This window comes from Papio anubis, chromosome 14, assembly GCF_008728515.1.
Source record: "Papio anubis isolate 15944 chromosome 14, Panubis1.0, whole genome shotgun sequence".
NCBI lineage: Eukaryota > Metazoa > Chordata > Mammalia > Primates > Cercopithecidae > Papio > Papio anubis.
Window position 1 is genome coordinate 42050763 of NC_044989.1, and position 72089 is coordinate 42122851.

At 42.5% G+C, this 72089-nt stretch overlaps 1 protein-coding gene, 1 long non-coding RNA gene and 1 pseudogene across 3 annotated transcripts in view; 2 read left to right on the forward strand and 1 right to left on the reverse strand.

Moving 5' to 3' along the window:
• Positions 1 to 417: 417 nt before the first annotated feature.
• LOC103876889 (L-lactate dehydrogenase A chain-like) lies at positions 418 to 23191 on the forward strand (the record flags this gene model as incomplete). Its single annotated transcript, XM_031655498.1, is given in 7 exon segments — positions 418 to 979; positions 982 to 1335; positions 1338 to 1443; positions 19571 to 19726; positions 21537 to 21749; positions 22033 to 22201; positions 23114 to 23191. Coding segments are annotated over 7 exon segments (1638 nt in total), but the record flags the coding sequence as incomplete, so codon positions are not given.
• Positions 23192 to 30151: 6960 nt separating this feature from the next.
• On the reverse strand, positions 30152 to 46240 carry LOC108581797 (annotated as a pseudogene).
• A 25588-nt stretch (positions 46241 to 71828) lies between these two features.
• LOC103876887 overlaps positions 71829 to 72089 on the forward strand; it is a 10931-nt gene continuing 10670 nt past the window's right edge. For both annotated transcript variants that reach the window (XR_636318.4, XR_636317.4), the window contains exon 1: positions 71829 to 71975. This is a non-coding gene — a long non-coding RNA (uncharacterized LOC103876887). The remainder of the gene's footprint in view (positions 71976 to 72089) is intronic.

A 72089-nucleotide genomic window follows, 5' to 3' on the forward strand; every position in this document is an offset into this window, starting at 1 on the left:
GTGAAACTTGTAAAATGATGACACTAACAGACATTTGTGTGTGTGATAAGATGTGTGTGTGTGTTGGGGTGAGTGGGTATGAGGTAATACCTAAAGCAACTACTAAGACTCAAAACATTATAGACTAATAGACTCAAAACACTATTGGAAAATCAAAGAGAAATTTTACAAAAGGTTCAAGCAGCCTGCATTTTGAACAGGAAAAAGGGAAAAGAAAATTGAGAAATAAAAGTTAGAGAGAAAATACAGCAAAATATATAATGGCAGACTTAAACTTTAATGTATCAATAATCATATTAAATGCAAATAATATAGTTTAAAATAAATGGTTAAGAATAAAAGGATGGAGGTGCTGGAGCTGTTGCCACCAAGTCCGGATCCCATTGCCGCGTGCCCGCAGTGCTTGCCTGACATGCATTCCCAATTCCTTTTGGTTCCAAGTCCAGTGTCGCAACTCTCAAGGATCAGCTGATTCATAATCTTCTAAAACAACAACAGACCCCGCCCCCCCCCATTAAGATTACATTTGTTTGGGTTAGTGCTGTTGGCATGGTCTGTGCCATCAGTATCTTGATGAAGGACTTGGCAGATGAACTTGCTCTTGTTGATGTCATGGAAGACAAATTGAAGGGAGAGATGACGGATCTCCAACATGGCAGCCTTTTCCTTAGAACACCAAAGATTATCTCTAGCAAAGACCATAATGTAACTGCAAACTCCAAGCTGGTCATTATCACGTCTGGGGCATGTCAGCAAGAGGGAGAAAGCCATCTTAATTTGGACCAGCATAACATGAACATCTTTAAATTCATCATTCCTAATGTTGTAAAATACAGCCCGAACTGCAAGTTGCTTATTGTTTCAAATCCAGTGGATATCTTGACCTATGTGGCTTGGAAGATAAGTGGCTTTCCCAAAAAACGTGTTATTGGAAGTGGTTGCAATCTGGATTCAGCCCAATTCCGTTACCTGATGGGGGAAAGCTGGGAGTTCACCCATTAAGCTGTCATGGGCGGGTCCTTGGGGAACATGGAGATCCTAGTGTGCCTTTATGGAATGGAGTGAATGTTGCTGGTGTCTCCCTGAAGACTCTGCACTCACATTTAGGGACTGATACAGATAAGGAACAGTGGAAAGAGGTTCACAAGCAGGTGGTTCAGAGTCCTTACAAGGTGATCAAACTGAAAGGCTACACATCCTGGGCCATTGGACTCTCTGTGGCAGATTTGGCAGAGAGTATAATGAAGAATCTCAGGCGGGTACACCCAATTTCCACCATGATTAAGGGTTTCTATGGAATAAAGGATGGTGTCTTCCTTAGTGTTGCTTGCATCTTGTACAGAATGCAATCTCAGACCTTGTGAAGGTGACTCTGACTCCTAAGGAAGAGGCCCGTTTGAAAAAGAGTACAGATACACTTTGGGGGATCCAAAAAGAGTTGCAGTATTTTTTAAATTTTTTTATTATTTTTTTTTTTTTGAAATGGAGTTTCACTCTTGTTGCCCAGGCTGGAGTGCAATGGCACAATCTTGGCTCACTGCAACCTCCACCTCCCGGGTTCAAGCAATTCTCCTGCCTCAGCCTCCCGAGTAGCTGGGATTACAGGTACCCACCACCACACTCAGCTAATTTTTTGTATTTTTAGTAGAGAAGGGGTTTCACGATGTTGACCAGGCTGGTCTTGAACTCCTGACCTCAGATGATTCACCCACCTCAGCCTTCCAAAGTGCTGGGATTACAGGCGTGAGCCACCGCTCCCAGCCAGAGCTGCAATTTTAAAGTCTTCTGATATCATCCATTTCACTGTTTAGGCTACAACAGGATTTTAGTTGGAGGTTGTGCATGTTGTCCCTTTTTCTGGTCTGTGATTACAACAGTAATATTAAGATGGACTGGGAAAAACATCAATTCCTAAAGTTAGAAATAGAAATGGTTTGTAAAATCCTACAGCTATATCCTAATGCTGGATGGTACTAATCCTGCGTAGTCCTAAACTGGTTAGTCTGAAATAGTTCTACTACCTCTGAGGCACCACTGCCAATGCTGCACATGCTGCAGTTGCCCCTTGAGCCAGATGGAGGTTTACTGTGTGTTATATAACTTCCTGGCTCCCTCACTGAACAATGCCTAGTCCAACATTTTTTCCCAATCAGTCACATCCTGGGATCCAGTGTATAAATCCAATATTGCATGTCTTGTACATAATTGTTACAAAGGATCTTATTTTGTGAACTATGTATATCAGTAGTGTACATTACCATATAATGTAAAAAGACCTACATATAAACAGTGCAACCAACTATCCAAGTGTCATACCAACTAAAACCCCCAATAAACCTTGAACAGTGAAAAAGAATAAAATAAAAATAGAAGAATGGAAAAATATAGATCACACAATCAAAAGAAAGTAGAAGTGGCCATATTGATATCAGATAAAGTAAATTTCAGAACAAATAAAATTACCAGAAACCAGAGGAACATCATACAGTGATAAAAGAATCAATCCACCAATAAAATGTAGTAATCTTAAATGTGTCCGTACCAAACAATAAAGTTGCAAAATATGCAAAGCAAAAATTGATAGAACTGAAAGGAGAAATAGACAAATCCACAATTATAGCTAGAGATTTCAACACCCCTCTGTCAACAACTGACAGAACAACTAGACAGAAAATCAGCAAGGATATAAAAACTCCTATCTATCAACCAACGGAATCTAGTCAGTGTTTATAGAACACTCTAGCCAACAATAGCAAAATATGCATTATTTTCAAGTGCCCATGGAATATATGCCAGGATTACCAGGTTATCCTGGGTCATAGAACAAATTTAAAAGAATTTAAAAGAGTTAAAATCACGTAGACTGTGTTCTCCAACCAAAACGGAATCAAACTGGAAATCAATAACAGAAAGATAGCAGGAAAATCTCCATGCACTTGGAAACTAAATAACATTATTTTAAATAATCACAGGGCAAAGAGGAATTCTTCAAGGAAAATTTTTAATACATTCAACTGAATGAAATAAAAATGCAGCATATCAAAATTTGTGGAATGCATTCAAGGCAGTACTGAGACAGAAATGCACAGCACTAAATGCATACATTAGAAAGGAAAGGTAACAGATGAATACTATAAGCTTTCACTTCAATAATCTACAAAAAAAAAAAAACCAGCAAAACAACCCCAAAGCAAGCAGAAAGAAGGAAATAATAAAGAGCAGAAATGAAATCTCCAGGCCCTGATGGCTTCACTGGAGAATTCTCCCAAACATTTATTTTAAAAAGAAATGAAACCAATTTACACATTCTCTTCTAGAAAACAGAAGAAAAAAGAACAATTTCCAACTCATTTTATGAAGACACTATTACCCAAAACACAAAACCAGACAAAGACTGTACAAAAAAGATAACTAAAGGCCAATAACCCTCACGAATATAAAAGCAATAATTCTTAATGTTAGCAAGTAGAATATAATAAAAGTACACACCATGATCAAATGGGGCTTATCCTAGGGATGCAAGGTTGGTTCGCTATTTTAAAATCAAAGACTGTAATCCACTATATTAACTGGCTAAAGAAGAAAAATCACAGGATCGTATCAATCAGTACAGAAAAATACTGGAGAGAATTCAACATTTATGATTAAAAAACAAAAACTCAAAAAAATAGGAATAAGAGAGAACATCCTCAACTTGACAAGGAACAAAACACCTACAGTAATATTATACTTTAGTAAAAGACTGAATGTCTTCTCTCTAAGATGAGGAATGAGGCAAAAAATATCCACCTTCACACTCTTATTCAACATAGTGCTGAAACCTCTAGCCAACGCAATATGGCAGCATATGAAAATAAAAGAAATAGATATCAGAAAGAAAAAAATAAGACTGACTGTTCCTACTTGCAGTAGACATAACTGTCTTTACAGAAAACCCCAAAGAATCTGCAAAAAAACAACTCCTAGAATTAATGGGAGTTCAGAAAGGTTTTAGGATATAAGACAAACATATAAAAATCAACTATATTTCCATATAGTAGCAATGAATACATGAATACCAAAAATTAAAAATGCAATATAACTTAAAATCACTCAAAAAATTGAAGACTTAGATGTAAAACATGTACTATAACTTTTACGTCAAAAACTATTCAATGCCAATTAAAGAAATCAATTATTTAAATAAATGAGGAAACATATCATGTTCATGGACTGAAAGATCCAACATAGTAAAGATGTCCATTCTCCCCAAACTGATATACAGATTTGACATAACTACTATCAAAAATCCAGCAAGATTATTTTATAGATATGGACAAGATTATTCTAAAATGAATACATGGAAAGACAAAAGAACTAGAATAGCTAAAATAAAAATAAAGTAACAGGAATGTGTCTACTTATTTTCAAGACTTATAATATTGCTACCATAATCAAGACTCTGTGGTACTGGTGGAAGGAGAGACACATAGATCAATGGGACAGAATAAAGACTGCAAAAATAGAACCACACAAATATACCCAATTCATTTTTGACAAAGGAACAAAAGCAATTCAATAAAGAAAAGACTGCCTTTTCAGCAAATGGTTCTGGAAGAATTGGACATCTATAGGCCAAAAAAAGATCCTTGACCTAAGTCTCACATCTTATACTGACTCAAAATCGAACAAAGACCCTTAAATATAAACCATAAAACTATAAAACTTTTAGAAAAAAAAACTTAGGAGAAAATCTTCAGGATCCAGGGATAGGCAAAGAATGTTTAGACTTGTCACCAAAAGCATGATCCATAAAAGGAAAAAATGATAAATTGGACTTCATCAAAATGTAAAAGTTTGCTCTGTGAAAGACTGTTGCTGAGGGGATGCAAAGACAAGCTACATAATGGGAGAAAATATTTGCAAACCATGTATTCAACAAATGACTATTATCTAGAATATGAAAAGAGCTCTCAAAATGTGACAGTTAAAAAATAATCAGGTAAGAAAATGAGAAAATTACATAGACATTTCATCAAAAAGGATATACAGATGACAAATAAGCAAATAAAAATATTTTCACATCAGTAGCCATTAAGGAAATGAAAAATTAACACCACAATGAAATATCTCTATACACATATCAGAATGCCTAAAATAAAAAATAGTGACAACACCTATCTGGGTGCAGTGGCTCACACCTGTAATCCCAGCACTTTGGGAAGCCAAGGCAGGTGGATCACTTGAGGTCAGGCATTCGAGACCAGCCTGGGCAACATAATGAAACCGCATCTCTACTAAAGGTGCAAAAATTAGTCGGATGTGGTGGTGCATGCCTGTAGTCCCAGCTAATCAGGAGGCTGAGGCATGAGAATCACTTGAACCCAGAAGGTGGAGGTTGCAGTGAGCAAAGATCATGTCACTGTACTCCAGCCTGTGTGACAGAGTGAGATTCTATCTCAAAAAAAAAAAAAAAAAATAGTGATAACACCAAATGCTGGTAATTTTAAGAAGGAACTAGATCAAGGTTATGAAAAAACCTTCAAGGTTATGAAGAAACTGGATCACTCATATATTGTTGGTCAGAATGTAAAATGAGTACAAGCCACTCTGGAAAACAGTTTCTCCAAAAACTAAACATACAACTACCATGTGACCCAGCAACTGCACTACCAGGCATTTATCCCAGAGAAATGAAGAGCTATGTTCACACAAGAATCCATATATGACTGTTTATAGCAGCTTTATTTGTTATAACCCCAAATTGAAAACAACCTAGATGTCCTACAATGGGTGAATGGAGAAACAACTGTGAAATATTCATACCATGGAATACTGCTCAGCAATAATATTGATACAATATAACAACTTCGATGAATTTCAAAGAAAATGGACTGAGTTTAAAAAAAAAAAAAGCCAATCTCACATTAACCTTTTTTATAACATTCTTGAAAGGACAAAATTATAGTAATGGAGAACAGATCAATGGTTGCCAAGTGTTAAGGAGGGAGGAGAGGAGGAAGGGAAGTGGGTATGACTGAAAAACCGATCCTTATAGTGATGGAAATGTACTGTATCTTGACTGTGTCAATGTCAGTATCTTGGTTGTGATATTATACTCTAGTTTTGCAAGATGTTACTATTGGAGGAAACAGAGTAAAAAGTGCATGGACCGCTCAGTATTATTTCATGTGAATATACAATTAACTGAAAATGAAAAGCTTAATTGTTTAAAGTAACACTATTTGGGGCAGGGGGAGTCATGTGGCGCGGAGATGGGAAAAATATGTGTGAGATTGTCAAGTGGACTGTGAGATGTCCAGAATTCCTGAATCTCCCTCTGCTCACCAAATGCCACCCTTTCCATTGTTTTCCACTTTTCATTGTTACCACTTCCAAAACTTGCCCTACCCATCCCACATCACCCTTTATGGACAATACTCATACAACCCACACTGAAAGCCACTGCACTGGAAGGTAACAATAACTCTGTAGAGCTGGTAGGAAGAGGCTACTTTATAAATGAAAACTGAGGAATCTGAGTGAGGCGAAGGCGCCCTCCCAAAATCACACAACAAGTACATTTCATAGCCAGTTTTTCCACCGTTTCACATCACTTCACATAATCATTTCACTCTACAACATTTCTAATCATCTACCATTTTCAAAGCTCTTTTTAAAATGTTATCTTAATTGGTCGTAAGCTGTCCCAGCTAAAAGAAAATGACAGAGGGCTAGAATAATGGGAGTGGTTGCAATCTCTTAGCCAATGTGGGTTGCTGTGGCAAATTCCTGCCTCCACATCTGCAAGATGCCTACATTTGTGTTCATATTTGCCCCCTTTGCACTCAACAAATTAAAGCTCCTTCTACTTAAGCCTAATTCCTCCCCTCAGTTTTTGGATCCCACTCCCCATCACCTCATTTTATTGATTATGCCATCTGTTTCTTGCATCTTCAAACTTACTCACTCTACTGCCTCTTTCCCATCAGGAGAAAAAAACATGTTTCCTTAGCTTCATGTCCTCTTCAGAATATAGCCCCTCTCCTTTTGAAGGAGAGTGATTAAACGCTCTGCCTTCATTTCCTCTTCTTTCCACTCCAGTGCAGTTTGGTTTCTGGCCCACAACTGCTCTTAAACTTTACCAGATTCCAAGGTCTACCTTGTACTAGCTCCAACAGACACTCTTCAGTCCTTACCTTACTTAACCTGTGCTCAGCATTTGATACATTAGCCTCTTCCTTTATGAAACACTCTTCCTTGGCGTAGGCTTCCCTGGTTTTCCTCCTACTCTCTAGCCATAGGATGTTTCTCTTCTCCCTGTCACTCAAATGCTGATGTTTCAGTATTCTGTCCTAGTCTCCCTTCTCTTTTCCCTTTATACCTTCTCCCAGGTTTCATTTACCATCTATATTACCAGCTCATGCCAGTCTCTCAAGCTCCAGACCCAAGTAACTCACATCCTGCTAAATTCAACAAGCCCAAAATGGACCAAAATTCAACAACTCCAAAACTGAACGTCATCCTCCCCATCTCAAATCTATTCCTGAATAGCTCAATCTGTGGCATTTTCGTACACCAGCCACACTAGATTCTTCTTCTTCCTCATATCCACATTAAATTTTTCACCAAGCCTATTTACCTTCTCAATGCCCTTCAATCTATTTGCATTTCCAAGGACACTGCCTTAGTCCAGACCCCCAAAATCTGTCAACTGAAAATCTGCAGTAGCTTCCTAACTGGTCTCAGTGCCCCTAATTGTGTCCCCTTCCAATCTATTCTTTTAATCACAATGAGTTATTTTCCTAAAAATAACTAAAGTCCTAAAATATGACTCACTACATCACATTCCGTCTTTAAACCTTTCAGTGGTTCCTCAGTGCCTTTTAGCTAAACTCTCACCTCACCACGGCCTGTCTAGTGGAGCCCTACCTATCTTTCCAGCCTACTCTCCCACTTGCTTCTCACATCCTGCAACTACCTCCTCTTCTCCCACAGTAAATTTCTTTCAATTCCCAATGCATCGCATTATCTCTTGCTCCTAGGACTTCGCACAAGAAGAACTCACCATCTGGAACCTCATTCCTCAACTCCTCCCTCCACTGGCTTCCCCTACTCATCCTTCAGACCTCAGAAAAGGTCACTTCCCGACCTCCACTTGATGAGGCTGGGTCCCCCCTGCTCTGTTCTCCCAACACCCTAATCTTTCCCTGTTGTGAAACTTATCACACCCTTTCACAATTACTTATCTATTTGTTTTCCCCATGAAGCTGTAAGTCACTTGAGAATACTAGTCTATCTTGTTTACCTTAATAGCTATAATGCTGGCACAGTGCTTTGAATACTCAATAGATGTAGTTTTAACAGACTATACAAGAATATATAAAAAATTAAGAAATCCAAGCCTGTATGGCAGCTCTCCGGGGACTCAGCAGTCCCCTCTGGCTCATTTTCTGGCTTATGCAACCTTATGGTGACCCCTGTGTGGCACCCTCCCTTATATGAACCAGCGTTCTTTGTTCACATATAGGAGAATGCTGTATGCTGTAACCTCAGCTTCGAGAAAACAATGCCCATATTGCATTAACCTGCTAGACCAGCTTCAGAAAGGATCTCTGAATGTCACAATTTCAGAAACTGTAAAATCACCCCTTGTTCTACTGCAGAAAAAAATACAGTGGAACAAGGAGTTCCTTGAGCAATTCTTAAAATTCCTTTGTCAGGGTCAAAGATATTATTTGTCAACTAGAGGCAAGTCAAATGCAAATGACTTTTAAATTCATGCTATGGAAATTAAAAGTATAAACCCTAAATTTTTTAATTAACTTTTAATTAAAATTACAGTTAATAACCAGAAGTCACAAGTTTTTCACAGAGCAGTCTTGAGAGATTAAGAAACTGACCTGTTGACATGAGGCTCTGAGAATACTCTGCACTAAGCTAATAATTACACCTTGTTATACAGATAAGAAAAGAACTGGAAAATATTTACCAGTCAGTTAACTTAAACCCACTAAGAATACAAACATTAGATAGGTAAGAGGGTAGAATGCTTTTTTTTTTTTTTGTCAGATTTACATTTTTTCTGTATCTTGTCATCATAAAATTCAGTAGTTTGTACATAGAGGTCTCTTGTAGGATTTTTCTCTAACTATAATGGTTAAATATTATACAGCCTTTAACCTTGAGACTATAAAATTCACCTACTTATCCGTTGTAGGAAATTGCAATCCCCAATCATTGTTTATTTGTTATAGGAAATTGGATTTTGTAATGTTTAACCCACGGTTAACTGTTTTACTGTTTAACACAGTGTCTTCACTGAGTTTGTTATAATTAAATTAACCAGCAAAAAACCAATTCAGATCCTCTTGGGGTTAACGAAAAATCACCCATTTTTTCCTGCTACGGATTTTGATACAAGTAAATATAAAGAGTGATTACAGCAGAAACATTTTTAAACAATATGAGAAATAACTCAACTTTTTCCTCTGCAGCCTTACAGCATACATGATTGAAGCAGGGCCATTCCTCGGGTAATAACTGGGGAGAAGAGCTGGGGGGAGCACTGGACCCCAGTGACCTCAGGAGGGAGAAATAAAGGGCCCCCATGCAGAGGAAGAGGGGAGATGGAGGTAGATTCAGAATGGGGTGAAGAGGGCACTAAACAGAGTGTCAATCTAGAGAGGTAATGTGGGCTAGTGGTTCTACATGCACTGGTTTGAGTCCCATTCACCTGGGCTCAAATCCTGGCTCTGCCCGCCGCTCATGCGCTTTGTCATCAAATAACTTGCATAGTCTCCCTGAGCCTCAGTTGCAACATAAGGATCCTAGCAGTGAACTCATGGAGGTGAGAGGATTAAAAGATATGTTTATAAAGCCTTTAGCTCAGTCCTGAGCATGACAATATCCAGTAACAATGCTGCATAAATAGCCTATTTTGTGGTTGTGGTTGTTGTTAATATCTTCCATCTCACTATTTCACTTTAGGCTCAGTCTTGATGACTCCGCTGGGGCACTTTCTACATGTCCCAGCCATGGGGCAGCCAGCCACAGAGCCTCCACGGATGTAAAGGTGCTGCAGTCTCTTGTCCTGGTCCTCGTTATCACTGCAGTTCTAACCTGAGGGCCCTGACATGGCAGCTCTCTGATGACAGCAGCATCTTCTCTGGGCATCCTATCAGAAATGGTCAAAAAGTCATTCTAAAATGTCTTCTGCCATTATGTTGAGGTGTAATGGAATGTGTACAAACTCTAAAATCAGATGTATTTGCAGACAACTTGCTCACCGTGTATTCTTGGCAAATTTGCTTCTTTTCAGATTCTTTACCTTAATTTGGGTTTACTGCCACCGATCTTGAAGATTCATGGTAACAAACTCAACAAACTATATATATCACTATTACTACATTTGTGAATGTTTTGTTGAATCCTTTCTCAGGTTGAAAAATATTGGAGATTAGAGCTAGAATTGAGTTCAAAGATTATGCCCCAGCCATATCCTCCCTCATGGAAGCTGAATGTTTCAATCTACATAATCTCAAGGCCTTCTGTTTTCTGCTGACAAGAAAGAAGTCTTGTCTTTTACATTACCCTTCTTCTCCAAGTTCTTTCTTTGTAATCCCCAGGATGCATACATGTACTCATGGCTTAAATCTGTAATCATAGCCAATGCCATGGTCCCCATCCCACAATGGTGCCATGGAGTTGTGATTTGGCCCTGCATAATAAGATCAACACCTCCTTTCAGAATGAGAAGGATAATGTTCTTTCTGTCTCATTTCCAGCCATGGGAAGAAGGGTCCTCAGCATGTGTTTGTTGTTATGGCACTTTAGATTCACAAACAAAACTCTTTTCTCCTAGGATGGCTGGATCTAGATGAGTTCAAGATTCTGCTGCCACATTGTATCCCAACACTTGTCTCATTCTAAAATCAAGTTCCCTTTGCCCAAGTCCTTTTTCTCTTCTTTGAAGTTCTCTCTCAGTGACCTCCATCACCCTCCCTCAAATAGGACTTCAGACACAGACACACACACACACACACACACACACACACGCATCAGTTCATCAGACATGGCTACAGATATTTTAACCTCTGGCACCACTGTGGACAGCAAAGAAGTCTTTTTTCCCTAGGCCCTTTGTAAATTAATGGTTACAAATAGGTACACAGAGATAGCAATGTCTCCTCATTCTATTCACCAAGAGTCCCACTCAGCCCAGCCAAGACACACTTATAACAGATGAGGAAAACGTAAGGTTCAGGGAGTTAGCCAGGACACATAGGCATCTGTTGCCCAAGTCCTGGTTCAGGACTCATTCTCCTGTACCACACTGCCCCCTCTCACTGTGCAGGCTCCTTTCTCAATATTGATGTCTTTGAGTTAGCCAGATGGCTAATTTTTTTTTTTTTTTGGCCACAAAGACAATTTGCTTTCTGAAAATCTCAAACTAAGCAGCTCATGACTGCTTCTTAAGATAAATAGAAAGGAATTCTAACACAGCATGGTAGAAACAACTTGACAGGACCATGTTGCTTCTGTTTCTTATCTCTGGATGCCAGAAGCCTGCTGCTTTCTCCTGTCCACCCACAAGGGATTTGTGATTGGGTTTGATTCTCCAACCCTATTTCCTGGAAAAGGCCCAGAGCCACTGATGTGTCTGCAAGAAAGGAAAAACATTTTACCCAGCAGGTATTGATGTGCCCTAAGGCACTTTGGAGTCCTGAACTTAGCTTTGGGTAGTAAAAAAGCATGTTGGCAATTACTGAGTTTCAGAAGCAATTTTTTGGAAGAAAAAAAAAAGATAGGTAGTCCAAGACTCCACATTGGCTGTGCTGACCACAATGCCACCAAACTGCTGACTTTCAGAAGCAATTTTTTGCAAAAAAAATTTTAAAAATAGGTAGTCCAATGCTCCAAATTGACTGTGCTGACCACAATGCCACCAAATGAAAACCGAAAACTTAATCATCCAGTTCTGTATCAATAGCTAAGTGTTGGGTATCATTTAGGGCAAGAATATTTTAACTAATATTTAATCAGAATTTTTATTTTCAATTGTTAAAGTATTTTACAGAAATTTTCCATTTCTCAAATGTAAATTAAGAAAAATCAGTCCACAAAACATAAATGGAAACAAGCACAAATTTATTTGACCACCTTTTGGAGAGGCCAACTCAAAGTTGACAATGTATATTCACCATTTGAGAGGACATCTAACATATTACATCCTTGGCTTCTCAAGGAGATGTTAGTGCCCACTTACTCGATATTGGTAAGCTCCTTCACTAATCTCTGATTATTTTACAGTCAAGACTCCATTCTCCCATCCCTTCTTATAACCCCCTTTCATACTTTAAAGCATTGATCTAAATACAAAATGGGAAAACCTGTGTATTAGTTCACTAGGGGTGCCACAACAGAATACCACAGATTGGATGGCTTACACAACAAAAATTTATTTTCTCACAGTTCTGGAAGCTGGAAGTCCAAGGTCAAGGTATCAGCAGGCTTGGTTTCCTCTGAGGCCTCTCTCCTTGGCTTGCAAATGGTCACCTTCTTGCTGCCTCTTCACATGGTCTCAGTGCACAAGTGCCACTGATATTCCCCTGTACATCCAGATTTCCTCTTTTTAGAAAGACACCAGTCATATTTGATTGGGGCCACTCTATGGGCCTTATTTTAACTTAGTCATCCATCCAGAGGCTCTATTTCCAAATGCACTCATGTGCTGAGGTACTGGCAGTTCAGGCTCCAACATAAGAGCCGGAGAGCACAATTCAGCCCATAACAACCTCTCTTTATGAAAAGTTTCCAAATTATATCAGACAGTAAAAAATCTGCTCCTAACTTAAGAGTCCTGTTGTTTTGGGCTGTGTAGAAAGATACAGCCAGACCCAACATGTGGTTTAATTTTAGGGACTGCATGCTTCCTGTTCCCCAAAAATACTCCACATGCCTTTGAATTCTCTCATCAGAAATTCATATCTTCTCAGAGGCTTTCTTCTGTTAAAATGAAGAGAGCCTTGGGTTGAGCCTCATCTGTCACTAGACTTCGGTGCAACCATTGCTTCCTTTCTGAGAGCAGTTTTTGATGAAGAGCAGAGGACTGGGTACCAATAGGGCCAGGGAGGAAGTGAGGGGAGGATCATAAATGGAGACAAAGGGAAGAGAAACAAGAAGCTGGAGGCATGAGAAGACAGACCTTACTGGCTTTACCATTTCACCCAAATAGTGGCAGAGGCTGAGTATTCATGCTCCAGTCCATAATTGTTGCTAGAGAATGGGTGCCTCACCCAGACGCCATGTTCCCTGCATGGCTCCTCTTGCCTCTAGGTAGAGCCATGGGACAGACTTCTGACAATGGATTGTGAACCAGGAACAACTCCAGTGCCAGACCTGATCTATGGAAATTTCCTACACATTTTCTACCTTCTCTGTTTTCCAACTACCAGTGAAAGAAAAAGATTCTGAAGCCCTAAAAAATGGCAGAACCGCAAAACGGAATGGAGCCTGGATCTGTGAAAGACCACATGGAAGGCCTCTCACTGAACACTTGCACTAAACTGTCACTGTGTGAGCAATAGCTCCTGTGAGTTAAACCACTGAGATTTTCAGGGCTTGCCCTTTTTAGCAACTATTAATGTTATAATTAATAAGTTAATACAGTCAATATAAGGCTGAATTTGACAAAAAATTAATAATCACTTCAGTGGTGATTTTATGCTGGTTTATTTTATGCTGGTTTTATGCTGGTTTGTTTCAAGAGTGAATGCTGATAGTAAGAAGAGTATAGGCTGGGCACAGTGGCTCCTGCCAGTAATTCCAGCACTTTGGGAGGCCAAGGCAGGAGTTGAGCTCAGGAGTTTGAGGCTACAGTGAGCTATGATCAGGCCACTTCACTCCAGTCTGGGTGACAGAGTAAAATCCCATCTTAAAAATAGAAGAGAAAGACAACAAAGAAGAAGAGTATTACTTGATTTTTACTGTAAAATGACATTTAGATATTATTATTCAATTCAGGCTGACCTGTAATAGTAGTGATAATAATCACAGACAGTTGCAGTTTGCAACTATCATTGCATTTCAAACTACCAGGCATAATGAGAAGTACACAATAAAATAATAAAACAAACCACTGATAAGGTAAAAAGAGTGCTGGACTGAAAGTCAAGCATCCTGAATTCTAGTTTCACCCCAACACAAACCATTTATGACCAGGAGTCTCACCTCTCCGGTCACTACCAGCTCTAAAAGCCAGACTGGAAGTGTCTGTTTAGGGGAAATAGTGCCTCCTATGAGTGAAAAACAAATGACAGGAGAACTGGTCACAGTGCTTTGTGCAGAGAAGATGCTCAATACAGATTTATTCAATTAACAAAAGTTTTTAGACAGACTCTGATAAAGTAATTCAACTAAAATGACAGAGGGTGAATACAGATTTAGACACCCACCCGTGTCCCCTCCCACTGAACTAGAAGTGTCTCTGTGTATTCATGTGTATAAAGAAATTGGCTCCATTTCTGAACAGTGAGAACAGGGCAGAAAAATGAATAAATCTGGGGATGACATATAATCAAAAATATAGCCATCTGTTTAAGTCCGGCATCTAAAATATAAAAAATAGAAGAGAAGCCACCTGTCTTGCAATATTGAAGTAAAATGCAAATCTATTTAATTGAAAATAATAATGTAATGTAAACTTTAGTCACAGGCAGAAAGCTTTCTCTATATAGTTATATTAAAGGGCTTAGACCAGTGCCTGGAGTATGATAGACACATAATTGTTTGTTGAACGAAAACATTCGTCATTGGATGCAAAGCATAGGGTAGGCATAGTGAGAGATGTCGAGATGGACAGAAAGTCATCCCTGCTCTCCAGAGACTTGCAGGCTGGGAAGAGAGAACCATGTCTTCAACCCACTGGAACACAAGACAGAATGAAATACATGCTAAGCAGAGGTAAAAGAAACATGCTAGGGGAGGAAGAAACATTTCATTCTGATGGGAAGGAATCAAAAATGAGGTAGAATTTAGGCTGAGCCTTAAAGTGAACAATCTCCAGGCTGTGAGGATGGCATGACCCAGGTAATAAAAAGATTGGAAATAGTGGGCTGGTCGGGTCCATGCAGAGAACTTCAGGAGACAACCTTGGAAAAGAGTGTTGGAGACATATATGAGAGTCTGGTTGTGACTTGGGAACAAAATTCTAACAGCCACAAAATTAGGTGCCTAGGAAAAGAAGTAGATCCCCTTTGTTTTCTTTCTCTCTCCAAATTTGTAAAGCATTTACCTCTCTTAAACCATATAACATGTCATTTTATTAAGTCATTTAAATATGTGTAAGATGACTGTCAGGCCCAAACTACTTTAATACTACAAAAGTTAAAATAAGGTAAAGAAAATGTGTTATAGAACAAAGCATGTGTATATTTGAGTCCTGTCTTCTTAAGTTATTTTAATTTCTGGATAACAAAACCTCATTTTGTTTCCATTCTAATCATTAGAAGAGACTCCCTTAAGGGGAGTCTGCATTAGCAATCCATGTGCATCCCTGGTATACCGTTTTGCTTCAGAAAAGGACTTGAGTTCAGTATAGAAAGTATTTATATGATGGCATCTAAAGAGAGGGTCGGCTAAGAGGTCCCCAAATGTCAGCAGCATCCTATTGGTAATCCATGGTCATTCAAAGCATTTTAAGAGGAACAGAGGAAACAGCCTTGTTTCAGTAACTGAAAGAAGGCCAATGTGGCTGGTGCAGAGCAGCAAGAGAGAGTGTGAGAAGAGTCAGGGATATGGACCCAACCATATCATGTAGGGTTCTAAAGGCCACAGAAAAAAGAAAAAAGAAGTCCAAATCTTGTACAAAATGCAATGAGAAGCCATTGGTGAGTGTTAAGAAGGGTGATATGATGTCATTTATCCTTTATTTTGGCTGCTCTTTGGAGAAAGAATTGGAATGGGACAGAAACGGAAGCTGAGAGAATAATTAAAAGACCATTAAAATAGTCCAGAGGAGAGAAGTTGATTATTCAAACTGAAGGCGATAGTTGTAGAAATGGAAATAAGCTAACATATTGGGGATATATTTTAAAGACAAAACAGATTAACTGGATGTTAAATGCAAGGAAAAGAACAGAGTGACTCCCAGGTTTTTATCTTAAGAAACTTGGAAGATGGTGCCATTTTCCAAGTAAGAGACCAGAGACAGTTTAGGGAGAGGAAAAAGCAGATGATAAAGAGTTCTGTGTAGGGCACTTTACATTTCAGATGCCTGTTTGACATTCAAGTCAGGTAGGCAGTCTGACATCAAGTAGACAGTTTGATTTATGAGCCCGCAGGCTCAAGGGAAGGTCAATGGAGATTTACACTTGTGAGTCATCTGCATATAGATGGTATTGAAATTATGGGACTAAATGAAATCCACCAGGGAGATGGCATACATAAGAGCCAGAAAGGTGCCTAGGAGGTCAAGCAAGGAAGATGGGTCCAGTAAAGAGACTGAAAGGGAGCATCCAAGGAGATTAGAAGTGGGGAATGAAACATGAGAAGCTGGTGTCATAGAAGCCAGGAAAACAAACTCTCTGGGTTATCTTTGCTTTGAAATTAGTACAGATAATTTTACAAAGCTATCTGAGTTGCTTGGAGCCTTGAGCCAGTAATTTCTATCTCACTATTCCTCATAGGAAGAAAAATGTCAGGGTTATTGAGACAATCTGCCTCCTAATGTATAGCTGTAGTCTCTTGTGGAGTTAATGAGCATGTTAACAGCCCTGCTTCCTCCTATCACTGGAATAGTTCATGTCTTTGGGGCACTGACTCAAGAGAATTTTCTTCATAGTCAAAGAACAACACTTTCAAGACAGAAGTTCAAATCAGCTATGCCTTTGAGAGAATAAATTTATCTTTACAGATATATTGCACATATTAGAATATTAAGCTATGGTTTACAACCAGACAGGTCACAGATGATGAATGTGATGGTTTGCTTGCTATTAAATGGGTTGCCTTTGAGAACATATTCTAAGTGAAATATTGTGAATGGCTATCACCTTGTCTATAGAAATAGTTTGACCTGCTGCAAATGTTACCTAATTCAATACTCCATTATCACTTCCTTGTCTTTTGGTAAGGCTGTCAAAAATAAGAACATTTAATGATCAAATAATATATGAAAAAAATTCCTTAGTCATCCAAATAACCTCATTTCTCACATTAGCTGTGGCTTATAATAAGACAGTTCTTTCAGTAATATAAAGTTTCTAGATTAGCCAAGGTGAGATATATCGAATTCTGTACCAACTTTAATAGACTTCAATCACAATACTTGAGAGCTTTTCAAATTATAGCTTGAAATGTCAGAGTTGGACACCTTCAGAGATCGTTTGCTTGTTTTCATTGATATGTTCATATTTGAAGGGATACATATACTTTTTAGTTGCTTGAGTTACAAGGAAGAATTTAAATAAAATTTTCTAGCCACCCACACATATCTTAAGAGGTCCATCAAAGTACATAAGTTGTACCTAAAAGCATGTACATTGGTGTATCCAGAATATTTCCACTCTGAAGTGGAGAAAAATTTCCCCATCCATGAAAATATACGTGCATAAGCTTCCTCACAAATTTACATACAATTTCAGGAGGGTCTCGGATCCTCTGAAAACTACATGCACCCTCACAACATCAGAGTTTCCAAGCTAAGCACTCTGGGTTTAGACTATTTTCTCCTATGGGTGCACCATGTGTGCCTTCTCCTTATTGGCCATCAGAAATCAGAATTTTCAGTCTCCAAAATTATTGATTTAAGGAATGCTGGTGGTGGTGGTGTTGTTTCTAGGAAAATGAGCATGCTTCCTTGAGAATTAAAGTAAATTTCCCACAAGGTATGGAGTTGGAAATTCTGGGCTCTGTCTCGGGTCCTGAAACCTAGGTCCAAGGTCACAAGGAGCTGTCCAAGGTCCCAAATGTCTTAGACCAGTGCTTCTCCAAGTATGATCTACAGATAACCTGCATTAAAATCAACTGAGTGTGTGCATTACACTGCAGATTCCTGATCCATCCAAGAACCATTGAATCAGAAACTTTGAGGGTAGGTCCCACAAATCTGCATTTTAAGGAGTGCCTCAGGATATTCTTATGTCTGACGCTAAGATAATGTCTACCAAATGTTGGTACCACTTTGTTTACGGCTGGAAACCATTTAATCCCATTTAAATTCACTGATCATTATAAATGCACCTGCTACCTTTAATACCATCTATATTAACAATCATAATGAGTTGCTATATTCCTGTAGAAGACATTGACCAACTTTCTTCCAGATGTTTTCTGTCACAATTTAGCACCAACCAAACATAAAAATCCAAGCCCTATCAAATCTCAAGAAAAGCAAACTCTTTTGAAAGTCAACTTCCTTGATCTTTTCACAAATCTTTCCTCCTTATCCACTTTAATAATGAAAATAAGTACAATTATGGGTAACCAATATTTACTGATTATTCACTCCATGCCTTCCATCAAACCCATCATAACAATAGTAGTAAATGCAACAAAAAAATATTTAATGAGTGCTTACTATATGCCCAGAACTCTTCAAAGTTCCTTATGTGATTGCATCATTTAATCTTTATAATACTGTACCTATGAGACCAAGAAAGACAGGAAAATGTATATTCTATATTGCTTAAGGTATTAGTGCCATTTATAGGCTTTGTCATATAACTATGATGCCAAACTTAATTCCCTAGTGTTCTTTTTTAAGGTATGAAAATGGGGAAGAAGACAGTGCCCATTACTGATCGCCTGCTGCATTTCTGGCACTTTAACATGTTTTCTTCATTAAAATATCACCAACTATTTACGAATAGATTTTATTACCCCATTTTAACAGGTTTATTGAAAGACTGACATATCATAAACTGTGCATATTTAAAATGTGCAATTTAATAAGTTTAGATATATGTATATACCTGGGAAGCCATATTGCAATCAAGGTAATGAACATATCTCTCAGCTCCAAAAGTTTTCCTGTCTCCCTTTGTAATCCTTCCTCCTGCCCCTCCACTTGCTCATCCCCAGGCAACCATTGACCTGCTTTCTGACACTACAGATTAGTCTGCATTTTCTAGAACTTTATATAATCTCTGTGTGTAATCCTTTTGTCTTGCATCTTATACCCAACATGATTATTTTAAGATTCATCTATGTTACTGCATTTATCAAAAGTTCACTCTTTTTTACTGCTGAGTGGCATTCCAATTGTCCCCATTTTATAGATAAGCAAACTGTGGAAATAAGCAACTAGTTCTGAGATTACACAGTAAAGGACCAGATTCAAATTTAAATCTGCCCAACACAAAAGCCCCATATTTTCCCACTAAAAAGTATGCCTCTCTACATTTTTAACTGAGAAATAACTCTACATATATCTTCAGAATGAAAGAATGTGGCCTCCAAAGTCACCAGGCTATAGTAACCACACCAAAAATTGTAGCTGGAGGATTAATTGGAGAGGGTGTCAGCTGTCCTACCCACCTACCTCCACAATATGTGCTTAGCAGTACCACCCTTAAATTTTGGGCTTCAGTTACAAGGTCATTCACCCGAAGAAGAACCCAGGAATCCTGGGGCTGCCAATATACATGAGACCACTGTATGCAGGCCCTAAGCTCTGGCTAGAGTCCTCTCTTATAGGCCAGAAGGGAAGGAAGTATGTGGGGCAAATGATGGAAGGTGGTCAAATGTATGGTAGAGTAGGAAGGCATCCAAAGAACTATGAAGGTCCTTATTGAACTGGGTCACTTGTGTGACTTGAAGGATAGACTTTTAACTAAGGACAGAAGAGGAGATAAGAACTACAAAATGGAAAAGCAAGGAAAGGTAGACTAACCCTTGCCAAGCTCCCAAACTGTTAATTTGGTGATCTTAGGCACTCATCACTCTTGAAATATAAAAATTTAACAGATTATATTTTTCCATGATTCTTGCAACATACTTTTGAGGAGGAATTATTCATAACACTATGAATAATAACTAGCAGTTATAGAGTGCTTAAAATGCACTACACAAAAGAATCATATTCTGTTTTCATTTTACTTCAAAGAAATCAGTTCTCAGAAAATGTGACTGTCCAAGATCATACAGCCAGAGAGTGATTTAATTATAGCCAGAATTCAAATCTCCAAGTCTTAGTCCAGTAATCTTCCCATGACTCAGACTCCAGACTTCCCTGCTTCCAGCCAATCACCCAAACACCACCACACACCTCACCATCATTGGTCCCAACCCAGGCTCACCCTAGAGTATATGCTGACTTATGTCCATTGATTTCAAACCCCTGAAACCCTTATCTTCATCAGTACATGTCCTTCTATGTACACTGCCCTCAGAATACTGTTCAACACTAGAGTCAACTTAAAAGATACTCTAATAAACTAATAAACTAATTCTGCACCAAAAAGTTAATAATTACAATGTTATGCTTTTGTTGGGTACCAGTGAGGCTTAAGAAAACAGTGCCTAAAAGAATAATGCACATTGTGGACAAGAGTGTGATATACAGATTTTCCAAGTCCTATCTTCATACATGTGAATGTCATAGGTTTACAGACTAACTCCAGACAAAGCAAGCCACTATTCCTCTTTCAGAAGGGCCAACTCAGGATGAATGGCCTCTTGCCTGGGGGAGGAAGAAGGGAAATAATAATCATAATAGTTAAATGATATGAATAATAGGAGCCAACATTTATTGGTTGCTTTGTATTGGGTATTTTATCAGTATTGTCACAATTAAACCACAATTCCATGAAGTAGGTGTTATTGTTAGTCTCATTTCCAGATGAGGAAACTGAAACAGGGAGGCTATGTAATCCCACCATGCTAGTGCTAAGCAGGGCTGGGACTCAACAGCCATTCTTTCAAATAGCAGAACGCTTTTTTTTTTTTTTTTTTTTTTTTTTTTTTTAGTCAAGGTCTCACTCTATCTCCTAGGCTGTAGTGCAGTGGTACAATCTCATCTCACTGCAACCTTGACCTCCCAGTCTCAAGTGATCCTCCCACCTCAGCCTCCACACATCACACATCTAGCTAATTTTGTTTTATTTTTCGCAGAGAGAAAGTCACACTGTGTTGCCCAGGCTGGTCTCAAACTCTTGGATTCAAGTTATCCTCCAGTCTCAGCCTCACAAAATGCTGAGATTATAGGCGTGAGTCATGACACCTGATCCAGAATGCTCATTCTTAACCAGTGTACTGATCCCCACCAGTTATTGCTTATCGTGCACCTACTGTGTGCCTGGCACTGTGTGAACCTTAAACATATTAATTTCATTGAAACCTCATGGCAACCCTTGGAGATAGGTGTTATCATTGTCCCCATCTGACAGATGAGGCCCAAGAAAAAAAGGAAACTGAGTTAGTGTAGAGCTGGAACCGACGACAGGCATTCTGGCTGAGAGCTCTCTGAGAAATAAATATTCCGCACGACTGATTCCTATTCAAGTTTAGGTCTTTCTCTTTCTACTTCATTTAGGTTAAAAGGCTTTCCTCTCCAGGAGTCTGGCAAGCCAAGCCTGCCTTCCGCGGGGCAACAGCGCGAGGCATTACCCCTACAGACCACTTGAGGGCACCATCCGTCCTGAGTTGGAGAGAACGATGGGAAGCAGGGCTCCTTCACAAGGCCGCGGGGCTCCTCTCCGGGCCCGCCCCCCCCGCCCCATCCAGCAACAGCCAATCAGAAACTCACTGACAGCGCTGGGCTCTCCACGGTAATGGCCGTGGATGATGATTGGCTAAGTCTCTTAAGGGCCATCTGATTTCTGGGGAGGTAGTGACACGCGCAGGACGGGAGGTCTCTGAAGCAAGAGGGGGCTCCAGACATCATCTTTACCTGAATAAGCCCCAACGCTGGGAGTGTCAGCCCGACCCTTCCACGGTGGAAAAGGCAGCAGCCAATTGCTATAGTCCCTTTAGGCTTTTCTCTCCCACCAGTCCTCACTCTGCCCTCTAAGAGGGTTCCTGGCCGCTTCAGCTCAGTTTGCTGCTTACCAGTCCCGCAGCCCAAGGGGAGCGGGGCTCTGTGTGGCCGGAGCTGGGGGCCCACACGGAGCCCCTTGCCGGATGCCCCCGGGTTATGCGGAAGGGCCAGCCTAGGACAGCAGCCACTGCATTTCTTTGGCTTGCGCTGCGGTCCCGATGGAGCTCGGTTCTGACCCAGAACGTGAGATCAGGTTCTTACTCAGCCCAGGGCCTTGCACATGTGGCCCCACTGCTCGAACCTCTGCCTTTCAGGATCTCACACAAAGTTTTTCGCTTTCCCCTGCAGGGATGGTCCTCTCTAAGCGCCTTTGGAACTTTGTAAATAGCCGCATTGCAGCACTGCGCCATTGTTTTATTTATTTCACTCATATTGGACTCAGGGTAGGGACCATATCTCCAACGTCTTTGCTTTGAGTAAGATATTTAAACTCTCTGTGCAGCGTTTTTCTCAATTGTAAAATGAGCACAGTAGTACCTCTTGTATAAAATTGTGTATACCTCTTGCATAAAGTTGTGTGCACTAATACATGTAAAGCGCTTAGAAGAGAGTCTTGCACACAGCAGATGATCAGAAAATGTTGGCCACTTGTTATTCCTACAATGCCTAGCACAAATACATCATAAATACTCAACAGTGTTTAGAATCAGTTTCATATATTTGTTCTTGGAGGTTTAAATCTCAACTTTGTCGAAACTGCTACAAGAAGCAAACGGTAAATATATATACATGGCTGTAAATGTGTCCAAGTGCTTCAACATGCCGTGGCAGTTGAGAACAGAAGGGAGCCTGGGTTCAAGTTATGACTGCAGCTGAACAGCCGAATGACCAATAGAAAATTAACTAAAAGTTAACTCCTCAACTATGGAATGGAGAGGATCATAATAGTATCTACTTCATCGGGTTGTGGTGCTTGCATTCTTATCCCACTTTCATTTTGGGAGCTAGGACAAGAATGTAATGACACAGTATAGTATTTCTATCTTACATTTGTCTCCAAATTTAACTTTTGCAAAGCACATTCATATATTATCTCATTTAATACAACAACCCTGTGAAGCTCAGAGCACTTCCTGGTTTGTTGGAATCCTACAGCATGTCCATGGTGAGCTGCAGCTCGGTTTCTTTGAGTGCAATTTCAATGTCAGTGCCATTGCTCTGCATCAGGACTGAGCCAGTGACCACCTGGGTCTCAGATAAGCAGAAGGATTTGGATCCCAGATTTTCAAGCCAGTTGTTCTGTGTTTTATTTCTGATTACAGCAGAAAGACGTAATTACATTATCTTTTAAAATGTGAACAAAACAAAGTACAAAGTCTGGTTGACCCTCACACACACTGCCCAGAGGCAGCCACTGTTATTCGTTGAGTGTGGCATCTTCCTCACCTCCTGGGTATGGTTTCATGTGTGTACATGTTGGGGGGGAAGCTAGGTTTTTTGTTGTTGTTGTTCTTTTGCATAAACATGATTGTATTTTTAAATTTATTCTACTACTTGTTTTCTTCAATTAACAGTACATCTCAAAGATCTTTTTATGTCTATATTCCTATCTCTTTTTAACTACTGCACAGTCTTTTATACCTGAACCCATTTAACCATTCTCTTGTTGTTAATTCTAATGTTTAAAGCCAAGTTTTGTTGAGTCCCCCTCAAGTCCCAATTTTGTAGCTGCTTAGATTCTGAACAGTCTCTGGGCCTAAAGACTCAAGTCATCAGGACATGAAATCCTTATGGTCAAGAGTTCCACCTGGCTCCATATTCTTCCCATACTACAAGCCCAAGGCCCTGGCAAGCTGTGAAACTGGAGTCCCTCCTCCCAAGAGGAAAGAGTGGTAAAGAAGATGTCCACATAGGGCCAAAATGGGCTGATGATGACTTTACTCCTCAGAACATTGCTCAGAGCTAAAGACATCTCTGGAACTTTAAAAGCCTCATAATTACCTCCAAGAATCTGCACGGCTGAGATCCCTTCTGAAGAGGTAAACCTGGTGAAACTCATTCTCTTCCTTGAGGTCCTAGTGACCTTCATGACTCAGTCCTTCCCCAGGCCCACCCCTCACCCCCAACACCCACAAGTGTCTCCCCAGGGCTGAAACCTCTACTTCAGAACACAGACTTGGAATTGAATTGCAGGGGAATGGTGGGCACATCCTGTGGGTACCTGTGAAACACATGGACCTCAGATCCTCAGATAACCCCAAAAGAAATGATGCAGGCTGGCCAGGGACTGGTCTAGGGACAGTGTCACTTCAGGCAAAATGAGAGGTAGAAAATCAGGGTAGAAATCAGCATATTACAGGCACAAATCCACAAGGGAATGTGCTGACTTCATGACCCTTCACTCCACGCCCTTTCTACCCAGCTCCAAAAGGAATTCACTCGGCTTTTCTCCAGCTACAACTAAAGATTCTCTGGAAGGAGAAATAGGTAAAGGTCTCATCACATGAACTCCAGACACATCTCTGGTGCACCCAGCATTTTGCACATTAGCCAAAAAGCACATATTCCCAGTTGAATACAATCACACACATATAACACAGATGCAGTCATGTTCACAATCAGGACACCAAACTGAATGTTGAAGATGTTCTGTATTCTAATACTCAACAGATGAGTGCACTAGAGCCATACCAGACAAACAAACAACTTACAAAAATGGAACTCAAACTGGAAAATACATTTGAATAAAATGCAATCTCACTAGTTATAAAAAAACATACAAAACTTAAAACCAGGATTCTAGTTTTCACCTACAAAATTGTCATGTTACAAATTATAATATGCATTTCTTTTTTTTTTTAAGAGGAAGTTTCGCTCCTGTTTCCCAGGCTGGAGTATGAATATGGCTTATGACATGCTTAAGAATGACAAAAATGTGCTCTGTTCTCTGTTGCTGTTGGTAGAATAAATTAGTTAAAGCCTTTTGGAAAACTAATTTGGCAATACATATCCAAATCTCCTTAACCCAGCAATTTAATTTCTGAAAATCTAGTTAAATGAATAATTTCAAAGATTTTTGCATCAAGAAAGTCTGGAAGCAAATATCCAACTTCAATATTCAAAAATAGGAAAATGGTTAAATGAATATTGACACTGTAAACATGTGTAATAACATGGAAAATGAGTATGATGTGGCATTGAATAAAGAAAATAAGATTCAAAAGAATCAGTTCGATATTATCACAACTACATTGAAACCTGTATTGCATACACCCACACACAAATGATTTCATTTACTCCTCTCAACAATCAGTGAGGAAACTGAGACACAGGAGGGTTCAGGAACTGGCAGCTGGTCACGTAGCAAGTGGTAGAGCTAAATTGTATGCCCATGTTCTTCCCAAAATATCACAAAAGCAACCACTAACTGTGAACAATGCTTGTTGAACTTGGAATCTGAAAGCTCCTATTTACATATTTTAAGTCCATGATTAGATTTTATAACTCAAGTAATCCTACTCTGTGAGATCTCAAAGAGTACTTTTATCTCATCCAACTAGGCCTGCTCCAGGAAGAAGCCTCCAGAAGTCAAGTCAGCCTTCAGAAGCAGACAGAAGAATCTGGTGTGTTGCTGACCGAACTCCCAGGGAATCCACCCATCTTTGGGCAGAAGGCCCTTGCAAAATGACTCTAGGCCAATTTCAGTGATTTACACACAACCTGTGATGGTTAACACTAAGTGTCAACCTGACTGGATTGAAGGATGCAAAGTACTGATCCTGGGTGTGTCTGTGAGGGTGCTGCCAAAGGAGATGAACATTTGAGTCAGTGGGCTGGGGAAGGCAGACCCACCCTTAATCTCGTGGGCACAATCTAACTAGCTGCCAATGAATATAAAGCAGGCAGAAAAACATGAAGAGAAGAGACTGGCCCAGCCTCCCAGCCTACATCTTTCTCTCATGCTGGAGGATTCCTGCCCTCAAACATTGGACTCCCAGTTCTTCAGTTTTGAGACTCGGACTGGCTCTCCTTGCTCCTCAAGCTTGCAGACACCCTATTGTGGGACCTTATGATCATGTAACTTAATACTCTCTCTATATATATATACACACACACACACATATATACACATATATACACACATATATATACACACATACATACACACACACACATATATATACACATATATACACACATACTGTTGAGCAGTCTTTCTTCCTTGGTAATAACAGAACCCTGACTTTTAGAGAGGAACATTACCTTTCGGAATAAGACTACACTTCCCAACTTCTTCCCAGCTAGTTTACTGGCCAATGAGATACAAGAGAAAACTGGGACGCACAGTAAAGGGAGGCCTGGCCCCCTTTTCCCTTTGCCCCTTCCCGCCTCCTATTTTCTGGGAATGAGAAGACCTTCACCAAAGATGGCAGTCACAAACTAGGATGTTAGCGCAGAAATGTAAAAGGACGCTGAGTCTTGACATACAGAGACCTTGAACTGCCTACATGTGGACTTCTTTGATGTGAGAAAATCAAACTCTTATGTGTATAAGTCACTGTCATTTTAGGCTGTTATGTACAGCCTGGTCTAATTCCTAAATGGCTAGCCTCTCTTTCCCAAGGTTTAAAAGTATCTTAACTTACATAGAAATACACATTTATAAATTAGAACATTCTTATGACTGGGCCAGGTTCACCAGCACAAAGTTAACCTTGGACTCATGAAACATTTTGGACCAAAACATATACTTTATCTAAACCACACATTGGCATAGCCTTGGCGTTCTATTTTCATGCTGAAAGAAAACAATATTCTGCCAAAGAAGATCTTTTTCTTTTTCTTTTTTTTTCTGTCACCCAGGCTGGAGTGCAGTGAGGTGATCTCAGCTCACTGTAACCTCCGCCTCTCAGGATCAAGCAATTCTACCACCTCGGCCTGCCAAGTAGTTGGGACTACAGGCACGTGCCACCAAACCCAGCTAATTTTTGTACTTTTAGTAGAGACAAGGCTTCACCATGTTGGCCAGGCTGGTCTTAAACTCCTAAGCTCAAGCAATCTGCCCGCCTCAGCCTCCCAAACTGCTGGAATTACAGGCGTGAGTCACCACACCCAGCACCAAAGAAGGTCCTTAACACATAGGCAAACACCTGGACGTTTTTGTTGGTGGTCATTGTTCAATCCAAGCGCCAAACTGAACTCTAAGTAACAACTTCTTTTGAACCTAATCAGATATGTTAGAGGTCTCCGAAAAGTGGTCAAATGTTCACAAGCTGAATTCTGGTTGAAAGCTTTCTACACTTCAAATCTGTTTCTCCTTGGGAGGAACTCCAGCTGGCCCCTCTTTTAGCAAGTTCTCATTCTTCTTTAAGACCTTTAGAGAAATGTCCTTCAGTGTGGTTAGAGGTAGCTGGATCCTAGTGGTGGCCTCTGCATAGCCACTCTGAGAGTCAACCTGCCAGGACCTCTCTCTGTTCCCCTGCCACAGGGCTGCCTTCCAGCCCCTCAGGCAGTCCTCCTCCTCACTGGGCCAGCTCCATGCCCCTTATGGTGTGGGGAATTGGTGAGGGGGTGGACTTAAATAACTTATTTTTATAATGACTAAATGTTAAAATATGTTATTCCATAAGAAAAGAAAAATGTTAAGGAGTACCTTCTTTGGGAAATGTTTGTTAATAACTAACATTTATTGAATACTTACTATGTTCTGGGCACTGTACTAAATGCCTTTTTAAATACTGTCACCACGTTTGAGATCCAAAACAGGGTTGGAGAGGTGAAGTAGCTCTACCTGATGTGACTGCAGGGATTTAATTCCAGGTCTACCCAATTCCAAAGCCTGATTCTGTTTTGTTTTGTTTGGGACAGGGTCTCACTCTGTCACTTAGGCTGGAGTGCAGTGGCACGATCATGGCTCACTGTAGCATCAAAATCCTGGGCTGAAGGGATCTTCCGACCTCAGCCTTCCAAGTAGCTGGGACTACAGTGATGAGCCACCACACCCAGCTAATTTTTGTATTTTTTGTAGAGATGGTGTTTCTCCATGTTGCCCAGGCTGATCTTGAACTCCTGAGCTCAAGCGATCCACCTGCCTCGGCCTCCCAAAGTGCTGAGATTACAGGCATGAGCCACTGTACCCACCTGAGCCACCGCACCCGGCACCTGATCCTTTAATGTTTAGGGTACACTGCAGTTTGAAAATGCTGCCAATGTTCTAATGCCACTAGAACACACGTTCTCAAGAAGGGTGATATTGCCCTCAAGAGGGCAAAAGTTGGTTCTTGGTGGCCAATTAAAAAGAAAAAAAAAAAGTCTTTACTCCTTTTAGGTATAAAGCACAGATATACATACAGTGCATCATGGATTTGCAGTTTACCTGTGGTATTAAATTTTCCTGAGAGGAGGGGGCAGTTAGGGAAAAAAATCTAAAAAGGCTCCTTACAGGAACAATAATCAATAATGAAAACAAGGTTGAGCAACAGTGTGTTAGGACATTTTGGCAAAGAGCATGTTTACTGAAAGCAAGCACTGTCTTACACAACTCCCAAGGTTTTCTCAGGGCACAGAAGACAGCGTCAACACCTGAGCTTTGTTCACTGAAACCTTTTAGTCATTATGCCGTGTGATCCTCCCAAGAATCCCTTCATGAAATCACTAAGGAAGATATTTACTCTCCACTTTTCATAGATGAGGGAATTGAGCTTTAGAGATGGTAATCACTACCTACATTTAGTACCAAATAAAACTACCCTTTAAGAATAAAAAGTGATATAAAGAAATTTGTAAACAAAGCAAAACCGAGTTTGTTATAAACAGACCTTCAGTAAGAGAACTCCAAAGAATGAGATGTACGAAAGAATGAAAGAGAGAAAGCAAAGTGGTTAACATGTGAACAAATCTATAGGAATGTTGATATATAAAACCATGGTTGTAATGTCTACTTTGGGGGCTTCCAGACATAAGACAGAACTAAAATACCGGGCAACAATGGCATATAAGTCAGTGGGGAGTGGTTAGAGGTTAAGCATGCCCAAGTCGTTGAGTTGGTCAGGAGAAGAGTAAAGATAGTAACTTGAGAAAGTAAGCTAAATATACATGTTAAATTTCCAGGTTAAAAAAAATAGAAGACATCAAGAATTAACTGCCAAATCAGAAGAATGAAAAGTGGAAGGAGGCTGGGAGCGGTGGCTCACACCTGTAATCTCAGCACTTTGGGAGGCTGGGGTAGGCGGATCACCTGAGGTCAGGAGTTCAAAACCAGCCTGGTCAACATGGTAAAACCCCATCTCTACTAAAAAATACAAAAATTAGCTGGGAATGGTGGCTCTTGCCTGTAATCCCAGCTACTCAGGAGGCTGAGGCAGAAGAATCACTTGAACCGGGGAGGCGGAGGTTGCAGTGAGCTGAGATAGTGCCACTGCACTCCAGCCTGGGTAACAGAGTGAGACTCTGTCTCAAAAATAAAATAAAATATAAATATAAATGGAAGGAGTGAATCCTATACTTCTCATGACAAATGTTATAAATCATTGAAAAATTATCAAATTGAGTCTTTAAATTCACTTAAAATTATCATCCTTCAATATAGTTGAATGTTGCTTGAAATCAATTGCATGGGTACAAAATTTTTTATACTAAAAAGAAGAAAGTATTATTCTTTATGGCTTAAAAATTGCCTGTGGCTTACATAGTGTTTCCTCAAGGGTGGTCCATAACTCCAGCCTCCTGAGATGCTTTGCCCCAAGGGAAAGCATCCATGATCCAGCCATCTGAGGGATGCTGCACAGCACAGCCTCACAAAGCTGTGTGGCCCTAAGACTTATACTTAGTAAAGAAGTCTGCCTGCCTTGATTAACTCTGGTGTTTTCCAACAATTTTTTCCCCACTCCATGAAATGCACTAAAACTCCACACACTAAAACCAAAACCAAACTCTGGGGAGCTCTAAATTAAAGTTTTGTTATTGTTGTTGTTGTTGTTGTTGTTGTTGTTGTTGAGATGGAGTCTCACTCTATATCCCTGGCTGGAGTACAGTGGCGCAATCTCGGCTCACTGCAACCTCTGCCTCCCGGGTTCAAGCGATTCTCCCACCTCAGCCCTAAGTAGCTGGGATTACAGGCGCCTGCCACCACACCTGGCTAATTTTTATATTTTTGTAGAGATAGGGTTTCACCTCATTGGCCAGGCTGGTCTTGAATTCCTGACCTCAGGTGATCCACCCACCTCGGCCTCCCAAAGTGGGATTACGGGCATGAGCCACCGTGCCTGGCAGTTAAAGCATTCTTGTTTGAGCCAGATGGCTAAGATTGAGAACTCACCAAAAATGCAAAATGTAGACTCAATTCTTTTGAAGTTTCACAGAACTGTTTTAAAAGGTTGAAACTGCACCCTCAAGCACTTTGAAACATGGCCGTGTCAGCCACTCGCACAACCTCACAAGTACACTCCTTGCTACCCAGAAATAACACTGCCTCCGTGACCCCACACACGTGCCCACGGAGTTTCTCAGGTGTGGGCTTGTAGGAAAGACAGTGATTGAAGCAGCATGCCCAACATTCTCTCATAGCCTCACACCTTCTGCCATCCCACCACAAAATGACCGTGGTTGGTTTGTTCACCTCATTGTTCTCCTTCGTTCACTGCTTACCCACTATCTTCTTCCTCTCCAGTCTAGCTTTGGAAGCTTGAAAGGAGTTGAGACTAAAGAGATATTTCTGAGATAGTCTCCTGGCTCCCTGGGATAAAGTCCATGGATTAAAGTACCACAGAATAGTCACTTTCTTTCCCTATGTGGGCCTCAGTTTCCCCAGTGGTCCAAGGAAAGGGTAGAAAGCATGGCTTCTGAACCCCTTCTAATCTCTAATTGTACATCTGTAAAATGAAGGGATGGAAGATGATGATGCCTGACTTTTCTTCCAGCTCTTACATTCTCCGATCTCAGGAATCACCTCACTTTACTCTCTCTCAGAAAAGACAGCTGTAGCTCAGAGAGATGACGTGACTTGCCCAAGGCTATGCAGCAGGGACTAGACTTGCCGGGCCTGAGTCCTGCCTAGCTCAGCGTTCATGTGTTTTTACATGTGTGCTGTGTGTGTATATGTGAGCACATATACGTGAATACATGACAAGGTGGCATATTCTAAAGATTCTTTGTGTGCGTGTGTGAGTCAAAGATTTATTTCTTCATTTCTTGTATTTGAAGTACTTTTCAATGACATCCTTGGCCTGAGACTCTTTGCCATAGTCCTTAACTACTACACAACTGCTTCTAACCACTTTACGGGGTTTCCCGCCTCTGTCAGTTTTACAGAGGCCTGCCCATTCCCCCAGTTTCTTGTTGTCATCACCCTTAATTAGGTTGATTTGGTGTTCAGCACAAAGGGCCTCCACCAACTTGACATACATAGGCCCATCACAGTTGGATGCAAGCACACAAAGATGGGCTTGGCGCTTGTCCAAGGCTTTGGCAGCTTTGCAAATTCTGCATGTTAGGCCATCGTGGACGAGGGCGGTCTTCAGCACCTCTTGTAAAGTGGTATTAACATCCATTACACCTCCAACAGAAATGCCTTTCTCGGCCGTGGCGGTGGGTTATGGGTGAAGCCCAATCTTGAATGCACCAAAGCCTCCGCCTCCGCACGACTCGGCGGTGGCAGGGAAAGGGCATATTGTAAAGATTTTCGTTGAGCTCAGACATTTCCTAAGGCATCCATGCAGGTCAGGAGTGCTGTGCAGTCAGTCTTGGATGTGAAGCAGGAGGGAGCAGATGTGAGGAGGTAGGAGCTACAGGAATGCTCAAAGGATCACATCTCCCTCCTCCTCCCCAGTCTCTGCATCACAGGGGCTCATGCTCCTTGCTTAGCCTGATGAGGCTACCTCAAACCAGTCCAGCCTGGTGAGCTGCTTCCTGTTTCCAGCTCAGGAGCACCAGGCAGGACTGAGCACAGCCAGCCATCAAATTCTGCCTGATCTAGCTAGCCCAGTGCAATTATTGGCATTTTGTTTCTACCTCCATGTTTTGACCCTGGGTTCATCAGCTTGACCTTTAGCCCTAAAAGACACTATCAAATTTGCTGAGTTTGGGGGCATTTCCACAGCTGCTTCTGTCTTTACCCCCTGCAGCTCCTCCTCTGCCATTCCACTCAGCACTTCTCTCCCCCAAAATCCACAGGTGCCTATCCCCACAGTGGCTGTTCCTGCAAGTCTCCCTGCTTTGATCAGATTCCCATGCTGTCTGACAGCCATTTTTTTTTTTAATTTTTGCACCCTACTGCTAGTCACCCACTCAAAGGAGGCCAAAACTACAATTCCTCTTTCCTCTTTTCCATCCATGCTGATATCACATCTCTAAGGCTCACTTACACTTCTATTATCTTCTCCACCGAGGTAGAGATTATAAATCAATACATGTCGTAACCTCAGTGTACGGGATGGCTGTGTGTGGGTGAGAGAGAGAGAGAGAGAACACAAATGTTGGGATAGTAGAAATTGCCACTAACTGATGTGTTACAATATAAAGAGGGAATACTGCTTATCTTCCAATTCCTATTTTCAAAGTCAGACTCATCTTTCCAGAACTGTCACTCCCAGCTGTGGGAATAAAGTTCAGGAGCTCAGATTGCCTTAGCTCCCTCCTTCTCACTCCAATGGGTAGTTCGTACCAGCTCCACCTTCCATCCCCAGGAGGAGCTCCTTCCAGGTTCCTTGACACCTGCCCCATCATACATCTTACCCCATGGTGAGCTGAAGCTCCAGCTCAGCCCCAGGGACAACTGGCCTAGAGTGAACCATTTCTCAGGATCTCACTGGAGGTGGGAGGAGGTGAGTGGAGGAAGGTTTCGGCGGGTAAGCAAGGGGCAGAGGGACATGGTAGCACTGCTCCAATTGTTGTTGCTTTGAGATGGAGGCATTAAAAGATAAATTCATGAAAGACAGAGACTGGAAGGTTTTTCTCTCATGGGATCCAACCCTGGCCACACCACAGAATCCCTGTGACGCTTTCAAATAATGTGAATGTGCTGAGCACATCCCAGACCAAGGAAACTGAAACTCCAGGTGCATAGCCCAAGAACCTGTGTCTGAAAAAAGTTCCCCAGGTGATTCAGATACACAGCAACATAACCTGACCTCCTGATACAACAGGAAGCATACAACATCACCAATGAAACATTCTTGACAAAAATGTCTAACCTGAATCCAACCATGAGAATGCAATGTGACAAATCCAGTTGTGGGACATTCTATAACACAACAGGCCTGAATTCTTTAAAAAAGTCAGTATCATTTAAAGGGAAGGGAAGGGAAGGGAAGGGAAGGGAAGGGGAGGGCAAGGCTTGGCTTAGAAGGGAAGGGGAGCGGAGGGAAGGGACGGGAAGGGGAGCGGAGGCAGTGGCTCACCCCTGTAATCCCAGCACTTTGGGAGGCTGAGGTGGGCAGATCACCTGAGGTCAGGAGTTGGAGACCAGCCTGGCCAACATGATGAAACCCCATCTCTACTGAAAATACAAAAATTAGCCAGGCGTGGTGGCAGGTGCTTGTAATCTCAACTACTAGGGAGGCTGAAGCAGAAGAATCACTTGCACCCAGGAGGCAGAGGTTGCAGTGAGCCAAGATCACACCGCTGTACTCCAGCCTGGGTGACAGAGTGAGAGCTTGTCTCAAAAAAAAAAAAAAAGAAAGAAAGAAAGAAAGAAAAGTCATGGACAGTGGGCTGCTTTAGATTAAAAGGTACTTAAAAGACATAATATGAGACATAATACAATGCATAAATTTGAATTAGATCTCAGATTTAAAACACACATGCAAATATAAAAAATATTTTGGAGCCAATTGTAGAAATTTGAATATAGAATGCAAATTAATTATAAAATTATTAATTTTCTTAGTTGTAATGATAATGCTGTGGCCGTATAGAAGTTTCTTACTTTTACAAAATGCTGCTAAATATGTGAGAATGAAGTGCTATGATTTCTACAGCTGTCTTTCAAATGGATCAGCATAAAAGAAGTATAGAAAACAGGAGATTAATGAAATGTGGCAAACTGGTGACAACTGGTAAATCTAGTGAAGGATATTTGTGTATTTACTCTGCCTTTTTCTCTCTCTCTCTCTTGAGATAGTGTCTCGTTCTTTCACACAGGCTGGAGTGCAGTGGCACAATCATAGCTGACTGTATCCTCAAACTCCTGGGCTCTAGTGATTCTCCTACCTCAGCCTCCTGAGCTGCTAGGATTACAGGTGGCCACCACCTTGCCTAGCTAATTTTTCTTTAGTTTTTGTGTTGAGACAGGGTCTTGCTATGCTGCTCAGGCTGTTCTTGAACTCTGCTATTCAAGTGATCCTCACGCCTTGGCCTCCCAAATTCCTAGGAGTATAGGCATGAGCCAAAGCACCCAGTCAGTTCTACCATTCTTTTAAATGTGCAGTTTTAATATTTTTGACACCCCAGATAGCTATGTGGCTGCACACAATCAAAGTTACCACCCTTCCCAGCTCTTCTCCAGCCCCTCCCTTCCAATTCTGAGGTCCTAGAGTCCCTAGAACAGTGGTTCTCAAACCTCTGCACGCAAGAGCCTGGAGGTCACATTAAAGCACAGACTGCTGGGCCCCACCCCTAGGGTTTCTGCTTCATAGGTCAGCTGTAGGTCTGAGAGTGTACATTTCTATCAAACACCCAGGTGATGCCGAGTAGAGGCCTCACTCCAAGAACTACTCCGCTGGAGGGCTAGAAGATAGGCCAATGCCCCTATTCATAGTTCACCTCCCAGATATGCTATAGCCTCCAGCCGGCAAAGCCAAGATGCTTAATCTTTTCCAGGAAAAGTTTGGGTAATTTGGCAATAACACCCACCAGAGGGCAGCAAACTCCAGTGGAAAGAAATTTTCAGGAAAGGAAAGGAATTTGACTGAACTCTTGGGGCCCCTTCCTGAGGATTCTGACATCCCACAGAGGACTGAGGTGGTTGAGGCCATCGGGGTCAGACTATAATAATTCCCTCATTTGGTTAATGCTTCATGTCAAACTTTCCCATACTATACAATGGTCCTGAGGCAACCGAGCTTCAACATCTCTATGTGACAGATAACAAGGCTCAGAAAGATGAAGTGGAGGTGACTTGTCCAAGATGAGAGGGCTGGTGATTTATCAGATCAGGAACTTGGTTGCAGGCTGCCTGATGCCTCATTTCTTGCTTTCCCTCACGCCTATCTGCAGTAATAGCCTCTGGGATTTCTTGATGATTTTTTATGTATTTCCTCTTTTAATTTTCACAGCTACCTATAAGGCATGCTCTCCAGTTGTCTCCACTTTACAGACAAGGTAAGGGAGGTGGGAGGAAACGGACTCGCACAATTAACAAGTAGTGAAGCTAGGATTTGAACTCAGGCCTGTCTGACTCAAGAATCCACAAACACCTACTGATTCCCTATAGTCATGTGTAGTCAGCAGCCAGTCAAGCAGCACTTACAGTAAGTCTGGGAGTATGCAAGTCACTGGTGATGCCATCCTGGCCCTCCAGCAGCGGCCAGTCTAGAAAAATCTAAGATGAAGGTGCCCGTGCCAAGTGTCACAGGAAGCCCACCAGGTGAGTCCCATCATCCCCATTTTACAGATGAGGCAATGGGGCCTAGAGACGTCAATCAACTTGCCTAAGACCCCAAGACAGTAAGTGATGGATCAGGGATTCACACTTGGGCCATTTACTATACCTGCAGCTTTTATGCATCTCACCCCAAATTTTCTGAGCCAACATGTGGGAACTAGAAAATGTCCCAAAACATGTGGAACATTCATTCAGCTGCAGCAGACATTCATTCCATTGCAGTCATCCTCCCATCAGCTCTCTGCTGCCCCTCAGCTCAGCCTGCAGCTCAGACTCCTACCGGGCAAGGCCCTCCTCCCCTATAGAACCTCCCTTCCCCTTCCCATTGCCAAGTCAGGGTTTTCTTCTAGAATGGCCCAGAAAAATAAAGTCAGGCCATTTTGCATATTGAGGACCCTTGATGAAGAGCTGCTGTTGAGAGTCAAAGAAGCTTCCCTAGGACCCTCACCTGTCAGCCTCCACTACCACCAAGAGGCATAAAGTAAGGGCAGTGTCTGACAGCAGATCTGGGGCTGGGGACGTGCAGATGTTTTCCTATTTGGACCTGGGAGTCCCCTGACCCAAGCCAGGTCCCCTCCCTGGGAAGCCCTTTTGTTATTCCCGCAGATTCCAGTCATCACACCGGTTCTCCCATCCTTGTGGTTCTCCCTCCTTACTTCCTACAAGTACACTTGGGGATTCTGATTCTTTCCCTTCAAGACTCAGTAGAATAACATGTCGTTTCTGTGCTGCCTCCTAAACCAAACTCACATGCCCACTACAAGAGAAGTCGTTTAGTATGTAGAAAAGAATATTGGATTTTGAAATCTGACTTTAAATATCTGGGTATAAAACCCAGTTCCAGCACTCACAAGCAGTAGACTAGGACAAATCTCTTAATTTCTCTTGGCTGGGCATCATTTTCCTGTGCCCATGGGAATTATAGCCTCTGGGGCCATCTAACAAAAATACACGGTTACTGTGGTGTTAAAGCAATATATCATGGAAGGCACTTTTTTTTACTCTTAAGTTCTTTATACTAAGTATGAATGTTGAAAACAAAAATTATATCATCTGGTGGCATTCTCAATGATGTAGATATAACATGTAGGACAACAAAAAGGGAGGATTAATGAAACTATGTCGTTATGCCTTTCACATTTTGCTTAGTTGCCAGAGTGGAGGGGTTAGCAAGGGATAAATGTTAACTCTAAGTAGGACTAGGAATCAACAATAGGAAACATGTGTAAGATACAAAACCAGAAAGCAGGCTTGGGTTCTTTGATTAACAGTAAAGGAGGTCCCTGAAACTGATATTTCTCACCTTTTCATTTGGTGCCTCTGAGGCAGCACCGCAGAGTAGCAGATTACAGGAAGATCCTGAACGGAGAGGAGCACTGCTGACCTGTGCAAAGCACAGAGGATAATCACAGGAGGACAAACAGCTTGAAGCTGCTGAGAGAATGGCTCCAGCATCTGCTTTGAGGCAGGGAAATTTTAGGAAAAATACCTATGGAAATTAAGGATCTGGAAATACAGTCCCTTCCCATGCCATCAAAACTCCTGAAAAGTGCTGCTGTAAACCCAGTTTGAAGATTCTCTGAGATGTTGCTCAAAAAGCACACTCAAGGCCTATATAAAATTGGCTCCAGACCAAAGAGAAGTTGGCCACTCATCCTAGCAATGTCTTCTGATATGATTTGGTTGTGTCCCCACCCAAATTTCACCTTGAATGATAGCTCCCATAACTCCCACGTGTCATGGGAGGGACCTGGTAGGAGGGAATTGAATCATGGGGCTGGGTCTTTCCCATGCTGTTCTCGTGATAGTGAATAAGTCTCACAAGATCTGCTGGTTTTATAAAGGGCAGTTCCCCTACACATGTTCTTCTTGCCTGCTGCCATGTAAGATGTGCCTTGCTCTTCCTTCACCTTCCACCACGATTATGAGACCTTCCAAGCCATGTGAAACTGTGAGTCCATTAAACCTCTTTCCTTTATAAATTACCCAGTCTTAGGTATGTCTTCATTAGCAGCGTGAGAACAGACTAACACACCTTCCCACGTTCCTGCCTCTCTCTACTGCGTCTGTTCCCAAGGGCCTCCTCTTGTTCTCGTATAAACCTGGGTTTCCTGTCCTGCCCAATTCAAGAAGTCTCCCTATAAACTCCTGGTCTTCCGCCCTGAAAGCCCCCTGATAACCTCACGTTTTTGAAGACTCAACTTAGGCTGCCTCCACCTATCCTCCTTCCTATATGGAATTGTGCCTCTACTGTGCCCTATACACTTTTACCATAATGTTTCTAATACTTTGTTGATTTTGTTTATACATCTGTTCCCCATTTTTGGAATTAATACTTTATTCCTTTCTGTATCCTCAGTTCAGGAAACACTGTAGAAGTGCATTAAATGTCAATTGAATGGATGAAACCAAGGTCTACATGCTCTTTCTTTGTAATGACAGTCTCTTTCAATCTTGGCAACCTTAGTTTGACCCAGACCTGACATAATGTAACCACAATCTAGCCATGGCATGACCTGGCTTCAAACTCTTTTAACCCTGTCAGGATGCTGTTTGCTATCCAAGTTACTGATAACTAGTTTCAGTGCTGACTGCACATTAGAATCACCTGGGAAGATTTTTTTGTTGTTTTTTAAGGCTAGTCAAGTGAAGCAAAGGAGATAGAGAAGAAACCAAGAAGTCTATAGCTGGTTGTGATCAACTAGTTATAAACACCACTGCACTTGGCCCAACCCTGGGAAGTTTTTTGAAGTGCTGATGCTCAGGCCTCAACATAGACCACTAAATCAAAAGTTCTACAGAGTGGGGAGCCTGGGCATCAGCATCTTTAAAGCCTCCCGGGTGATTCTAATGGGTAACCAAGGTTGAGAACTGCCATCTTAACAGAAGGGGCTTTGGGTTTGCACTATCTTCAGATGTGGAAGAATTCTTAATTCAACCTCAAATTTGTTTACTAATCTTCCCTCCAAGTGTGGGCTCCCAAATTTTTTCCTCAAAGCTGAATGCACATTCACCTGGATGTCAGCCCAGCATTTAAGCCTAAAATATCATATATCTAAATATTTAAAAGTTATAGATTGAGCTAAAAATTGTTAAATACAGTATGCCCTTTCCTCCTTCCTGACAAATACAACTTTTGTAACACCAAGATTGAAAAATGTGTACAAAACTAAGCTTTTACATGACTAAAAGTTGGCAAAATATCAAAGAGAACTGATTGCACATGTCTGGTTGCATACCTTGATGCACTGTTTATGTGGGTAATACAATAAAGGTGTACTATAATTACACTTGGCCCTTGAACAACCAGGCGGTTAGGGGTACCACCTCCCCACCCTACACAGTTGAAAATCCAAAACTTTTGACTCCCCCAAACTTTACTAATAACCTACTATTGACTGGGAGCCTTACAGACAACATAAACAGTCAGTTAACACACATTTTGTGTGTTATATGTATTATATACTGTATTCTTACAATACAGTAACCTAGAGAAAAGAAAATCTTATTCAAGTCATAAAGAAGAGAAAACATATTTACTATTCCTTAAGTGGAGTGGATCATCATAAGAGTCTTCACGCTTGTCATTTTCACAATGAGATGGCAGAGGAAGAGGAGGGATTGGTTTTGCTATCTCAGGGGTGGCAGAAGTGGAAGAAAATTCACATATAAGTGGACCCACACAGTTCAAACCTGTGTTTCTCAAGGGTCAACTGTAATTAGTTAGTATAATTTATTCCATAAATATGCATATTTTGGCCGGGCTTAGTGGCTCAAGCCTGTAATCCCAGCACTTTGGGAAGCTGAGATGGGTGGATCACGAGTTCAGGAGATCGAGACCATCCTGGCTAACACGGTGAAACCCCATCTCTACTAAAAAATATACAAAAAATTAGCCGGGTGTGGTGGCGGGCACCTGTAGTCCCAGCTACTCAGGAGGCTGAGGCAGGAGAATGGCGTAAACCCGGGAGGCGGAGCTTGCACTGAGCTGAGATCCAGCCACTGCACTCCAGCCTGGGCGACAGAGCAAGACTCCGTCTCTTAAAAAAAAAAAAAAAAAAAAAAAGTATATTTCTTGCTCTTCATTTCAGTGAATCACTAATAATGTTGCTATAATCAAAATTGTTCACAGTCATGCCGAACTGGCAATTTCATTTAAGGGAAACACTGCTAAGCTAGTAGCCATTGGAATTGTCAATAAATTTATTAAAATGATACTTAGATTGGAAATGAACCACAATTTTCAAACCAATTTCAAACATTGTAATGAGGTTATCTATGGTTAATTAGTGTTATCACTGGAAATACAGCCAAATATTTTAATTCCATTGTAGAAATTACTATTGCTTATTGTACTAGTCTGTTTTCACACTGCTGTAAAGATATTACCCCAGACTGGGTAATTTATAAAGGAAAGAGTTTTAACTGACTCACAGTTCTGCATGGCTGGGGAGGCCTCAGGAAACTTACAATTATGGTGGAAGGGGAAGCAGGCACCTTCTTCACAAGGCAGCAGGAGACAGACAGAAAGCACAGGCGAAATTGCCACTTATAAAACCATCAGGTATGAGAACTCACTCACTATCATGAGAACAGCATGGGGGAAACCGCCCCCATGATCCAATCACCTCCCACAGGTCCCTCCCCCAACATGTGGGGATTACAATTCAGGATGAGATTTGGGTGGGGACATAGCCAAACCATATCACTTATATAGTTATTTTTAGCTTCTTTTAAAACAATATCTACATTGATACTCTAATCCATAAGTTTTTTTAACTTTTTCTGGACTGGATTCTTACAAATAAAAAAAATACCAATATATTGGTTTGTTTAGATTTCTCTTCAATCAATACAATACTTTAATCTAGAATGGCCACAAAACAGTCTGTAGAAGTCAGTTTCCAGATTGCAGATGTGTGAAACTTCTCCTTCATAGTCATGCAAATGTTTTTGTTTTGTTGTTCAAATTGCCTTGTATTTTGCTGGAATTTTACTTTTGTTACATATTTATCATGCATCTTTTTTATTTAGAATAACAATTTTCTTTAAATCTTTAGATATATTTGTAGAATCCATTTTAAAGTGAAATAAAACTTAAAAGAGATCATGGTTTTGTTTTTTTATTTTTCAGCTAACATTGTTTACAGCAAGCTGTGGTTCATAACAAATAACTGAATGATGAGATTTAAAATTAATTTCACATTCTGCCAAAGACTGAGATTTGTTCTTTGAGGATTTTCTATGGTTTTGTTTAGCTCTATTAATGGATTTCATATCTTGCCTAATAAAATCTAATTGCTTTGACAGTGTTTCATTAGAATTTTCACTGTGTATCCAAGCGTGTTATAAGGTCAGATTTGGTATGTGTTTCATCAATATGTTCCACCTTTACAGAGATATAGAAAACAATGTAAATAATATTTGAATTGTTCCAAGGAATACCACTGCTATCAGCACAGGTAAAGCCGACATTTCCTTGTTAAAATTCAAACTACAGTTCAAAGGATGTTTCTATAATTTCAACCATAATTCTGGATTGCATACCTTTTTCTTTAACAACTATATTAACATCATTATCACAGGCTTACCCACAATCTTTTAAATCAATGGCTAAAATTTAAAGCTGTGTCTTTAGTTAAGACAAAATCTCTATTTTTCAGAAGTGTAAAACCAATAAAATACTGATTAATTTCAAGTTCCTTGTTTTCCTCTCCAGATAGTTTAACAGTGAGTATCATAAATGTCAGTCATTCAGGCTGGGCATAGTGGCTCACGCCTGTAATCCCAGTACTTTGGGACCCTGAGGCAGGAGGATCACTTGAGGCCAGGAGTTGGAGACCAGCCCGAACAACATGTTGAAACCCCATCTCTACTAAACTACAAAAACATTAGCTGGGCATGGTGGCACACGCCTGTAATCCCACCTACTCGAGAGACTGAGGCAGGAGAATTTCTTGAACCTGGGAGGTGGAGGCTGCAGTGAGCTGAGATAGCGCCACTGAACTCCAGCCTGAACACAAACACACAAAAAAAGTGAGTCACTCAACTTGACTTTTGACCTCTGCAAGCTAGTTCAACTGAGTCATATTTGCTTTTTTAAATGTTAAATATTTTTATCATTTTATTATCCTTTAATTTAATAATCTCTTTTAATTCTCAATCCTCAATAGAGATCATTTGTGTGTTTTTAATCTCTTTTATGTTTGATCATCTAAGCAGCAAATTTTTAAATCATTCATACAAAACCCAGAAAACTTCACTGTTTTCCATAAGAAGTGTATTATTAAGGCTATAAAAAGCATCATTTTGTTTGGCTAAATAACATGTTTCTTTTAGGAATATTATGGCAGATGTTCTTTATTGGTGTTTACTTGTCTTTGCTGACTACTACTCATTGTCTGCTGCTTATTAACTTTTTTTTCTCAAACAATTGATTGTGTACTTTTTGTATGTGCACAGGGCTTTCCTCATCTGGCCATAATACATTATTTAACCAAAGCTAATCTTCAAGACTGGTGATAATTGGTATAGAATTCACAAAATATTTTGCATTTGAACTTAGCATATAAAAGCCAGTTTCTATGATGTCTTTCCCAGCCAGAAGAATTTTGGTGTAAAATGGAATATTGGATGTTCTGCCATGTTCATCCAAAAATTGTAACCATTCACTTGGATGGGACTGTGTTTTGAGGACACAGTCCCCTGCCATAAAGAGGCCATTTTGGCTGGGTGTGGTGGCTCGTGCCTGTAATCCCAGCACTTTGGGAGGCTGAGGCAGGAGGATCACTTGAGGCTAGGAGTTCGAGACCAGTCTGGCCAACATGGTGAAATCTCGTCTCTACTAAAAATGCAAAAATTAGCTGGACACGGTGGCACGTGCCTGTAATCCCAGCTACTCAGGAGGCTGAGGCTGGAGAATCGCTTGAACCTGGGAGGCGGAGGTTGCAGTGAGTTGAGGTTGCACCTCTACACTCCAGCCTGGGTAATTGAGTGAGACTCCATCTCAAAAAAAATAAATAAATAAAGAAGGCCATTTTCCTGAATCAGCGTCCCACAGGTACAGTAAAGCCCCAAGGTTTCAGTTTCATCTTTCTCCTCTCATTGGGCTAATTTCATGAATGTAGCTTCCTTTATGTCTCCTAGGCAGGCACAAGTTGCATCCATCTGTGGCTTCTGAATTGTGAATTTGATATGAATAATTCCCTTTTACATTCTCATTGTTTTGATCACTAATTAGATCTACATTAAGTAAACAATTTGTAAGGTCTTGTGTAAAAATTTTTTGTGGGCTAGTCCAACAAACGCCTACTCACTTTTATTATTTCTCCAGTGTTAAGCAGATTACCTCACTGATTTTGTTTCTTTTCAGCTTCTGAACTTCACCGTATTTTATCTTTTTACCCCAATCTTGACTTATATCCATTCTCAATAATAAAGAAGATTAAAATAAAATGTGATTCAAATTTGTTCAATATAAATATATTTCATCAAATGCATAAACATTTTACATATATGTATTAGTCCATTTTCACACTGCTGTTAAAGACATACCCAAGACTGGGAAGAAAAATATGTTTAATGAACTTACAGTTCCACGTGGCTGGGGAGGCCTCACAATCATGGTGGAAGGCAAACAGGAGCAAGTCACGTCTTACGGATGGCAGCAGGCAAAAAGAGAGAGCTTGTGCAAGGGAATTCCTCTTTATAAAACCATCAGATCTCATGAGACTTATTCACTATCATGAGAACAGCACGGGAAAGACTTGCCTCCATGATTCAGTTACCTCCCACAGGGTCCCTTTCACAACACATGGGAATTCAAGATGAGATTTGGGTGGGGACACAGCCAAACTATATCACAATATATTTTTAATTTATTTTAACAGTCTTTTAATATTTAAAATTATCTACTAAAATTAAAAGTCAGATATAAATTATAATTAATGAATATACATTTTAAATAATCGTGACAATTTAATTTCCTGAAAATTTAATTAGGTCATATTTAATGTTTTTATAAAAATAAAACATCCTTTTTTTTTTTTTTTTTTTTTTTGAGATGGAGTCTCACTCTGTCACCCAGGCTGGAGGGCAGTGGCATGATCTCAGCTCACTGCAACCTCCGCCTCCCAGGTTCAAGCAATTCTCCTTCTTCAGCCTCCCCAGCAGGTGGGATTACAGCCACCTGCCACCATGCCTGGCTGGCTAATTTTTGTATTTTTTTTTAGTAAAGACAGGCTTTCACCATGTTGGCCAGGCTGGTCTTGACTCCTGATCTCAAGCAATCTGCCTGCCTTGGCCTCCCAAAGTCCTTTAATTTTAAATTGCAATACAGCATTGCAATTCTAGCATCCAAAGTCTAACTGGTTGGTTGCCTTCTGAAGTAAAGAATGGATGCTATGCCTCACACATGTTATATGGAGATGTACATAGACACAAGTTAAGAGTGACATCAGTTGTTTGGTGTTGCAAATATTTCTCAACCCTTAGATGCAGTTGTTGCAAATATCACACAGATTCCTGAATAACTCCAGCACCAGGAGTTAGAGAAAAGTTGGAGAAAAGTAGGAAAAGGGATACTTAGCACTCCTAGAAAATATTTAGTAAGAATCTATAGCATTTATATTACCTGAGATGAATGTTTTCAAAAGTTTATTGGTAGTTTTCTTTTCCCTACCTGTGTTTCTGGCACTGAAATCCTCCCTGAATTTGGATTAGTGTCCTCGGATATCTGTAGCAACACAGCCCACAAACATACTTCACATGGCAACACAGACACCTTTTCTTTCTAGGACATACCACTCAGGACAAATAGAGAAGCATTTGCTGGAGCCTGAATGGTGTTAGAGAGCAAAAGTCTAGGGTTGCAAAGCGCCACACACCTGAGTGGTATTTTCTGCATGCTCATCACAAGTGGGTCTTCTAGAGCCCTCCTGTCCTAGCCCCTGGCCTCACCTCCTTGACGAGAAAGGCACTTTCTTATCTTGCCCAAGAGAGCCCCTTCCTAGGCTTCATCCCTCCATGCCCTAACATAGCATTTTTCAAGACGCCCCTCCTGGGAGTCAGAGGCTCTATGGATCCACTTGAAAACCCTACCTACCCATCCCAATCTGCAGCCTGAGACTCTCTGCCCTATTTACCTCAAGAATATTCACCCTTTCATATCAATTAAGATGCTGTCACTGCACCAAGGTTCTGCTCTGGCATTTTGGCCAAATGAAGCTAGACCAAGCAACACATGCAGACTGACAACCAGGTAGGCTCTTCATCCAATGTTGTGTTGTTGTTTTAATATTCAGAATCAGTGGAGCAGAGAGCTTAAAACATGGAACTCTGTTGCTCCACTGCCTGGGTTGGAATTCCAACCCTGACACAAGCTGTGTGACCTGAAGTCAGGTTCTGTATCGTTTCTCAACCTTAACTTTCTCCTCTGTAAAATGGGAATACCTACCTACCACATAGCATTGTTGTGAGTCATATAAACAATGACATACAGAAACTACCTGGGCTCCGCCAGGCGCGATAGCTCATGCCTGTAATCCCAGCACTTTGGGAGGCCAAGGCGGGCGGATCACGAGGTCAAGAGATTGAGACCATTCTGGCCAACATTGTGAAACCCCATCCCCACTAAAAATGCAAAAATTAGCTGGGCTTGGTGGTGTGTGCCTGTACTCCCAGCTTCTCAGTAGACTGAGGCCAGAGAATCGCTTGAACCTGGGAGGTGGAGGTTGCAGTGAGCCGAGATTGTGGCATTGCACTCCAGCCTGGGTGACAGAGTGAGCAAGAATCCATCTCAAAAAACAAAAACAAAAACAAAAACAACTACCTGGGCTCTACCAACACTCCATAGCTACTCTTTTTTTTTCTTTTGTGAGACAGGGTCTCTTTCTGTCACCCAGGCTGGAGTGCAATGGCACATTCTCAGCTCACTGCAGCCTTGACCTCCCAGGCTCAAGCAATCCTCCCACTTCAGCCTCCTAAGTAACTGGAACTACAGGTGCACACCACCATGCCTGGCTAATTTCGTTTCTCTTTTGTAAATACAAGGTCTCACTATGCTGCCCAGGCTGATCTCGAACTCCTGGACTCAGGCAATCCTCCCATTTCTGGGCCTCCCAAAGTGCTAGGATTACAGGCGTAAGCCACCATGTCCAGTCTCCTTTCATTATTTGTTTAACATTTAGTTACATATTTAGAAACGACCTTATTTCACAATAAAACATTTTACTTCTTTCTTTCGGCTTAGGACATGATATCTATCATACGTAATTTTCCAAACCAATTTACTGGGGAAAGTGGGGAGCATAATAAAAGGTCTTAATTTTGCATAATAAAGTATATCATTTGTAACTAGCATATATATTGGGCCAACTTGTCTCAGAATTGTAGCAACTGTAAAACCTAGCATCAAGCAAATAGCAGCAGCTGGACTCAGAGTTACTGGAGTGGCCTATAAACATGTCATGCAAAAAAAAAAAAAGTCATATTTACATGTATAAGTCAACTGGCAATATATTCCTGATGTGGTCTACCAATGTCTGGATGCCCCTATAGACTGGCACTCTAGCTGGCTGAGACTGCCGGCCACTCACCTTGTCTGGTACCTGGTTTTTCTCATGGCCCCTGCCCTGGGCAGCAGCTTCCCACAACCCAGGGGCTGGCATTGACCACACCAGCATCGTCTAACAGCCTACAGCACCTACATGTCTTTTTCTTCAGAGCTGTGTGCCTCCTGGGACCTGTCACTAAATCTCAGTTTCTAGCACCTCCAGTCTAGGTTTGCTTTGGCTGGTTGTTGTTTTTTCCAGACCTACTCTGAAGCCACTGAGAACATATGCTTACAGGTCTACAATATCAAAATACCTCAAACGTACAGTAACACTCAAATTTGCCTTCAAGAAAAGGGAGCCTTGTTCTCTCAGCAAGCCCTGGGCCCCAGTGCTGGGATTTGTCTCCACGGGACGTCAAATAGGTCAGTCTCTTCCATTTAGTGCAACAAAAGTCAGTCAAACCAGTTGTTTGGCATCATGTGGACCAAGCCCAAGTAAACTAGAAAATAGATGGTAGCCAGAAGAAAGAGACGCTACGCGTTTGTGTAAACCGTGGGTCCTATTATCTTTGAGAGATATGGGGCACATTAAAATTTAGGCTATGTCTAACCAGTTTCCCCAATCAAGATTGCAGTGGTTTCAACCAGAGGAGGCCTTCAAAGTCTTCACAATAAGAAATAAGTCTTTTTTTTTTTTTTTTTTTTTTTTGAGACGGAGTCTCGCTCTGTAGCCCAGGCTAGAGTGCAGTGGCCGGATCTCAGCTCACTGCAAGCTCCGCCTCCCGGGTTCATGCCATTCTCCGGCCTCAGCCTCCCGAGTAGCTGGGACTACAGGCGCCCGCCACCTCGCCCGGCTAGTTTTTTGTATTTCTTAGTAGAGATGGGGTTTCACCGTGTTAGCCAGGATGGTCTCGATCTCCTGACCTCGTGATCCACCTGTCTCGGCCTCCCAAAGTGCTGGGATTACAGGCTTGAGCCACCGCGCCCGGCCAAGAAATAAGTCTTGCACAATAAGGAAAGATTGTGATCACTTAGAAAACAATTATCCATTTCCTTCTTTGTCCCAGATTTGAGCCTAAAATGGATCTTCTGTTTGATATTTATTTTGAGATGAAAGAATACTAGATAAAGACATATTCTCTGATATGCTCACATGTAAACAAAGTTTTCCCCATATTCGCCTAGTTACTGAAAGGGAACCCTAATCCACATGCTATCATTTTCCATCAGTGGCCTTTGTCCTTCATCTATCTCCTTCTTTCCTTCTTCCTCCCACTTAGTCTAGACATGCCTCTTTTAAATGATGGACATGGTTGATAAATTTCCATGTCATTTCTTTGAAAAATTGTTTCTCTTTGTTATATATGTAAAAGAAGATTTAAGAGTACAACTTATAAATGTTTCCTATTGTATTAGTAAGTTTTCATGCCACTGATAAAGACATATGCAAAACTCAGAACAAAAAGAGGTTTAATTGGACTTATAGTTCCACATGGCTGGGGAGGCCTCAGAATCATGGCGAGAGGCAAAAGGCACTTCTTACATGGCAGTCGCAAGACAAAATGAGGAAAATGCAAAAGCGGAAACCCTTGATAAACCCATCAGATCTGGTGAGACTTATTCACTATAACGAGAATAGCAGGGGAAAGACCAGCCCCCATGATTCAATTACCTCCCCCTGGCTCCCTCCCACAACACATGGGAATTCTGGGAGACACAATTCAAGTTGAGATTTGGGTGGGGACACAGCCAAACCTTATCACCTACTGAATTGCTATTATTGCATACCATCTTTTTAAAATAGTTATCACATTCCAAGAGGAAACACTATCATTATTCATAAATTTACCACACACTCAATTTATTTCGCCCATATTTATTCTACACAATCTTGAATAAGTGACATTAACTTTTTGCCTTCTAATTTTTCTCCCTTAAAAACAAATTGTGTCTTGCTTGAGTTTTGTCTTCCAAATCTCCACATTCTAAATCCTCATTCATCTGCCTATAATGAATAGTACATATGCTCCCCCACTTTTTGAGTGTCTCTTTCAAAAAATCTTACCAGAAATACAAAACATTAACACAATGTTTAAACCTACTGATGTGGAACAAGCATGAACTTTCTGTTCAAATGCATTGCACAGAATGGTCCTCAGTCTTCTCACATTTAAAGCAGTCAGATGCACTAGACTCAAGAGACGGTCTGAGTTCCTCTGCTGCTCAAATTTTTATTTATCCTTAGTTATTCTCACAGGACAGACGGTGCAGGAAACTTCCGGTAGAAAGAAACAAAGACAAGAGGAATCAACTGCGAGAGAGAAATGGAACAATAGCTAAAAGGAAGCTGTCCTAGATCCAGATGAGAAAGATGACCCAGGGCAAGCCCCATCTGGGGAAAGGAGCTCTTGTCCTGTTGGTTCCTCCCAGCCACAAATACCAGCACATGTGCACACTCGATGTAGACAAATCGCACTCTGCACATACACACACACCACACACATACACACCATCAACATCCACACAAAGAGCTGGCTATGGCTCCTTCTCTCGAGTTGAGCCTGTGTTTGAGAACTGTTGAGGAGACGGAAGCTGGGAGTGGCCAAAGAATAAGAAAACAAAAAATGAGCTTTGTGTGAGAGTTCACTGGGATATCACAAAATGTCTTTTTAGTCCTGGAATGATTTTCTGTTGTGTGGGAGGAGAGGAGAGGAGCAAGGGTGATGCCTGCGGATGGAGGTCTTGAGGAGGATGTGTGCAAGTTCCTAGGAAGGGCAGAAACCAAAAATGAAAGTCAAGGTCAGGTGGATGACACAGCGTAGAAAACCAGTGAGTCTTCACAGTACCCTAGAGTCAGAAGGATCTGCTGGTTCTGCTCAAGGCTAGGATGCACTTTACCTAGATCCTGGAAAGCAAGAGAAATTGCTGCCTTGACTGGTCACAGCTGACCATGGGGATGGAGGTGATGAGGGCTAAGCTCTGTATTCTATGTGCAGTGTAGGAGTTCACTCAGCCCCAGCCGCACAACTAATGCCTTCCCTCTGCAAACATTCCACAAATGACCATAAACATCCCACAAATGACCATTTCCATGTGAGCTTTTAACACTTGGGCTCTCAAGCCTTAAATTCTCCACTCTCCAATTTCTGAAAGAAAATCACATTTGGGCATTTTACAGAAGGTCAAGAAGTTTTGCCACCTACATCAGAGACATACATCTTTCCTTCCCTCCTCTTACTTTTGAAATGATAGCCAAACCCCAGTGGTTTCATTGCCTGGGAGAATGTTGTGCCACACACATCTGTAAGTAGTTAGTTTTCCAAATGGGAGATGGTCACCGCAGATGCAGAACTTTTAAAAATAAACATTAGAAAAATATTACTCCAGCAAAAATGAAAGCCTAGAATCCACGTGAGTGAGTGGGAGGTAGCTGGTGCAAGGTAGATCAAAGCTGCATCCCAGTTTGCCTGGCCATGCAAAAGCAAGAAAAATAGAACCACAGAACTTCAGAGAAAAAAAAAAGGACCTTTGCGGGGTATCCTAGCTCCCATATAGTGGGGAAATTAAGGCCTGGGCCAGGAAGTGAGTGCCTATCTACGTTAGAACTGGAGCTCAGGCCGAGAGCTTTTTGCTCTCGTTAAGCCTCATTTTTATTAGGGTGTCTCAGTTTTTTCCCTTTTAAGAAAAATAAAAATCCTCTGACTTAACCATGGCCTTTAGCCCCTACGTGGGGCCCTTTTGGGGTAGGCGGGTGACTCCAGTCCTGGCCTCCTGAGATGGGTGTATCCCCTACCTATACCCCTCATCATGCGTGCCCTGCATCTGGATGGCAAGCCATGAGAAGCGAGGACACTGAAGAGGCCAAGGCTAGAGCAAGACTGACAAAGGCCTAAGAGAGGGAACTCCACTTGGGCAGCTACTTCTTATCTATTTTATGGAATGAGGTAGCCAAGCTTGAGAATCTTGTGCCCTGAGACTGAAGAAAGCCTGATCACTGTGACCAGCATGAGTTATAGAGAGGTCGGGGCAGGGCAAGCTGGACATCCAATTGCACCCACATCACCCCACAACCATTCCTCTCCTGCCTCAACATGAGACTGGTGCCTCTGGACAGGAGCAAAGTGAGGCACAAAGTATGTCCCCTACACAGAGACAGGCACAGAACAGGCATTCAGTAAACCATAATTTGGCCAGGCACCGTGGCTCACACCTGTAATCCCACCACTTTGGGAGGCCAAGGCGGGCGGATCACCTAAGGTCAAGAGTTCGAGATCAGCCAGGCCAATATGGCAAACCCTATCTCTACTAAAAATACAAAAATTAGCTGGGCGTGGTAGTGGGCACCTGTAATCCCAGCTACTCAGGAGGCTGGGGCAGGGAGAACTGCTTGAACTCGGAAGGTGGGTGCTGCAGTGATCCGAGATCACACCACTGCACTCCAGCCTGGATGAAACAGTGAGACTCCATCTCAAAACAATAATAATAAAATAATAAACTGTAGTTGTTTAGGCTTGGAGTGAAATGGAAGAAATATAAGGGACAGATAGCACATTTAAAGGGATCGATTGTTCCAGCCCAGACGAGCTCCTGGACATTCCTGTGTGTTATGCTTTACCAGGTGCCTCTTCACTGCTTTATCCATCTCTTCCCTACAGGATGGTTTTCTGCAGGGAGGCTCCAAAAGACAGAAGCTGAGTTCTGCCAGAAGGAAAAGGGAATGGAATATGTAAAAGAAAAGGATAGAAGAAAACTGTGGGCAGACAGGCAAGGCTAGTAGGGAAGCGGGAGTGGGGTCTCTGGGGTCCTCAACCTGGCAAGAAGGGGAGGCGTAAAAGCAGAGGGGAAAGCGGTGGAGGTCGGGAGGGCAGAGGAAATCTCAGATGTGGTGGCCAGCAGGGGTCGCTGATGCTCCACCAACAGCCTTAGGGCTGGGGAAGACTTAAAGGGAGGAAGATTTTTCAGCAGTTCAGGTGGGCTTCATTCCCTCCCCTACCCCACCCCACCCCCGTGCCAGACTCTTTCTTATGGCATTGAGGTCTCTCTTCTTGGGTTCTGGAGGTTCCTTTCCCTGTGATCCTTTTCCTGAAAGTGAGCGAGAAAGCCTGGCCAGGCAGCTCTGGGGATGATGGAGGCACCGGCTGGGGAGGGAGATGCCTCCCGGATTTGCCCTCCAGTGCTGCTCCCATGGGCACCCATGGAAATGGGGGTAGGAGGGCCTCTCTGACCACAGGCTGCTGATGGGGTTGGCACAGGCAGAGGAAGGGAGGGAACTCCTCTTCCTGGCTCTCCTCGTCAAACAGCAAACTCAGAGCAGAGCCACGGTGAAGCCTGGAGGTGAAGGAACATCCTGCTGCCAGCAGTGGTTCAGGGCTGTGCTTGGGAACACCAAACCTGAGCCTGGGTGCTGCATGCTCTTAGGGCCAGTCCCAGCACACACTGTTCCCCCGCTGTCTGAGGCCTAGCACCTGTTGTCTAGGATCAGCGTCTACTTGCCTCTAGGCAGACACCCTGACCAATTCTCTACCCTCCCTGGCTTCTCCGTTTTCAGTTCTGCTCCTCAAACACCAAAAGCTCCTATCACTACAACCTTCCTCATATTACCTTTTCCAAGATTCTGGCTTAGCAAGTGTTAGTTACAGTTCAGGTCAAACAATGTCCTCCAAGAAGAGTTTGGGAAGACCCGTGTGTCCCAAGTCCTAATCACATCTCAGGATGGTTCTCCCACAAACTCTGACATTCTTTCAAAAAGTGTGTATTGATCTGCTCTTGCTTTCCTAGGGCCATAAAAGAGGCAGGCTTATGGAACCAAGTATGTTGCAACTCTGAGCTAATGGTTCCGTCTTTGGAGGCCACTCCTCGGGGTAGTTCTTAACTGACAGATGACCCCCGAGATAAGAAGAGAGGTCAGCATAGTCCAGGCTTGGGGTAGGACCCTGAGCTATTTATCCCCAGCAGTCAGAAGGAAGGCTGCAGTGTCCCACGGGCACCCAGCCTCCAACTGAGCCTCAAGGAAGGGTCTGGGATGCCAGACAATACCATGGTCAGATTATGGACTCAGGAATTGCTGTGGATGCCACTGGAGGTAAGGAGGAATAGGAAATTCTGGGACTCAGGAGCTGCCCAGGCAGCCAGGCTGCCTCTGACACACCCAATCCTCATTCGGATTTGAGGAAAGGAGACTTGAGCGCAGGAGAAAGGCACCCAGGAGCCTGTGAGTCGTGCCTAAGCCTCTGGATCCCACATCTGAGGAAACGACTTAATGTCGGCTTTGAGTGGTGCTACCACCGTCGCCTCTGAGGTTTAACCGAGGCACGATTGTTGCTGATTGAAAACATGAGACCTAATTCCAGCCCCCCCTCCCTCCAGTGGCAGGCGGAGGCTCCACATCCATTTCCTGCCTTGGTCAGAACTGGCTCCAGAACGGGACAGGCCTGCCCGTGGCTCCAACTTGGGGAGGCTGAGATGGATAAAGACACTGATGGAGAGGGATCCAAGGGAAACCAAGGATGGATGTGAAGAGCTGGTGCCCCCTGCCACCCATCCAGGTCCTCCCAAATCCCAGGCTCATGCCAAGGGAGGGTGTAGGTGGTCGTTAGTGTAAGTCAATCCTGTGTCTGTGATGCTGAAAAAACTGTACAAATGCCTATCACCTCTCTGGGGACAGCCCTGCTCCCCAGCCATTCCCTACAAGAAGTCACCACCCTTATACAACCACTTTCCCCCAGTCTTGGAGATGGTCAGCTCTGCAGAGCTCACAGAAAAGCAAAGATATATAGGGTGTTATTAGACGGATCCTAGCAAAGGGCAGGTTTAACCAATGCCCTCACATTTTATAATTGAAATTCAGAGAGGTTAAGCAACCTCACAGAACAAGATCTAGTCTGCAACTCTTTTCTTCTTGGTTTTTGGGAACGGGTCTCACTCTGTCACTCAGGCCAGAATGCAGTAATGCAATCATAGCTCACTGTAACCTGTAACTGCTGTGCTCAAGTGATCCTCCCACCTCAGCCTCCCAAGTAGCTAGGACTATAGGCACATGCCTAGCTATTTTTTTTTTTTTTAAGAGACATAGTCTCACTATGTTGCCCAGGCTGGTATTGAACTCCTGGCCCTGGCCCCAAGGGATCCTCTCGCCTTGGCCTCCTGAAGTACTGGAAATATAGACTTGAGCCACGGTACCAAGCCTAGTTTGCAACTCTTGACTCCTGATTCCTGAGTGCTCCTTCTCTGACACCAGAATTTTCCAGAAGGTCTCTGAAAGAGGTCAAGAAATAAGCAGCTCTGATCCAACTATTAAAAAATCAGCTTCAGGCCAGGCTCAGTGGCTCATACCTTTAATCCCAGCACTTTGGGAGGCTGAGGTGGGCAGATCACTTGAGCTCAGCAGTTCAAGACCAGCCTGGCCAACATGGTGAAACTCTGTCTCTATTAGAAATACAAAAACTAGCTGGGCATGGTGGCACATGCCTGTAATCCCAGCATGCGCCACCACATCCAGAGTTCCGAGAATCGCTTGAACCCAGGAGGCAGAGGTTGTAGTGAGCTGAGATCATGCCACTACACTCCAGCCTGGGCAACAGAGCGAGACTCTGTATTTTTTGTTTTAATAAGCTTCAAAATTGTAATAGGTGAATAGTCAATGTGGCTGTTTGCAGGTAAACACACCAACATGTCATTTCATTTAGCATGATCCTAAGGGCCATGCCTCATAGACAGCCATCCTCATACTTTTCTGTTTCCCCCCCGTCTGCTCCCCTGAGAAATGAAACCACTTCCTGGCCTCAGAGCAACGCCTTGAGGTTGCCATGGTAAGACATATGTGCAGTAGTGTCTCACCAATCCTGAAATCACCTCTCCAGCTGATGGTCAAGGACAGTGAAGTGAAAAAGACCCCCAAACAGCCACTGTAGACCTCACAACGTCCGGGTTCCAAAGTTCATGCCAAGCAGTCACAGAAAGGCCTTTCAGACTCATTTGGATTCTTTTCATCCTTGCTTCACCAACAGCTCTAACAGACTTACCCTTCTGAATTTTTGTTGTTGTTATTATCACTACTTTTTTTTTAGTCCCTGGAATATTGGAAGAAGGCAACAAATTAGAAAAAAAGATACTGAACTGCTAGTGATAGGCATACTGGGAACCAAAAAAGGGATGGTTAGCTGAAAGACACAGGACAGCAACAAAAGCACAAATAGGAATCCCAGAAGCATGGAAATCTGGAGTCATTTTAGTATAGAGATAAATAGCCATGTACATTTCAGTAGACCTGAAGGTATCACAATGTTCCTGAGTCATCAAACATAATTTCTATAAAAGGAGTCCTTCCATCCATCTTTCATCTCAAGAATAATGGCACAGCCTCATCCAGTTCATAGGATTTTTACTCCTATAAGTCCAGTAAGTTGTTTTCAATATCAAGAATGAGATTCTCCCTAGGGAATCTAGCCTGTGTTGGCTCTTCCTCTTCACATGCACTGCAGACATTCAGAGGCAATGGACAGAAGCTCTCTGCATTCCCACTCCCTTAGCAGAAAAGAATATGACTGTAAATTAGCATAAAGATTCTTCACAGACAAGGCACAGAAACAGTGTATGCAGAATATTGGAGGAATGTCCAAAACACTTGAGCACGAACTGTTTCCAAGCTCCCATAAGCAGCTGAGCTGCTTCTATTTATCTACAAATAACCAACATGCTCCAGATAATCTTTCTTCCTTATTTATTAAAGGAGGCCCAAAGAGCCCCTCTAGGCCACTGGTGACTGATTACACCAATGGGTGGATAGATGGTAAATAAATAAACCTGGTGACATAGCTGGAGTTATTTGAAAATAACAGATCACTTTCGTTAAATACAGCCCTACAGCCCTATACAGACTTTCACTGATTTATACATTCCCCCCCAAGAAATCTGCACCAGCGAGACCTGTGTTCATATTTATGTTTCAGATCATTTTAGCTGCTTATATTTTAAGATGACATCCAATATTTAGATGAAAAGTCAAGAACCCATCATGTTGAAGCATTTGAGTATCCAGATGGTTGGCATCAGTAGATATAAGCCTTGTGTATCCATTCATTGAACAAATATTTATTAAGTGTCTGCTCCACGCCCGGCTCTCTGCTAGGCCCTAAAGATCCCAAACTGAGTAAGACTGATGACTCAGTCAACTTCACAAAACCAAATCATCTTGAAGCTTCTGCTTCAAGCAAACTATAGCAACTATAGGAAGAAAGCAACTATAACCTGTGCCGTGCCTGCCACTGTTTTAGACACCTTTATATAATATCTCTTTTTGTTTCATGACAAATCTCCAAAAGTCAACCCTTAAACAGATGAAGAAACATACTCAGAGAGGTCAGATAAGTTGTTTAAGCCACACATCTAGCAAGGGTCACAGCAAGAACTGGAGCCCATTTCTCCGCACAGCCCGTTAGAGTGGCCTGTGGTGGAAGGCAGAAAGCAGACTACAATGACTCTGGCCCCTGCTGCTTGCATCTCTAAAAAAAAAAAAAAGGCAAGCTCTTCTGAGCCTCAGTTTCTCCATCTAGCCACTGGGATCACATGCCTCTCTCAGACGCTAGTTGTGAAAATCAAAAGAAATCATATATGTGGGGGCTTCTGACTTTGGATCCAACATGCATTAGGTGCCCAGCAAATGTTTATTACATGGATGGAGAGGATCTTCAAACCTTCCTCCACTCTCACCTCCCACCCGCAGTGGTCCTCTACACCAGCATCTGCTGACAGCAGCATCACCACACACTTCCAGAATTAGGCAGCTCACGACTTCCTGAAGCACCCTGTTTTAGAATTGAAAGGCCTCACTCACCTGGCCTCGTGTACCAAGTGTGCAGAGGACAGGAGAAGACACAGGCCACCCCTGGAAGGTGACAGTGTAGCTCTGGAGACAGTCTGGCCATTCTTGAAATATTAAAAAGCATTAAGGGGGCCGACCATGGTGGCTCACACCTGTAATCCCAGCACTTTGGGAGGCCAAGGCGGACAAATCACCTGAGGTCAGGAGTTTGAGACCAGCCTGACCAACATGGTGACACCCTGCCTCTACTGAAAATTCAAAAATTAGCTAGGTATGATGGTGGATGCCTGAAGTCCCAGCTACTCAGAAGGCTGAGGTAGGAGAATCACTTGAACCCAGAAGGTGGAGGTTGCAGTGAGCTGAGATTGTGCTACTGCATTCCAGCCTGGGCTACAGAGTGAGACTTCGTCTTAAAAAATAAAAATAAAAATAAAAATAAAAATAAAGCAAGCATTAGAGAACTTTCCAAGATGCATCATCTTCAAGAACACGAATGGGAGGCAGTGGAGGCGTGGCATCTCCTCCTTGGGATGCAGAAGCTGAGCCAGCCCCCAGGCCAAACAAGGGTGGCCAAGCCTCTCCCTGGATCCTGGTACTCACGGAACTAACTCTTCGTTTCCTTCATCTCGCTTCTCTCTCCTGCTCAGTCACCTTTCGAGCTATTGTCCCATGTAATTTCTCAGCCAGCTAGGTATCCCAGCCTTGTGAGACACCAGTCTTGCTCTAATGTTTGGAATGTGAACCATCATGAAAAAGTAAGAATGATTAAAAAGGAGATTTTGTAACTATTCATCAGTGTCAGAGGGCGCAAAATCCTTCACATTCTACTACTCTAGCTGGATATCCCTAAAGGGTAGGTGTTTAAGCTCTTGAATCTGGCTTTTCTTTTATTTTTGAGACAGGTTCTTGCTCTGTCACCCAAGCTGGAGGGGGCAAGGGCATGATCACGGCTCACTGCAGCCCCAAAATCCTAGGCTCAAGTGATCCTCCCACCTCAGCCTCCCAAGCAGATGGGATTACAGATATGCACCACCATGCTTGCTTTTTTTTTTTTTTGAAATATATAAAAACAGAGTCTCACTATGTTGCCCAGGCTGGTCTCGAACTCCTGGCCTCAAGTAATCCTCCCGCCTTGGACTCCCAAAGTGCTGGTATTACAGGCATGAGCCACATGCCCAGCCTGAACCTGGCCTTTTAGATTACCTCCCAGCTCTATTGCTTCTAACTGGTAAACCTAGGCAAGTTATTTAACCCCTTTAAGCCTTGATTTTTCTCAACGGTAAAATAGTTCCTCCCATAAAGGACTGCAATAAAGAAAAGAGGTCAGCAATCTGTGGTTATGGGGCCAAATCTGGTTCACCATCTATTTTTGTGAAGACCTATGAGCTAAGAATGGTTTTTACATTTTAAATGATTGAAAAAAATCAAGAAAATATTTTGTGACACAGAAAAGGATATGACATTCAAATGTCAGGGTCATAAAGTTTAATTGGAATATAGCCACACACATTTGTTTACATGTTACCTGTGACTGCTTTTCTGCTACTACAGCAAAGTTGAATTGTTGTAACCAAGATGTTATAGCTCACAAAGCCTAAAATATTTACTGTCTGGCTCTTTATAGAAAATGTTTGCCAACCTCTGGTAAAGAGAAAATGAAGGAATGCCTAGATGTGCCTATAATAGAGCAAAAACCTTTAAAATGTCAGCTCTCATTTTCTTTTATTAATATCTAGCTCCTGTCCAGCCATGATATTTATGCCGCTCTGTATTTGCATCAGGATAATTTTTTAGATCATTACAAAATATGCATCCTCCTACAGAACACATGGGAATACCTAGTGCCTAAATGGCATTGCTAACGCAGAATGCACTGACCTGACCTCACAGAAAGGTGATGGAACAGAGGTCCCATCCTTCCAAATGTCATCCACTGGTTTTATCCTTATTGAAATAGACAGCACACGGATCTGGAATGGAAGCAAATAACAACCAGGTCTCCAGATTCCATCATATCACAGAACATGCAACCAAGAAAGTACCTCAGAAGTTATCTGATCCAGGCCGGGCGCGGTGGCCCACGCCTGTAATCCCAGCACTTTGGGAGGCCGAGGCGGGTGGATCACCTGAGGTCGGGAGTTCAAGACCAGCCTGACCAACATGGAGAAACCCAGTCTCTACTAAAAATACAAAAATTAGCCAGGCATGGTGTCGCATGCCTGTAATCCCAGCTACTCGAGAGGCTGAGACAGGAGAATGGCTTGAATCCGGGCGGCAGAGGTTGCGGTGAGCTGAGATCGTGCCATTGCACTCCAGCCTGGGCAAAAAGAGCGAAACTCCGTCTCAAAAAAAAAAAAAAAGAAGTTATCTGATCCAGTCACCCCTGTTTACCAATGAGGAATCTAGACCCAGATGAAGTTAAAGGACTTACCCAAGAGTACCCAACAACTCTCTGGCCACCCCCAGGCTCCCATCTTTGTGTCTTTCCTGTGTGGGCTGTTCCCTGAAATTCTTCCTGATAGGCACATTGCCTTTCCCTTTGATTTTAAATTCTTAGCTCAGATGACATGCCCGGACTATATCGTGTGATGTGACCTTGAAAAATAATTTACATATAAGTCTTGAAAGCAAATCAAGTTTTAAAACAAAGTAGCACCTACTCTGTCGCAGCCTTGACATCTATTACAAAGCAAATGCTGGCTCTTTAATTTCCCTAATCAAGGCTGTTCCTATTTAGCCAACCTCCTCAAGGGGTCCCAGCACCAGCCCCACTCCAACGCCTGATGAATCTCCAGAACAGGTGAGAAAAATGAGAGGGTCCTGTCCAGAGCTCTGGGAGTCGGCCCTCACTGCCTGCCCTTCAGACAGCAAGACAGAAAAGGCATTCATTTTCTTCCTCCACGTCATGATACCAACCGAAATTACCTTTAAATGAGGAAGAAGGTCATTATTTAATCAATAGGATTGCGTCAATTGAGGAAAATTTGTCTCCAGTGTAAACAAGCGGAACGTCTTTGCGCTCTATGAAAACAAGGTTAAATTACTTGCAGATCCAGGCGACGTGGAGAGATGTAGGAAGTGAACCTGAAGCCTGACACATTCAAGGTCTGGGAACCGAAAATAATAGGAATTGTTCTTATTTTTCCAGTGGAATCGAGCACAGAGATGGGCACGCCTCTTTACAGAACCAAAGATTCAGAACCGTGCCTTACCCTTTGCTTCTGAGGCGGAGGAGGAGGTAGAGGAGGAAGAGAAAGAACCACCACAAAGAGAGATGGCAACAAAAGTAAAACAAAGGCTGGGCCAGCCAATCCCACTCAGGCTGACCACAGTGAGGGAGCAGCATTAAAATGAGAAATGATCAGGTTTCAGAAGCCCAGCCCTTCCTGCTGAGTCTTGTCCTTTGCTTCATCCATTCCATTCAAGAAGTCATATTGAAAATAAATTATTAATACAATGGTAGCTCACATTATCGGGTCTCACTCCATGCCAAGCATGCCAAACCCAGGTCATGTGTGGTGCTACTCAATGTTCACAACAGCTCTAGAGGTGGGTGCCAGTCATGCCCACTTGGCAGATGCGGAGGAGGGCAGTCGCAGCTGGAGAATGGCGGGCAGTTCTGCCTGTTTCTGAGGCCCCACTGCTTGAACTGCCAGCCTCAGAGCCATCTGCTCGCTGGGTGCTCAGCCCCGTGCTGCATGCTGTGGACTCACAGGGGAAGTACGAGCCAGGCCTACCCCTAGGGTATCCCCACATCCCTGGCAGAAGGGGACAGAGCATTTACTCCTGTTTAGGGAGAGGCTCAGCTCGTCTGGGAATCCCTGGATGAGCGGACTCTGTGCCTGCTCCTCTGCCGTACCCCTTCCCCATCCATGTCGGCTGCTTTGGCCACAGCACATAAAAATGGGTCCAGCAAGCCACAGTCTCTCCCAGAGGAGGCCCCAAAGATCTCTTGCCCACACCTCCTCGATCGCTGCTAGGATATAAGCTGGAGGCTGTCGGTGGTGAATGTGATCTCTTGTCACTCCACAGGCATCTGGTGAGGTCTAAGTTCCCTGCTTCCTGACAGAACTTCTTGGTGGGGATTTGGCTTCCAGGTTCTCCTCACCCCCTCAGGAGACTGGGCTAACACTGAGTGAGGTTTGCTGACACCCTCCATTCATTAACAACAGGACCAAAACCAAGTGAGTTTTAGCTCTGGGCTTTTGGACAGCCAGATTCCAACACTTTGGTGGTGAATCCTGACTAATGTTCCTGCCCCATCCCTCCTCCTCCCATCCCCCAACCCACCCCGCCCAGCTCCATTTCTGAAGTGTCCGAATGTAGAGTTCATAAGCTGCCTTCCTTCCATGACCATGCTGCCCACATGGCCTCCACTGAGGATCAGGGCAACACAGTCACCACAGGAGTAGGCCCTCAGTTGCCCTAGCAGCGATCTGAGGAGTGTGGGCTTTGGGGCCTCCTCCGGGAAAATTGTGGCAGCACAGCCAAGACAGCAAGAGTGTGGCCCGGCCAAAAAAAAAAAAGAAGCTTTAAAAAAAAATTTTTTTTTTTTAATGAAATGAAACATATTTGACCTGGGAAGAAATAAAAGACCTTTCACGTTGTCAATGTGACAAATTAGACAAAGAGGCCGAGCAAATGTGAGCTCCTGGGGAGTCCGTCAGAAGGAGCCCAGATGGAATGGACGAGGCTGGGGGTGACCGGAGGGAGGCAGACAGAGGATTTATCCGGGTCGGGTTGGGAGACCAGTCAGAAGGCTGCACAAAGCTACACACAGTCTCCCCTTTGTACTGGTATTTATCTAACTTGTCAATTTTATAGCCACATTACCTTCCGAGTGTTCAGGAAAGCAGATATTGGTGCTGTCAAGAGGCCTGGCTGTGGTTTGCACAGCATAATGACAGATGCAAAAAACAAAGGGGAGGGGAGAGGGGCCTTCAGAAACCACAAAAGAGCCTTTAGAATTATGCCTCCGCCTCCCTCCTCCCCTGAGAGCATGCCTTTCCCTCGCTGCAGAGGTGCTTGCTCCAGGGGTGCTCTCTCCCCCTGTATGCAGCTGTGCCGGGCAGCTGCGCTGGGCAGCTGCCTAGCACGCGTCTACCAGTCACCCCGCATGGACTTGAAGGGAGCTGTTACATGACTGCCTCTCTTCCCCAGGCTAAATAGCTACAGTCCTTTAACCTCTCTTCATGGGCCTGATTTTCCATCCCTTTAATCATCCCTGTCACTTTCGGCTGCAGCCTGTACTCACCACAGCCCTCCCCCAGAGTGGAGACGCAGCCAACGAGGATCATGGGCCCAAGGGCCTCCAAGAGCTGCTCCTTTCAGACTGCCCCCACCATGGGCCCACCCTGCAGCCACAGGTCCTGGGAAGCCTATGGTCATGGAGCCCCTACGGCTGAGTTACTGCAGCTTATGACCCAATTGGAGCTCTTCCCTCCCTGCTCTTGGATATTCCCCATGACCAGAAAGTCATTAAAATCCCACAGTCTCCTTCTGAGCTGATTCTTGCCATTTTTCTCTTCCTCTTCATCCTTAGTGCCTCACTCCTACACACTAGACTCCTGGACTATCATTTGGACCATGGAGCCAGCCCCCCAGCCAGCTTCCCTGCCACCATTTTCCCCTCCGAGACACTTAAAGGCCAACTTTGGAAATATTTTTTTAAATTGAATGTCATTTTTATCAAGTCCTTCCCTTACTCAAGAGCCTTTAGTGGCTCCCTATTTCTTCTTGTTATAGCAGATATAAATAACTCGGCAGATTCTGAAAATACTCTCGCCACTCCCCCAACCCCTCTTCTGCCTATGTCCAGATCTACACTCAAAAAAAGCCTTCCCTACTTAATCTCCTCCCCTCTCTGTCCACCCCTTTACCCATCCCCACAGTTTATTGGATACTGTTTTGGGTGTCTCGAGATATTGGGTTAGGGTTCTTTGACGGCAAGCAACAGAAACTAACCCTGACTAGTTTAAGGAACAGAAAGGGATAGATTGGAAACGAATGGCATAGTTTGGAGAATTAAAAGCAAGCCTGAACTACAGTCCTGGAAGAGACAGAACTGGACAGCTCTGAAGATCTTCTGGAACATTGTCATCAAATGATCAGCTCCAACTGCCTTCTCTCCTCATTTCTCTCTCCTTAAGATTCAGAATTTCAGGACTGAACATCAACAAGCCCCGTGTTCAGGGAGCAGAGTCCTGTGATTGGCTGCCCTACCAAAACCACTCACGGTGTGGGAAGGTTGCAACATTTAGCAAATAAAAATACAGGATGTCCAGCTAAATTGAATTCCAGATAAACAGTGAATAATTGCTCATATAAGCATATCCCAGGCGATATTTCCTGATTTGTCTTCTCATTCTTCCCTTCCCTCAGTCCCACTTTGTTGCTCCCAGGTGGGTCAGCACACCTCAGACCTGTACCTGTACCCGCTGTGACTGTACCTCACTGTTAACGAATCTCTTCAGTCCTTTCAAAGTGACTGTGAATTTTATTTCTTCCTCTTTAATTTTAATAACCAAGCTTCCATTGACTGGAAACTATACATTCACTGACACAAATAAAAGGGTACACATGCCCTTTGGCAACTTTTCTTGTTTATTTTCTCTTTAGCCCCATTGGAGAAAAAAACCAACTTTCTCTGTCTTTTCTCTTTTGCCAAATACTTACATTTTCACACTCGTTTCATTCAGTGTCTTAACTCTTCAGTGAGTTAAGTGGTTAGCAGGCACACATGACATAGTGCCCCATTTTACAGATGAGAAATTCAGATGTTGAAAGGTGGGTTACAAAAGCTAGTATGCCCAAAGTTGTGGATCCAGGACTTGGAACAATGTGTCCTTTCCTCTTTTCTGTAAAGGGCCAGATAGTAAATATTTCAGGCTTTGTATGCCAGATGGTTTCTGTTGCAACTCCTCAACTCTGCCATTGCAACACAAAAGCGGCCATAGGTAATACATAAATGAGTAGATGGATGTTCCAATAAACTGCATTTATAGAACTAGGCCAATGGGCCATATCTGGCCCACAGGCTATACTTTGCAAGCTAACCCCTGCTTTACACCGCACAACAAACACTTTCCAATCTTTTTAAGTCTATCACAGTTTGCCTCCAATTGGGATGCCATAATTTTGACCCTCAATCAATTTTAGATGACTACTTTTTTCTCTCCTCTTTACCTCTTACGCATCAGGATTGTTGGGACAATGACCAACTTGGCTTCCCACACCCACTTAGTCCTTCCTACGCTGTGGCAAAGTTTTCTCTCATACGTGTGAATGTGCTCAGCTAAGCCCATTCTTCCTCCCCTGGGTCCTTCTTTACCCGCACATGAGATCAGTACCAACAGACCTTGTGGGGAGGCAACTTTCTGGGATGGGTCATCTTCTGAGACTCCCAGGATTAACCAGGATACCCAGAATTAACCATTAAACAGGATTAACCATCATCCTTCCCTCTTTCCTTTACTCTGGGCTTCGCGTGCTTCCTCTCTTGGGCCTTTTCCATGGCAAGTTTGTCCCCAGGAAACTCATGCCTGGAATGGTAGCTCTACGACCTGATCTTTCTGTGGCCCATGGAAGATGGGGACTGGGTTCAGTTTCTTCTTTAACCTACAGAGTGAAAAGACTGGTTCAAGTGCCCTCCCTAAGAAGGGCAGGAGCTCCTTGAAGGCAAACTAGTTTAGTTTATACCTGTCACTGTTTATAAACAGGATCTATAGATCCTGAGCTATAATGAGGGCTGGAGGCTGTACGTGGACAGCAGCCTCCTGGGCAAAGAGTCCAGCTGCTTAGATGACTGGGCTTACAAATCCTCAGACATGCTGACTGGCCACCTGGAACCTGAATTCTACATTTTGGGAGCCAGTGGGCCATGACTGATGCCTCACGAAGAGGATGCCAGGTCTTTAAGTGGGCTTCACAGGTACATATGTCCATGTGCACACTGGAGTGTAAAGGCAAGAGACCGTAGAGATCAAGCTGCCCAAATCCTTCATTTACAAATAAAGAAACCAAAGCCCAGTGATATCACCTCGGTTTTCCATGATGCCAAGAGGTAAAAATCCATATTATCTTTATAAATAGTACCCACAAAGATGATGATAAACTTGATCAATGAAACTGATATTTATAACTATAAAGCTTTCTTTGGAATTTTTGGGGTTTTTTTTGGTTTCTTGTTTGTTTTTTTGAGAAGGAGTCTTGCTCTGTTGCCCATGCTGGAGTGCAGTGGTGCGATCTCGGCTCGCTGAAACCTCCACCTTCCAGTTTCAAGTGATTCTCATGCCTCAGCCTCCCAAGTATCTAGAATTACAGGCACACACCACCATGCCCAGCTGATGTTTTTGTTTTTTTTTTTTAGTAGAGACAGGGTCTCACCATGTTGGCCAGGCTGGTCTCAAACTCCTTAACTCAGGTGATCCACCCACCTCAGCCTCCCAAAGTGCTGGGATTACAGGCGTGAGCCACGGCGTCTGGATGAATATCAACATAATTTAAATAAGGGGCAGAGAATATGCCCATCCCAGCACAGCCCAAAAGCCATACATGAGATCAACTTTTTCAGAAATACTTAAGATTTGTTATCAAGACTTCCATATGTCCAAAGGTGGAATTCTATAGAAACACCATGAGCCTCCTCCAGATATTTTTGTAAAGTCTCTAAAAGGGTCAAGAGAGGCAACAAAGAGTAGAGGGCACAAGGAATACTTCAGCTTTGAATGCCCTGGCTCCGCCACTTTAAAATTGTGTGACCTTGATCAAATTATTTAACTTCCCTAAGCCCCAGTTTTCTCATCTGTAAAATGAGCATTATGATAGTACTTACCTCATAGAGGTAATGTAATAATTAAATGAGACAATGTATACAGACCACCTAACAGGGCTGACAATAACTACTTAATATTCACTAGTATCATGATGGTTGTTGTTGACACCACAGACTTTTTGCGTTAAGTTCAACTCTAATTTTGAGTTGCCTCCTTTTTCAACTGTGAAAAAGGGATAATCATTTAACAGGAGAGACAGATAACTAGAAGTTAGTTATGACCTGGACAGAGTGCTCTGGCTCCCTGCCCAGAGCCACAGTCTGCCCCAAATGATCTCCAGGCTAAGAGACAAAGTGGCTTTTCTGAGCAGGGTTTCCTCTGCGGGGGTGGCCTCCAGGCAGGACCCAGCTCGTCTGGAAGAGGTCATGATCTCAGGTCAGAGGTGCGAGTAATCAGGGGAACAGGCCAGGAAATGTGAATAAGGCTAGTGCACAGTTTTCTTTGTGGACAATCTTTTTGGCATTACAATGTTTTAGTCAAATTGTGCCCTGCTTGGAAGTCCTACAGGTTGAAGGCAAGGGAAGTCAGAATCTCTACAACAACAACAAAAAAAACAGAAGGCCTGGGATAGCTCCTAGATAAACATCATCCTTCAAGGACATCTCAGGTTGGGCAGACTATAGCATTTGCATCAACTCATGCCATTAAAAAAAAAAAGACAAAGAAAAAAAACAACCCACCTAGAACTTGATTTTTCCGGTGATAGAAGAAACACAGTAGACAAAACAACTTTCTCCTTTTCCCTGGGTTACTTGGCAGCAGCAGAAAACACTTGACAAAAAGTTCCAGAAGGGCTCGATATTGAGTTTGAAAAGTACAAATTCCCACAACAATCACTGACTAAAGTAGCAATATTTTAGCCCTTCACAGGAATCTGGTTATTATTACCATTTATGCCAAGTATCTTGTTTCTATTCTTTGTGACTTAAGGTCATTTTCTCTGTAAAAGGCCTGCTTTGTTAAGCACTACACATTGACGTTGGTTTCAGGAGAAAGAGGACTGGGCAAGTTGGGAAAGTATCGTATTGTGCCGAAACATTAGATGGCCTGGTTGTAAAGAAACCCTTTGTTTTTGCTCTGAACCTGATGTATTTTTCTGGTCTTCATTTCCTAGTTCAGTGCACTAATTTCAGCATTGTCCACCCTGACAACGATAATACCTCTGCTTGAGCGTGGCAGGTTCCAAGGAGGGAATTCAAGAGGTTGTACCTACCTGGACGGGCTGGGGTGCAACCTGGCCAAAGGAGACCCAAGTCAATACCTATGTCTAGAAAGTCACCCTGTGACTCAGGGTCCCTTGTGTAGACATCTCGTGAGAAAGGATACCAAGAGAGTGAAATATCTTGCTCAGTGATGTACTACCAGGGACAATTTTTCCCCTTGGGGGACACTTGGCAATAACTGGAGACATTTTTGGTTGTCACAACTCAGAGCCAGAATACTATTGCGCCTACTGGGTAGAGGCCAGGGATGTTGCTAAACATCCTACACTGCACAGGGTGGTCCCCACAGCAAAGACTAACTCAGCCCCAAATGCCAATTGTGGTAAGGTTAAGAAACCCTGAGACACACAGAGGCACAGAAAGCCCTGAATGGGCAGGCCCCTGCCCACCTGCCCAGTCTTATTTTGCCCCACTCCCCCATTCTCTGAACCCCAAGTGCATAGACACCTTCCAGTTCCTGACTTCACTGTGTACCCTCAGCATATCCAACCCCTCTGCCTGCCAGGCTCTTCCTTGCCATGCCTAGTTAACACCTTCTTCTCCCCCAGAGCTCACCTCAATACATACTTTCTTGAGATGCCTTCCCATCGAGACTAAGTCAAATCCCCCATTCTGTGCTGTCTCCCCTTTATTCTTTCCTTTTCCAGGGCTTTTAAAGTATCTTCATGGGCCTAGGTGTGGTGGCTCACACCTGTAATCCTAGCACTTTGGGAGGCCCACACGAGCAGATTACCTGAGTCAGGAGTTTAAGACCAGCCTGGGCAACATGGTGGAGTCCAGTCTCTGCTAAGATACAAAAAATTAGCCAGTTGTGGTGGCATGTGACAGAGTAAGACTCCATCTGAGAAACAAACAAACAAAAAAGTATCTTCATGGCTTTTCTGAATTCCCCCAAGCTGCCTGCCTCTCAGCTCTTACATCTATGGGCTAACAGCACGAACTCTAGAGTCCCATGATTCGTGTTTGAATCCAGTTCCGGCACATTCTAGTTGTGGGACCTTGGACAAGTGACTTAACTTTTCTGTGTCTTTGTTTTCTTACCTCCAGCATGAAGATAATAGCAGTACCTAGCTCATGCGGATATTGTGAGGATTAAATGAGACAAGCTGATATAGTGCTTAGGACTGTGTCGGGCCCACTGTGAGCGCTAGAGAAAATTCTGCTATTACTATTAGTTCGAGAATTTAAAACTGCCATTCTAAGACATGGAGCTACAACATGAGCAACATATGCGGCTGGGGACGGTGGCTCACACCTATAATCTCAGCACTTTGGGAGGCCGAGGCAGGTCGATCACCTGAGGTCAGGTGTTCGAGACCAGTCTGGCTAACATGGTAAAACTCTGGCTCTACTCAAAATACAAAAATTAGCTGGATGTGGCAGCAGGTACCTGTAATCCCAGCTACTCAGGAGGCTGAGGCAGGAGAATTGCTTGAACCCGGAAGGTGGAGGTTGCAGTGAGCCAAGATCATGCCACTGCACTCCAGCCTGGGTGACAGAGCAAGAATCTGTTGAAAGAAAGAAAGAAAGAGAGAAAGAGAGTGAGAAGGAGAGAAAGAGAAAGAGAAAGGATGGGAAGAGAAAGGAAGGGAAGGGAAGGGGGAAAGAAAGAGGGAAAAAGGGAGGGAAGGAGGAAGGAAAGGGAGAGGGAGGGAGGGAAGAAAGAGAAATGAAGGAAGGAAGGAAGGAACTAGGGAGAGAGGGAGGGACGGATGGCGGGCAGGCAGGCGGACAGGCAGGCAGCATATTTTCTTCCCAGCAGCACAACCCTACATCACTGTCTTTTTTTTTTTTTTTTTTTTTTTGCTACCAGAGAAATCAGAGCTCAGATCATTTGAGGCAGGGGAGTCAATGTCAAATGCTTTCTATTTACAGACAGAGAAATTGAGACTCAGAGAGGTTAAGGGATTTAGAAAGGTCACATGGCAGGTTTTCTCTACCTGATAACTCTCTCTCTCTCTCTCTCTCCTTCCCCACCTCTCCATCTCCCTCTGTCCTTCCCTTTTGAGATGATAACTGGTGTGATTCTTAATCTACACTAAATGAATTATTCCTTAGCAACTATCTTCATCAGGCTACAGGTCCCTGCTTCCAGCCATTCTACGAAAGACCTGGCAGTTATAAAATCCAGGCTTATCAGAACAAAACACAGCAAACAGAATACAGCAAGGTTTCTAAACAGAGATTTCAGGTGCTTGCACAAAATCCTGAAAAAAAGTAGACCAAATGCAAATAATAACCTAAATAATAATTTTAAAAAAAAATCACTGAGACTGTCTCTTGCAGCTTTCTGCCATGAAATGATTTGTCCTGAGAAAGGGCTAGGAATGTCCCTGCAGGGCTCCACAGGCTGGGCCACATCTCATTTACCTTAACTTCTCTAAATGCTAGTTACCCTTTCACACTTCCCAGCTTCTTTTGATAGTTCTTACTCTTTTTCCACCCACTACGGGTTTTGGAAGCTGATTCTTTGCCAACACTGTGATGTTTTAGCCCAAAGACTTCTTGGAACCTAAGACCTCATGGGGAAGAGTGTGGAATCCAGAATGTAGAGTGACAGTGGGTTCTGACCTCTTAGTCTAACCATAAGTGAGGAACGCAGCTTTGGCTGGGGTCCCACTCTTCAGGAAGCACATGAACAAACTGGACCGCAGAAGAAAAGTCCAATGGAGATAACGCACCTCATCATGTGAAGGGCAACTGGTTAAAGAAGTCTTAGGGAGGAACATGAAAGCTGTTTTCAACAATCTAAAACCCAGTCAGATTTTCAGTTTCCAGAAACATTACACACTGAGCTAACATGGACTTCCACTCCCTCTACTAACCCATTAAAATATTGGTAATACATAGCAAAAGAAAAAAGAAAGAAAGAAAGAAAAAAAAAAACAATTTTGTAAACATAGCTAAGCTCATAAAAATAAAGTAAAATTGGCTAGGTGTGGTGGCTCACACCTGTAATCCCAGCACTCTGGGAGGCCAAGGCAGGTGGATCACTTGAGGCCAGGAGTTCAAGACCAGCCTGGCCAACATGGTGAAACTCCATCTCTACTAAAAACACACAAAAAATTAGCCAGGCATGGTGGAGTGCCCCTGTAATCCCAGCTACTCAGGAGGCTAAGGCACAAGAATCACTTGAACCCAGGAGGTGGAGGTTGCAGTGAACCAAGATCATGCCACTGCACTCTAGCCTGAGCAACAGAGCAAGACTCTGTCTCTAAATAAATAAATAAATAAATAAATAAACAAACAAACAAATAAATAAATAAAGTAAAATTTCTAGGTGCCAGAAATTAAAAAGAAAACCCCTAGTCAGAGTAGAAAACCTCAGCTGATGTCTTGATGGTCCAAGATTATATTTATCCAAATATAGGTCCTAATGTCTAGAGGCTAGAGTTTTGATAGCCCACAAAACTTCAAATCCATACCAAACACAAGTGTGTTCTACAAATTTACACTGCTTACCTGGCATATTGGTCAGGGTTCTCCAGAGAAATAGAACCAATAGGACAAAGAGATGAGGGGAGGGAGGGATGGGGGATAGAGAGATGGGGAAAGAGATTGATTTAAGGAATTAGCTCATGCAATTATCAGGGCTGGCAAATCCACAATCTTCAGGAGAAGCCATCAAATTAGAGACCCAGGGAAGAGACAATGTCATAGCTCAAGTCAAAGGCAGCCTAGAGACAGAATTCCTTCTTTTCCTTTTCAGGCCTTCAAGTGACTGGATGAGGCTCATCCACATTATGGGTGGTAATCTGCTCTACTCAATGCCCACTGATTTAAATGTTAATCACATCTTTTAAAAATTATCTTCACAGCAACACCAAGCTAGGTGTTTCACCAAAAACTGGGTTAGCCAAGTTGATGCATAAAATTAGCCGTCACAACCTAGTATTTGAATCCCAAATCAAAAAATTCTTCTTATATTCTTAATGTAAGAATTTGTCCTCAACAGTCTCCCTGGGGCACATGGAGAAATTCTAGAAGAATAGAAAACTTTTCTACAGAAGATCCTCTCTATCCCAAGGGGAAAAGCAGCTAAAGATGAATTCACAACAAAAAATTACAACCCACCTGAGGAAATGAACCACCATAAAAAAGACTAGAAGATGAATAGGAAGATTATCACCTCAAGAATTTAAAATAAAATAATCTGAAATAAAGAACAGAAACCATAAAGTACAAATAGAATATTGTTTCATAAAAAAGATAAACTTGAAAAAGTAACTTCTAGAGCTTCTGTAAATAAAAGATACAGTCAAATGATTCATTAAATAGCAGATTACACAAAACTAAAGGAAAGGAAAATTTTCCAGAATGTAACATTAAACAATTAAAAGAGGAAAAATATGCAGAGCAAGTACAGGACATAAAGGATAGAATGTGAAGGTCCAAATTACATCTAATATGACTGCTAGAGGGAGAAATTGGAGAGAAGAAAGGAGAAGAAATATTCAGAGGTAATGGCTGAGAATCCTTACATTGACGAAAGGCGTAGAGCTTCAACTGAAGCAGCTCTTGGAATTCTGAGCAAGATACCTAAGTAGAAAATTACACCGAGGCTCATTTTAGTGAAACTTCAGAACATGACTGAGAGAGAAAAATTATAAAAGCATCAGGAGGCCAGGCGCAGTGGCTCACGTCTGTAATCCCAGCACTCTGGGAGGCTGAGGCAGGTGGATCACGAGGTAAGGAGATCAAGACCATCCTGGCTAACATGGTGAAACTCCGTTTCTACTAAAAATACAAAAAATTAGCCAGGCGTGGTGGTGGGTGCCTGTAGTCCCAGCTACTCAGGAGGCTGAGGCAAGAGAATGGCATGAACCTGAGAGGCAAAGCTTGCAATGAGCCAAGACAGCATCAGGAATTAAAGAGAGATCATTCATAAGAAAAAAATAGCAGACTTGGCATCAGCAAACAGAGACCCAATAGAATAATTTTTCTGTGCTAGAGAAAAAAAAAAAAAAAAAAAGCTATCATTGTAGAATGCCCAGCCAAGATCAACTATCATTCAAGAGTGGGGATTTTTTTTTTTTTAATCACATCTTCAGAAAAATACAAGATAATTTATCACTTCTAGAAGAAAATTGAGCTGAGAAGAAGGAGTAGAGTGGAAGAATCAATGGTAAGTGAAGAAATGGATGAACATGTGGGTAAATCTAAACAAGAATTGACTGTAAAATAGCGGTAACAATACTATTGTCTGATTTTTATGACATTTAAAGACAAAGTGGGGCTGGGCACGGTGGCTCATGCCTGTAATCCCAGCACTTCGGGAGGCCAGAGGAAGAGGATCGCTTGAGGCCAGAAGCTGGAGAACAGCCCTGGCAACATAAAAAGATGCTGTCACTACAAAAATAAAAAAATAAAATAAAATAACAAAATTAGCCAGGTGTGGTGGTGTGCGCCTGTAGTCCCAGCTACTCAGGAGGCTGAGGCAGGAGGATCACTTGAGCCCAGGAATTCGAGGCTACAGTGAACTATGATCGTGCCACTGAACTCCAGCCTGGGCAACAGAACAAGACCCAATCTCATAAAACAAAACAAACAAGACAAAAGAGGACCTAAAATGCTAAATACTAGTAACATAAAATTTAGGATGGAGTAATTAGAATAAGAGCATCCTAAGGATATACAGAGTCTAATTAATTGTAAAATTGTTAGTCATATGCATGAATTATGTATACTTATAGCAACTCACACAGTATATAGTCTCTCTTTAATAGAATCTTGATTTTTCACAGGGCAGCACTGTGCCCAGCTAAAAATACACACCTTCCCAGATTCCCTTGAGGCTGAGGTAGCAATGTATTGCAGTTCTGGCCAATGAAATATAAACAGAAGCCTGCTGGTTGATTTCCAGAAAGAATGCTTTGCCCTTTACCCGTCACCCGTTTCTCTTCTTCCTACCTAAAATAAGGATGAAATGCTTGGAGGAACAACAGACACCCTGCGACCATGAAGATAGGACAAAGTCACATACTAAGGGTAAGAGAAAAGGATAATTAAATTTAAAAACCCTGGGTGCTTAATGATATCCTTAAAGATGTGTACTAGCTCTGAACTTTTTACTCCAGTCTTCTCGTTTCAAAATAAACCCCT